Source organism: Lactuca virosa, chromosome 5 (assembly GCF_052849685.1).
Source record: "Lactuca virosa cultivar CGN04683 chromosome 5, Lactuca_virosa_CGN04683_v6, whole genome shotgun sequence".
Taxonomy (NCBI): domain Eukaryota; kingdom Viridiplantae; phylum Streptophyta; class Magnoliopsida; order Asterales; family Asteraceae; genus Lactuca; species Lactuca virosa.
This window is the reverse complement of record NC_136430.1, coordinates 131,002,402-131,074,490: the sequence shown is the minus strand read 5'-3', so window position 1 is coordinate 131,074,490 and position 72,089 is coordinate 131,002,402.

Genomic DNA, 72,089 nt, shown 5'->3' with positions numbered 1-72,089 from the left:
TATGGTCTTCCTGAATCCTGTGGAAAAAGCTTTCCACCTGAAGATGATGTTCCACGATTGGATCATGGAAATGGAAATCAAGCTTCAATTCCTCCACCTCCACCAATAATTCTCCCTGACCCACGTGTTCGTCAACTTGAAAAGTTCAAGGTCACTTAAGCCCTATTGGCAAGCAAACACAAATATGGAAAGTCTATATGTGCTCACGTCTTGGAGATGAAGTTACATATTGACAAGTTGGGAATGTTGGGTGTCGATGCCTCAAGGAAGTTGGCCGTTGACTTGGTTCTTCAATCACTTCCTAAATCATATGTGAGTTCGTTAAAGATTACTATATGATAGACCACGACGTGACCCTCATTGATCTTACTTATTTGCTTATTGCTGCTGAATCAACAACGATTTGGCGCACTGGTCAAGCAAATTTGACTGGTAGATCAACCTCCCAAACTTCCATGGACATTAACAATGGCAACAATGGAAGTCCAGAAAAGTCTTCTCTTCCCAATGGAAACGGATCGGCCAAGGTCAAACCGTTTAACCGGATTGTAAAGAGAAAGGTTGTCCCACGTGTTGTTCCAAAAGAGTATATTTGTTTCTACTGCCAAGAGAAATCGCATTGGTTACGAAGCTACCATAGTTACCTGAAAGATTGCAAGGATGGGAGAGTCAAAATGTATGACTCTTCTTCAGGTAAAATCCACTATCTAACTCTGTTAGGTTCCTATTTGTAGATTCTTAATACATGATGTGATAAGATTCCATTTTGATGTTTTGTAGGATCGAAGAAAAGAAAGGAAGCTTAAAGGATGAACTGAATCTGGTCGCGAAGAGATGTATTTTGATCGCATGGTTCGATGATCGGATTTTTGAGCTGCTTCTTAGGAGTTATGATAGATTTCTTAGAAATATTTAGTAACATAGTTTTCATTTGTAATTGCATTGTAAGGATAATTTTTTTCCGCACTTTAAAAAATAAAATAATTTTGTTTTTGTCTTATTTATATATCCTTGCAATGGAATTTGTAAAAATTGATGTTTGTATATTTCTATTGATAGCAATATTGAAATGGATGTCATTGTTTATTATGTTGTTTATGGTAGTGTCAAAAATTTACCAAATAAGTAATGATTCTCATCACCCAAGTTTCAATTGGACACAAACTTGGAGTCATGCGACTTCTATTGTGTGATGAATGAGAACCTTCATCTTTGGGAAATTAAGACTAATTCCTTGTTCACATAAGTATGCGAGTCAAGTGAAGGACTAGAAGGATCTAGTACGCATTGTTGTGCACTAGGTCAAGTCCACCACAAAGAACGATAAATATATTCGTCATGATTTGCTAAAAGTTTAGTAAATATGGTTATGCTTACAAGATTAAATGTAATTATGAATCGTTGAAAAGGTTTCAATTTAAAACTCTACGAATAGGAAGAATCAATTAGGCAGAAAGACGAAAGTTTCTCCAATCTGAAAAGAAGGGAGAGTACTTAGGCATTGTGTTTTATGATTAACTTAGTGATTATGAAACCGGGTCACAATTGATCCTCTAAGGAGACCTTAGTACACTAGTATGGCTAAGAAGAGGAATCAAAAATTTTTGAAACGGTTAAATCAAAATGTGAATCGTAATTCGTTCCAAAAACAAGTCTTAGATTCGTACTCCAATATTGTGCATTGAGTGAGACATCTTTAGTCGGTTCATAACACTCATCAAATGTGGAGTAAAAAAAATGTTTTTCTTACTCTTGCACATTTATAATTGGTAGTTGTGTTGTTTTAGATAAGACAAAGACCAACTAAGACCAATTGTGTAAAGTGTTTGTCTTGATAGGAACCCGCACTATCTATTGAATATTTGTTTGTCAAGTAATGTTTCTTGACAAGAGAATCTTATATTGTAACACCCCATTATTTTCTTCTTGTAAAGTCAACCTTAGTCAATCAAAGTCAAAATTGATTCAGCTAAAGTCAACTTAAATCTTATTCTATCTTAAATGGATTAGATTAATATTTTATAAGTGTTTACACCTTGTATTCAAGGTGTTATATGTTTAAGAGGTGAAAGCTTGAAGTCCGAAGACCATTCTTTCTTTCCCTTCGGACAGCAGCCTTGCAACCGAGAACAAACAGGCTTCGTCCGTGAACGAGGGCCGCAAACCCTCGGACTGTGAATGCGTTCTCGACCACCACCGCCTTCGAACCGCAAATGAGGTTCACGGTCGTGAACCCTTCGGACCGTGAACCCTCGCCTATATATAGGTGTGTTAGCCATTTTTCTCCTTATTTTCTCATCTTCCAGCCGTGATCCTCCCATTCTCTCTCAAGTATCATCCTCAAGAAACACTCTTTTCTTCCCTTAAACACCCCTTTTCTTTTGTATCATCGTGGAATACAAGAAAGGTGAATTCAAGCACTTGCTAAACACCAAAATCTTCAAGTGTTCTTCATGTTCTTGGGTCGTGAACCACTCATAGGGCCGTGAACCTTCATCAGGGCCGTTAACCCTTCAACTTGGGTCGTGAACACTCATGTGTGTCTTGGGCCGTGAACACTCCTTCCTAGCCGTGAACTCCATTTCAGCTTCCTAACTAGCTTCTAACACTCTTTTGGTGAGTTACTCTTTCATCCTAGGTTGTTTCCTAACCACCTTTGTATTTATATTCACTAACTTTACACAAATATGTGTAATAATATGCTAATTAGGACCCATTGGTGCTCGGGACTTCACTCGTGAAACTTATCACCATATACCATATCTTCAATCAAATCACCAACATAAGGTGAGTTCATACCCCTATAATCTACCTTTTAAATGATTTTAAATGCTTTTTAGGGGGGATACAAGTTGAACACAAGCCAATTGTGTTAATAATTACATGTGATATCAATCACATAAAAGATTTTCTTTTGATTTTAATTGTTATTTTTACAATAAAGGATTACTAAATACTTCCATAATAACTTATAGTCATGTTAACTCCTTTAAAAGTCACATAAACCCTTTTTAGAATACCGTTAAACTCTTTTAAATGTTTTTATAACTTTTTAAGGTGGTGTTATTTTGTCACACCCCCAAACCGGAACGGCGGAAACGTTCGAGGATGGAGGACGTCATGTTAAGTATCACAACACATGCATCATAGTAATCAAAGTAACAACAACCATCGTATTGATAATATAATATTTACATTATGTTCAAAACATTACTTGAAATACATAAAAAGTACAACAAAAGTTAAGACGTAAAGCTCCGTCTTTGCAACACCTGGGAGAGAGTACCTGTCTACTAACAACCCTAAGAATACAAGTCGTTTGATAAAGTTTCAACATTAAAGTTGGTGAGTTCATAAGTATTTTTGTTATAGAAAGTATATTCTTTATTCTTTTGAAAAGTTCGCCAGTTCCTTCATAAAATCCTATATTTTCTGCTGATAAATGACAAGTAAAACGACTCATGATTGTTCCTTCTACGATCTCACAACTAGCATTTTTAGCTAGGAAATTATGTTCTCATGTAAGCGTCAACTATGGTAAGGTTTGTAATAACGCGTTAAAGGTTACATTATGATTCCTAATGAACCGGGCATTGTTAAAATGCAAAGCATATATGTCTCTTAATATCTCCCAAATCTCTCTATGTATCTCAAATCTCTCCCAAATCTCCCTCATATCTCTCTCATATCTCTCTCGACTTTTATAAACATCCGTACCATACCAATCCTTTCCTTTGTTGAAAACAGCTCAAAACCGAAAGGAGAAAACTTGAAGGGGCAAGTCCAGTTCGGAACCCTTAGGAAGCTTCGGACCCTCCCACCCGGACAATCTCGCTCCAGAATAGACTTATTTCGGAACCTCCTGTTTTACTCCGGAATGCCTCCCATGCTCCGGACCAAACCCGCTCCGGAAGGTTTTGCAACTTCGGACCGGACACCTTGTAGCCTCGGAACCCTCGCAGCCTCAGAAGGAGTGGTTCCGGATAAGAGTCGACTTCGGAACTAAGGGGTTGACTCTGGAACCTCTTGAGCCCACTCCGGAACATGAGATAAACTTTGGAACTCACTTTTGGCTCCGGATATTAGACCATTTCAGACATTTTCTTCATTTTAAGGAATTTTGACGTCGGCAATCCCACCAAACTGGTATTTTTCATGACTTAGACCCCTTAAACCTCAATTTTATGCCAAATTTGAATATTTAAAACATATTTACATAATATAATATTTAATATTTATAAAAGTATTATTCTAAATCTTAAATTGATAAGAAGGTTTGACTTTATGATTTGATGTAATCCTCCATTCCACATGCATTCACGGATCCTCACAAATTATCCAGCAAGCAAACATGATTTAGCTAGCAGTTCTCCAAGCACACTTGAAATCAACTTCATTTCCTTTATTTAAAAGAAGAACTCATTTTTGCTAATCCTCACGCTTACCTCATTTCAGTCCCTGGAGATTTCATACTTCCTCAAAAATCTCATTCCTCACTCCATTTAACAACTGAACCAAACTCCTCTCAAGAACAAGTAGATTCTTCCAAAAATCTTTATCATCAAGGTGGTTCTTGGGAATTAGGTGAGCTATTTCGAAATCTCCTAGTATTCCTACATATTATTTTGTTAAAATCATCTCATTTACACACAAGGTCCTATTTTAACCTCCTTAGGATAATCTAGGCTTCAAGGAGTTCAACAAGGGCATTCTAGTGCTTAGGATCAAGATCTCTTCACTACACTTCAAAAACCCCACAAAACCAACTCAAGGTGAGCTTCATACTCCTACTTTTTCAAATTTTTATTGTTTTTAGGGGAGAATACAAGTCAAAGCCTTGTTTTAAACCTTGATATAATTGCTTGTTATGCTTGTATGCTAAGTTATATGTGCTAAGTTATGAAAACTCCATGAACTGGAAATCTTGAGCAAGCTTCAAGAGTTTGAATCATATTTAACAAATTTTGTAAAGAAACAAGAACTAGTATGTTACAAAATATAAGTTACAAATTTTGATGACAAGAACTATAAGAACTTATGTCAAGAAAGTTGCTCAAACAAGTATTTTGGAGGAAATGGACCACTTTCAACTATTCACATAACTTTGAGCCACCATTTGAGAAATATGAGTCTTATTTCATAAATTATAAAATGAAAGACCATTCTTGCCAACATCAAAAAATTTGGGTCATTTTTCGCCTGATATAAAAAGGGAGTAGTATCTATAAACGAAAACGAAAGATCTAGACAACGAGTACACTAATGTTATTTTTGTAATAAATAACAGACTTCAACGACTTTTGCACAAACACCTGTTAGTATTCTAGTCAGACGCATCTTCACAGTATATATATATATATATATATATATATATATATATATATATATATATATATATATATATATATATATATATATATATATATATATATATATATATATATATATATAATAGTGTACGCTTAAAGTCCTGTAAGAGTTATAACCAGAGTCCCCTGGAGGGGGAGCGGGAATTTGTGTATAGATCTATACGGGGTTGACACCCCGCACCTTCGCTATTCCATATAGCTATATCAACCAGTCTAGGGTGACAAATGTCTTAAACGAATCCGACGCCTGAAGAACGTCATAACGGGCACTCCGTCATATTAGTATGGTTATAACGACTCACGCAGAATATAACAACTATTATTTAGAACTTTACACAAGTTACACCTTTCTATCGTAAACAACTATTCTTCGAATACGTTAAACAAAGCTTGTACCACACAAAGTCGTAGGATTTTCAAGACTACTATTTACACATCAGAAAATATAGGATTTTCTGGGGAACACAATTCACACGCTTTCGAAAATGATAAACTGAACACACCGGTAATTATGCTTGATTAGAAACAAGACCTACAACTATTATGATAAGAAAATATGAGATTTTCTGGTTTCCAACGATCACAAATTTTTATACAAGATGCTTATGAACTCACCAACATATTTTATGTTGACTCTTTTCAAACGACTTGTATTATCAGGAAATCAACAAGCAGGTTAATGGAAACGTGGAATCAAGTTTATTCTGATGTAGTTTGATATGTACTCAATGTTGTGTCTTTTGTGTAATTCAAGAACATGAACAAGATGTAAAACAATGTAAGCTTGTTATGTCAATGTATGATTTTTTGTTTTCCCGACTCCGGACGTTTCCGCCGTTCTGGTCTGGGGGTGTGACATACGAGTACTTAGCGAGTACAAGTCATATACATTTAGATCGAACAGACAATCGACTGTGTGGTTCTGCCCCAAGCCAACAACCAAACACGGAACAGGACATGAGGCAGAGTCCACACATCCCACTATCTGTCGGATCCTCATGTATCTAACCCTGACGTATTCACTAAGTACATTTAATATTAAGTTTAATGATTCTTTATATTAAAAACCTCCCTTAAGAAAATCCTATATTTTCTTATTAAGTAAAATGACTGTAGTTAATCCTTCTGTAATCATTCGGTGAATACTAATTATATATAATACATATCGATTAGGCAGTTGAATGTATGAATCTGCCATATGCCGACAACCAAGCAAGGAACAGGAAATAAGGCGGAAGTCACACATTCCACTGTCTACCGGATCTTTATTATATATAATCCTAATATATTCATCAAATAATTACATAATTAACATTAACAAATCTGTGGTCATATGGAAACCACAATAGTTCCTTATATAATCACTTAGTTTATACTAACTATATATAACTTAATATCGAACGGACAGTTGAATGTGTGAATCTGCCCTAAGCCCACAACCAAACAAGGAACATGAAATGAGGCAGAAGTCACACATTCCATTGCCTATCGGATATTATTTATATATAATTTGAATGTATAAACTAAGGAATTATACTATTAACCATAAAGGTCCTTTATGTAATACTAGTTTAATAATAAATATTAAACCTTTTGTAAATAAGTTTATCTTCTAAAATAATGATGTAGACCATAGAAAATCTTATATTTTCTGTAAAACCGGTTTGTACTCTTAAACACTCCAAGACCGAAAAGCACAAGTATAATTACCATACTTCAATTTTATCCAACCCTATTTTATATACTGAAAAATCATATAGTTAGTATCCCTTGAGAAAGTTTAGGAAAAGTATATCTTTATGTAAATTATTAGTTAATACTATTGTGAATATTCATTATAACCATACTAATACAAACTTAGTCCCGTATAGATCTATACACCAACTCGCGCTCTCCCTTAAGAAGACTCTTGTTATAATTAAGATTATAACGGGTACCCTGAGTGGTACATCAAGTGGTTCACAATCCTGTATTAATTATTTACATAAAATGTAAAAACCTTTTTATAATGAATAGAAATTTTGTAAAAAGATTTCCTTTTGTTTCATATACTATACTTATTATAGTTTATAAGTTCATTTCCATGTTTTAACCTGGATTTTTGTAAAATAGTTCCTGCGATCCATAAACCATACCTATTATAGTTTATAAGTTGATTTCTATGATTTTATCAAGTTTCAAGTTCAAATACATTTAAACAGTAAAAAAACATAATAAGTAAATTATGTTTTTAAACACAAGCAATCTTGTGTTTTACGTGTATTCCCCCCCCCCCCTAAAACATTAAAAATATTGGAAACTATGGGGGTATGAACTCACCTTATTTGAGGGATTCAAATAGAAGATTTGGTATAGATTGGTAAGCTTCCCGAGTAAAATCCCGAAGCACAAACAAGTTCTATTTAGCAAATTATGACATATATAGGAATGAAATTAGTGAATCTAACTACATAGGCGATTGGAAAACAACCTAGGATGCTAGAATGACTCACCAAAAGAGTATTAGAAGCAATTTAGGAGGCTGAAATGGAGTTCACGTCCACCTCGTGGTGTTCACGGCCACCTGGAGGTGTTCACGGCCCAAGAACAGCTTGTGTTCTTGAGTTCACGGCCAGTTGTTCTTGAAGGATGATGAAGATTCAAGTGTTTTAGGCTGGATATTTGTGTGTGTTCTTGGTGTTATTGAAGGAATGAAGAATTCCTTGAAGATCCAAACAATAATCTAAGAAGATTTGAAGGTTTAGAAGATGATACTTGAGAGATAATTGGTTGAGATTTCGAGTGAAAGTGAAGAAATGAAGAAAAAACTAGCTGAATCATATATATATCCGAGGGGTTTACGGTCTGAGGTCGGCAATTGGTTCACGACCGAAGCCTCGTTCACGGCTGAAGCTTTGTTCAAGGTTGGAGCTTCGTTCACGGCCGAAGCCTCGTTCACGGCCGTGAACCGAGGGTTCACGGTTGGAAGTTGTTTGCGGCCATGCGAAGCTTCTCAATTTCTTTTCTTTTCTCTTCCAAACTATAACACACTTAGTTAACTAGGCTTCAACACTTATAAATCGATAATCCATTTAAGTTAAATGGAAAGAATAAGTTTGACCAAAGTTGACTTTACGAGAATAAAACTTTCGAGTTGTCATATTATCCCCCTGTTAAAGGGAACTTCGTCCCGAAATTCAGAATTCTAAGTGGTTACTCATGAATTTGGGAAAAGGATGGATGCCTTGGTTCTATCTGATCTTCTGTTCTAAATGGTAGAGAGTGTGTGGGTTTGGCTTACTTGACTATGTTTATTCAACTGGTAGGATGTCCACTTGTAGTTCTGGACAACTTTGTCCTGAAGTTCATGGTAAGACTCATACTTGGTTCATTCATCATCGTCTCGTGTATACAAGTCGTATATAATTAAGATTACTAAGATGGTCGGATGTGCGACTCTGCCCTAGGTCAACAACCAAACAAGGGACATGAGATAGGGCGGAAACAAACATCCTAGGTCTATAGAATCTTAATTATATACCACTCTCGTGTATACACTTAACGGTGATAGGTTAACCGTATTTGTCCTTAGCCTCTGTTCTTGAACTTGACTTGCTGTATAAGTGGTGTTCTTAGGAGATTTATTGGAAATACTTTGGAAAATTTGGAGACTTTCAAAATATCCTCGGTGTATCTCCCTTTAAGTTCCTTGTCTACGGAGTAAAATAGAAAGACGTGGTACCCCTCGCATGGGTACTTCTGAGTTTTGAAACGAGAGACGATACGAAGGTTCGTGTCAAGTTTTTCGTTATAGATTGAAAGGATTTCGTTAGACGGTTGATTAAAGCGAAGGGTTTTTATGTAACACAAGAAATTGGTATGGTAAGGACCAGACCAATATATTTCTAAAGACGACATCGGAACTTCTTATCATGACAGCTGTTAAATCGAATAGAACGTCGTACTATTCTATGTATGTGTTTTCAGTGCCCTCCGGTTTTATCCTTGTTATTATTACTGAGAACAATTTGTACCGCATTAAGCGAGTACTAGCAGTATGAGTGTTATGATATTCGAGACTGATTAATTTTCATAAGATAATCCCTAACAGATCTCTCTATAATCGCTTGGTGTATACAAGTCATGTATAATTAAGATTGGATAGACAGTTGACTGAGCAATTCTGCCTTAAATTCACAACCAAACAAGGAACAAGAAATAAGGCAGAATTACTCACTCTAAGCCTACAAATCTTAATTATAAATGACCCTAATGTATACACTAAGCCATCACAACTTATCTGCAAAGGGTTCTTAATTTCTTTTATGAATGATGTATTTTGTTCAATTATTTATAATTACTTATAAAAAGTTTTAAGTTTTAAATTCCAGGACAGTCTCTCATGCGCTAATCATCAGCACTCTTCCATCCCCACCAGCATTCTTAGTTATTGGACAATCCCTTTTGAAGTGTCCAATTTCACCGCACTGGTAACAAGTCGGGTTTACTCCAATATCGAGGACTTGGTTAAGGGGTTGTGCTGGTGCCCGACAGAAACGGGCAGTGCGCCCCTTTCTGTTACAATTTATATAGTGTAACTCTCGGCAGGCTCCATAATGATGGAAGTTACACTTATTGCATTTTGGGCGATTCCCCACATATTGTCGTGCTGGTGTTGGCGTGCCAGGTGTTGTAACAACATGAACAGTTACAATTTGTTGTCTTTTCGAGGCCTCTTGTGTTGACTGTCCTTTCTTCTGGCTCCCGGATTCCCTCTTATTGTTGCCCTCTTTTGTTGGCTCAGGAACGGGGGTCATTATTCCTTGTCGAACCCCATGGTCCACGAGACTCTGCGCCAATTGTTTGGCGTTATCGGAAGTAGTTGATTTGGAGGCTAAAACACTTCCTTGAATCTAGGAAGATAATCCACAGATGTACCTCTCTATCTTCTTGCTCTCCGGGGTAACCATTTCGGGACATAGTACTGTTAGGTCACTAAATCTATTAGTGTAGGTACTATGTCTGAGCCCGTCATGGTGAGACCCCAAAGTTCTTCCTCTAGCTTTTGTATTTCGCCTCTCGGGTAATATTCTTTCATCATTATTGTCTTTAAGTTCTCCCAGCCTATCGAATAAGCCACTATAAGGGTCAGTGACTTGACATGGCCATTCCACCATGTTAGGGCTCTATTGGAGAAAGTGCAGGCATCAAATTTGACTTTGCTCCATTTTGGGCACATGCAAATTTCGAAAACTGACTCCGTTTTCTCGAACCATTGCATTGAAGAAATGACTCCTCAACTTCCACTGAAGGATTTGAGTTTGCAATTCATGAAGTCTTTATACGTACACTCCCTAAGGATTATGTGGGTATTTCTGTAATTAGACGGGTTGGCACCACTTTCAGTTCCATTGGTACCACTTGCGTGAATATGAGAAATAGCGGCAGTTACCGCAGCCTGGAATATAACAGGATCATACTGTGGAGGTGGTGGCGGTGGATTTGTGGTTGTGTTGTTATTACGCCTGATATTTCTACGAGGCGGCATATTTCTGTCATAAAGTGTAAAGATGGAAGGTTGGCAAGATATTGGTAGTATAAATCGAATGATATAATACCAGAATATTGAGTGTATCATGTTCCGAAAGTGTTTTGAAATCAATTCATAATAGAAGTCTATGTGAACATAAACTTATGAATTTTTCAATAATGAATACCCTTACTAAAGTTTCATGACTTGATTTGCAAGTATTAGTTGCGATGAAATACGTGATAAACCTAACACTTGATGTGAGTAGTGCAATCACTAACTCACTAAGTTAAATTACTTTCTTACTTATTAGTATGATGTATACGGTACTTTCTAGTTTGTTCCTGATAAGGTGAGGTTTGATAATGATCTATCTAGGACCTTTCTCTTCGTCCGATCCTTTCTCGGAATTCTCCCTATAAACCCTCTTTTGGTTCTGTCTCGACTCCTCTGTTGGCTGATTACGAGGTCTAAGTGTATCGGTTGTGCGAGAATAGAAGTGTCTAAAGAATCTACGATATTAATAAAACACTTTTATTAAAATTAGATTCTTACGAAGATGATCCTTACTAGATCTCTCTATAATCACCTAGTGTATACAGATTATATATATTCCAAATTAAACAGACCTTCGAATAAGTGATCCTACTCTAAAACCACATCCAAACAAGGAAAAGGAAGTAGAGTGAAAATCACCAATTCTAAGTCTATAAAATCTCAATTATATATAACCTTATGTATACACTCAGTAATTATAACCATACCAGTAGAAATCTTTTAGTTTTCACAAAATTTATTTATAGTACCTAAAATACTCCTATAATATTTTATGTTTGATTCTAGAATTCCTTTGTGTATAGGGTTGGTAAGTTTTAGACTTGCTGCAACACCACTATCACTCCCAAACACATGTTGGTCATATATCAAATAAATATAGTTGATCAGACTATATTGATCCCAGATATGATTACATAACTGTCCAGGTTTAACTGTATTGTCCAGCATCCAAATACTTTTGTTTTGTTCATCTTGTGATACTTGTTCTAGTATATATATATATATATATATATATATATATATATATATATGTATATATATATATGTATATATATAGATATATATATATATATATACCTTTATAAAATATTGTTATATTTTAAAGTATAATTCTTGGTCAGAGTGTTTTAGTCCCATTATATTTATAGTTGTATATCTTTTATAGGTTGATATACTTAGTTCACTATAAACAATGCTCTGATACCAATATGTCACGCCCCCAAACCGGAACGGTGGAAACGTTCGGGGGTGGAGGACGACATGTTAAGTATCACAACACATGCATCATAGTAATAAAAGTAACAACAACCATCGTATTGATAATATAATATTTACGTTATGTTGAAAACATTACTTGAAATACATAAAGAGTACAACAAAAGTTAAGACGTAAAGCTCCGTCTTCGCAACACGTGGGAGAGAGTACCTATCTACTAACAACCCTGAGAATACAAGTGGTTTGAAGAAGTGTCAACATTAAAGTTGGTGAGTTCATAAGTATTTTTGTTATAGAAAGTATGTTCTTTATTCTTTTGAAAAGTTCGCCAGTTCCTCTAGAAAATTCTATATTTTATGCTGATAAATGATAAGTAAAACGACTCATGATTGTTCCTTCTACGAGTACTTAGTGAATACAAGTCATATACATTTAGATCGAATAGACAGTCGACTGTGTGGTTCTGCCCCAAGCCCACAACCAAACAAGGAACAGGAAATGAGACGGATTCCACACATCCCACTATCTGTCGGATCCTCATGTATCTAACCCTGACGTATTCACTAAGTACATTTAACATTAAGTTTAATGATTCATTATATTGAAACGTCCCTTAAGAAAATCCTATATTTTCTTACTAAGTAAAATGACAGTACTTAATCCTTCTGTAATCATTTGGTGAATACTAATTATATATAATACAGATCGATTAGACAGTTGAATGTATGAATCTTCCCTAAGCCCACAACCAAACAAGGAACATGAAATGAGGCAGAAGTCACACATTCCACTGTCTACCGGATCTTTATTATATATAATCCTAATATATTCATCAAATAATTACATAATTAACATTAACGAATCTCTGGTAAAATGGTAACCACAATAGTTACTTCTATAATCACTTATTTTATACTAACTATATATAACCTAATCGAACGGACAGTTGAATGTGTGAATCTGCCATAAGCCCACAACCAAACAAGGAACAAGAAATGAGGCAAAAGTCACACATTCCACTGCCTATCGGATATTATTTATATATAATTTGAATGTATAAACTAAGAAATTATATAATTAACCATAAAGGTCCTTTATCTAATACTAGTTTAATAATAAATAATAAACCTTTTATAAATAAGTTTATCATCTAAAATATCGATATAACCATAGAAAATCCTATATTTTCTATAAAACCGGTTTGTAGTCTTAAACACTCCAAGACCGAAAAGCATAAGTATAATTACCATACTTAGCTTAATGATACCCAGTTTTGTTCATCAGTAACCCTATCTGAACATGTAATTACCCTGAAAATTCGACGTGACGATAGTACCCTCCTATGGTAACTTAGTACACAAGAGTTGTATAATACCGAGATGAAATGAACAGTTGAATGGGTGAATCTGCCCTAAGCCCACAACCAAACAAGGAACAAGAAATGAGGTGGAAGTCACACATTCCACTGTCTACCGGACTTCAATTTTATCCAACCCTATTTTATATACTGAGAAATCATATAGTTAGTATCCCTTGAGAAAGTTTAGGAAAAGTATATCTTTATGTAAATAATTAGTTAATACTATTGTGAATATTCATTATAACCATACTAATACAAAGTTAGTCCCGTATAGATCTATACACCAACGCGCGCTCTCCCTTAAGAAGACTCTTGTTATAATTAAGATTATAACGGGTACCCTGAGTGGTACATCAAGTGGTTCACAATCATGTATTAATTATTTACATAAAATGTAAAAACCTTTTTATAATGAATAGAAATTTTGTAAAAAGATTTCCTTTTGTTTCATATACTATACTTATTATAGTTTATAAGTTCATTTCCATGTTTTAACCTGGATTTTTGTAAAATAGTTCCTATGATCCATAAACCATACCTATTATAGTTTATAAGTTGATTTCTATGATTTTATCAACTTTCAAGTTCAAATACATTTAAACAGTAAGAAAACATAATAAGTAAATTATGTTTTTAAACAAAAGCAATCTTGTGTTTTACTTGTATTACCCCCCTTAAAACATTAAAAAGCTTGGAAAATATGGGGGTATGAACTCACCTTATTTGAGGGATTCTAATAGAAGATTTGGTATAGATTGGTAAACTTCCCGAGTAAAATCCCGAAGCACAAACGAGTCCTATTTAGAAAATTATGACACATATAGGCATGAAATTAGTGAATCTAACTACTAAGGCGATTGGAAAACAACCTAGGACGCTAGAATGACTCACCAAAATAGTATTAGAAGCAAGTTAGGAGGCTGAAATAGAGTTCACGACCACCTGGAGGTGTTCACGGCCCAAGAACAGCTTATGTTCTTGAGGTCACGGCCAGCTGTTCTTGAAGGATGATGAAGATTCAAGTGTTTTAGGCTGGAGATTTGTGTGTGTTCTTGGTGTTCTTGAAGGAATGAAGAATACCTTGAAGATCCAAACAATAATCTAAGAATATTTGAAGGTGTAGAACATGATACTTGAGAGAGACTTGGTTGAGATTTCGAGTGAAAGTGTCACACCCCCAAACCAGAATGGCGGAAACGTTCGGGGGCGGAGGACTTCAGGTAAGTATCACAACACATGCAATATAGTAATCAAAGTACAAACAACCATTGCATTAATAAGTATAAGTTTTACATAAGTGTTTAAACATTACATATTCAAACACCAAAGTAGGTACAGTAGAAGACAAGAGACACAGTACGGTACTAGGTAGTCTTCTCAAAAGCTTCGGGAGTGTACCTGTCTACTGGATTCCTGAGAATACAAGTTATTTGGAAAGAGTAGATCAACATTAAAGTTAGTGAGTTCATAAGTATTTTAGTTCTGTTAAGTATACTCTAAGTTCTTTGGAAAAGTTCACTGGTTCCTCCAAAACATCCTATATTTCCTGAGGTGATAGACTGATAACCTCAATAGCTTCCCTCTATAATTACTTACTTTATACTAATTATATATAACCCAATATCGAATGGACAGTTAAATGGGTGTATCTGCCCTAAGCCCACAACCAAACAAGGAACAGGAAGTAAGGCGGAAGTCACACACTTCACTGTCAATCAGATATTACTAATGTATAACTCTGATGTAAAAACTAAGGAATTATAGAATTAACCACTAAAGGTCCTTTATGTTATACTAGTTACAGAATATGAATGACTAAGTTCTCATTTGTAAAAGTGGTTTAATCCCATAAACCATTTCATTTGTTAAAGTATTCTTAGTTATATCCATTCTATAGTAAAAACATTAGTATTAATCCTGGAAAATATTATATTATCCATAATACTGCTTTGTAGTTTTAAATGTTCCAAAACCAGAAGTACAAGTATATATTTGCCATACTTGATTTCATGATACGTAGTTTTTACTATAAGTAAAAACTAACAGAAGGTATATTTGGTCAGCATGTAATTATCTTTTCTTACTGTTTTAAGAGAAGTATATTACTTAGTAATTTACTCGTTGTTTTATCCATGTGAGTTCTATTAACCATACTGATATGACTGATGTGCCTGCTGCGACGTTCTTCAGGCGTCGGAAACGATATGATATTTAACACCCTAGGCCTGCCGGCCAAACGTTAGCGAACAGTAAAGGTGCGGGATTGTCAGTCCCATATAGATCTATACACAAATTCACGCCCTCCCTACAGGAGATTCTGGTTAATAAGTCGGGACTTAAGGTCGTACTTAGATAAGTACACCATGAAGAGTCTCACAAATTTATTGCTTCAACGAGATTTACGGTGTATTATTACCCCGTGATTGTTAACCCTGGTACTCTGTATCGTACCCTTGTTAATGCAAACTCGGTATGATGTATTATTACCCCATGATTGCTAACCCTGGTACTCTATATCGTACCCTTGTTAATGCAAAATCGGTATGATGTATTATTACCCCGTGATTGCTAAACCTGGTACTTTGTATTGTACCTTTGTTAATGCAAACCCGGTATGATGTTTTATTACTTCTTTAATATGTTATCAATATATTAAAAGTATTATACATATCCTGGTATAGATAAATGAATTGTTGGTAATTTCCTTGGAAAGTATACAATCGTAAATCATACTTGTATATTTAGTTTTGAATCATAAATTATACCTATTATAATTTATATGTTCTATCTGATTAGCATGATTTCTCATGGATGAACACCTTTGCTCAGCATGATACAAAAGTAATGATACCGAATGAAGTAACCTTTTATATCCATATATGTATAATATATTTATAATTAAGAAGGAAACGACCTTCGGACAAATAACACCACCTTAATTCCACATCCAAACAAGGAAAAGGAAATAAGATAATTCATTAGTCCTAAGCCCTTCAAATATTATTTATATATTTATACATGATTTTGGCAATTATAATTTGAAATAGTTTATAAAACCTTTTTCAAAGAATTTAACGGAGTTTACATGACTTTAAAGATTTAACATGGCTTTAAGTCATTTTGGAAGTATTTGGTAATCCTTAAAAGCATAAGGAAATCATTTGTGTGATTATTATCACATACAATTATTAACACAATTTTAAATTGTGTTCAACTTGTATTCCCCCCTAAAAAGCATATAAAACCATTTAAAAAGGTATATTATAGGGGTATGAACTCACCTTGATAAGTGGTGATTTGGGCAGCGTTTCGTTTTTATAGATGATCTTTCTCGAAGAAACCGCGAGTTTTTGAGTAAAACCGGGCTTTATGCGGGCAGCACTTCGACTGGAAAGAGGTTATCTTCTCGAGAATTCCAGGCTTCGGGGCTTGCTTCGGGTTTTAGATATGATACCGGGGCTTCGGGAGGTTATAAGGAAGTTTACGGGGGTGAGATAGGTGAAAGAGGATGAAAAATGAGGTAAAAATGGTGAAGGAACGGGGAGGGTTCACACCTCCTATATATAGTCCGAAGTCTCGGACAGGTGGCGAAGGGTAGAAGGAGTCAGCAGCTACGTGGCAGCGAGGGAAGAGGGACAGGTGTTTGGCTCACAAGAATCCACGAAGCCGAAGTCTAAGGCGGTTTGCGAAGCTCGGATGCAAGACCCAGTGCGAGGCGCGTGTCGGATCAGGAGAGGGACGAACTTCGGTCCAATCAGGAGACGCCACGAGCAACTTCGGTCCAATCAGCAGCGAGCACGTGGAGGACAAGGGGAAGCCTCGCATGCGAGGGTGACGTGGCCGAAGAGGGTCCATGAGAAATTTCCCGGTTTTCTATATTTTTCGATTTTCGTGCCAAAAACTTGCGAAATTCATAACTTTCGCATACGAGCTCCGTTTTTGGCGTTCTTTATATGCACGCGTAGGTAAAATTATACTCTACGACTTTGGTTTAGACTTCGTCGGCTAATTTTGACTTTATTTTTAATATTATTATTTTTAACAGACCGGGACAGGAAATCCGTTAAAAATTCATAACTTCTTCATCTGACGTCCGTTTTCCTCTGTCTTTTTACCGTTGTACTTGTAACATACACGTTCAGTTATCGTGTTATGTAATTTGAAAAGTAAATAATATTATGAAATATTATATAATTATGAGTATTGAGTTCTAACGGATAGTTTTTACTATAAATGAAGTAAAACTATGTTTATAATCAATCGGAAAATATTGGAAGTCTTATTAGATTCCAATTAAAAGACAAATATCGAAATTTAACGAAAATATAAAATTTGAAATAATTAAAATTTTATTATTGAAAGTTGTAAAGAATATCGTTAGAAATATTTAGGCGAAAACCTCATCGAAATCCGAGTTATAACGAAGAAGTTATGACCAATCGAAGATCCGCGACAAAACCGGCACGGCACCGAATGACGTAAAAAGTGAGTTTTTGATAAACTACTTTTTAGCCTTGGTGATCTAAATGAAAGTCGTAGTATTTTTTAAACCGAGAATTTTGATAAAAAGAACGCCAAAATCTGACTTCGTATGAGGAAGTTATGATTTTTCTAAGTTTCAGCTTAGCAGTAGACAACTAAAAACTCGAATTTTAGATCGAGTGATTTTTAGCCGACACAACCTAAACAAGAATCGAAGGTCTCGTTAATAGTAGTACAACAGTAAAAAGACAGACGAAATCGGACGTCGGATGAAGAAGTTATGATTTTTTAGAAGATTGGGGAACAATTTTCGAGAATATTCGCATGGATAAGCTTCATCTGGACCAGCCACGTCACCCTCGCTCCGAGCTGGCCACGTATCAGAAGCAGCTGCGTCATCCGAGTCGTAGTGCGTCCGAGGAGCGACGCATGTGGCACAGGTGTCCGAAGCCAATGACGCGTCCGAAGCGCTAGCACCTCGCATGCGCGCCATCTGTCCGAGCCACGTGCCTTCGCCTCCTACTGCCTCGTGCCCTCGCTGCTGACTCACTCCTCTCAGCCGACCTTCGGACCTCCCCTATAAATACAAGGCTTGCGAGCCTTCCCGAGTAATTTTGGAGATTTTGCCCTTTTCACCCCTTTTTCAATATTTTCACTATTTTGACATCCCTCGAAGCCCCGGTATCAATTTTAACACACAAAACACGCCCCGAAGTGCCCGTGAAGCCCGAGAAATTTATCTTTTCGGTTTGAAGCTCTACCTTTGCAGAGCCCGGTTTTCAAGAAAAGTCCCTGTTTTCAACGAAGAAAGCTAATTATAGTAACAAAGTGCTGCCCAAATTACTATTTTAACCCGCGGTTATTTCACGTTGAGTTTAATATATAGGAACAATTGTATGTTATGTGTTATATGTGCTATGTGCTTTTTAGTGTTATTATTCCGGGTTATTTTCCCGTGTTATTTTTATTTATGCTATTTATGATAGCAAAGTTATACCTTTGACCATGTGAATAGTGAAAAGACTTAGATTCACAGTGGTACTGGTATGTAACCTCTGGCCATGTAGAGCATGTCTCCGTAAGAGAATGACTTCTATTCTATGGCATTGGCAGATGGTTAGACAGGGCTATAAGCCTAAAATCTACCAAATTGTTTAAATCAGAAAGTGTATGTCTTCTGTGCCATTTGGGCCGAAGCTTTATTGGTGTATATCAAATATAGAAATTGTCATGTCTCATTGATCGTATATCTTTGAATCAAATCATTGATTGATATGGAAAGTTTGTCTCATGATTCACATATGTCTTTGTTGTTCTTTGTTCCCTTTGCTTCTGCCATATTGAAGTATATATATGGCATAATGTTATATTGTATCTATTATTGAACTCAGTAAGCGTCACTGCTTACCCCTCTCAATGTTTAACAACTACAGGAGATAAGTAAACAGTATAGTCGTATACTGTTGGAAGGTTTAGAATAGTTATAATATTACTTTTGTATTTTGGGTTTACGTATGTATAAAGCTTAAATATCCTGGGTAGTTATGTAATATACTAAAAGTTAGTCGGTTTGTATCCAGACCTTTGTAATCAAATTATCAATGTAAAATATTATTTATGAATATGCATGTAGCATGTTTTGGAGTGACAATGTCTTTAGTATGAAAGTTGGGTTCTTTTAATCATGGTATCAGAGCGGTGGTTTAAGTAAACTAAATTCCACGGATTGGTATTTAGACTTAAACCGTCATAAGTTCAATATATGAACGGATTCATTAGGAGTATATGGATACAAACCATAGGAAAGACTTAAGTAAAGTATTAGGTAATAATAAATCCTAATATTCTAAAATACTATATCACTCCAAATTTTCAAAAGAATGGCTGAACAGGAAGGTAGCCATACCCCTGAGGTGGGTGGAGGTCCTCAACCTGGTGAAGTAAATACTCCAGTATCCCCTCGAGAGGAGAGACTCTTGGGTAAACTTACTGGTATTATTCGGCAACCTTTCGAAGAACACAAAAAGAATGGTGATAAAGGAAAAGAGAAAGCCACTAGAGAATCTTCAAAAGGGGAGGTGAAGCGTCCCTCGTTCAAAGATTTCAAGAGTAGTGGTGCTACAGATTTTTCAGGTGTTCTTAATCCCATTGTTGTTCTTACCTGGATCCAGAACACAGAGAATGTGTTTCGTATTTCTCATGTGGATAATGAAGACAAGGCTAATTATGCTTCTGCTATGCTCGTCGGAGAAGCGTTGGTCTGGTGGGAAGCAACATATGAAGCTCTCAACGAGTATGACTAGAAGAATTTATCCTGGGAGATGTTCAAAACTCGGTTGCTAGAGAAGTATTGTCCTCTAGACATGAGGAGGAGATTAGAGAAAGAGTTTCTTGAGCTTAAGCAAGAAGGAATGACCGTGAATGAGTATGAAACTCAATTCAATCAAAGAGCACGGTTTGCCGCAAAGTATATCCGAACTGAAGACGATAAAATTCAGTTATTCTTGGATGGACTGCGGTATGAGATCCGCGATTTCGTAGCTAATGGGGATGTTCTGTCTTTTTACAAAATTGTTGAGTATGCTCGAAAGCGTGAGCATGACTTAGAGATACGTGGTGCCACTTTTTCTATTCCAAAGCATCCACGTATCGATCAAACTGTTCCTGTTTCCTCTATTCTACCAGCCCGATCTGTTCAATCTGATTCTAACACAAGAGATCAATCTCAGAGCGCCGTTCTTGGTCGCGATAGATCACAATCTTTTTCTATTCAATCGCCATCATGTTGCATTTGTGGAAGGAATCATCCGGGCCAATGCAAAATAGACAAGGAATCTGTTGTCTGTTATGGATGTGGAGAAACGGGTCACATAAAGCCAGCTTGCCCAAGGAAGGATGTTACTTGTTATGCATGTGGTATTACTGGCCACATGAAGCGTTTTTGCCCCACTCTTACAAGTCAAATGGCGGGGAGTCAAGCTTCCGTTCAACAACCAAGGAATACTCCAAAGGAGGGGGTGCCAATAACTAAAGGCCATGCATTCTAGATTACCACAGAAGAGGCACGCGAGGACCCGAATGTTGTGACGGGTACATTTCTTGTCAAATTTTAGACCTGCCCACATCTTATTTGATTTTGGTGCCTCAAATTCTTTTGTGTCTCATGAATTTGCGCATTCTTTTCAAATTGCTTGCTATGCACTCGTGCAACCATTTCACGTAGATACCATAGGAAGTGTATCATTAGTTGATGGTAAAGTACATAAAGATTTTTTTTTCATGGAAACTGAAGGTTATAGTTTTCTTGTTAACCTGATTCCCATCGTCTTGCCCAACTTTGATACTATTCTCGGCATTGAATGGTTGTCAAAGAACACACTCATCCGTGAAAAGTTTCTTTGTGAAAGCTTATGAATGGTGACTTGGGGACTACGAGACAATACTTGGGACGAGTATGAGTAGGTGTGAATAGTAGTAGAGGCCTATACTACTGGAAGCACAGGACTCACACTTGGATCAGGGAAAGTCACAAGGTTGCCAAGAAACTAGTAATCGATTCTGTTTTTGTTCGAGTATGTCAATACCTTTGTTTCGGTGATGACTAAGAAGATGATTTTCGTTCAAACCTTAATGGTCGTAAAGAATCGAGTCCGACTAAAATAGATCTGCGAAGTGAGGTGATTGGTTCAGAGAACCATGTCTCGTGTAGTGACGAAATTTTAGTCAGAGAATTGAAGAATGAGATGTTCAGACGGAGAGAACAATTCAAACGGTAGAATATATGCTTTGTGCATATGTCTTGGAGTTGGTGCACGTCAAGTGGAAACACCATCGAGGCCCAAATTTGTAATTAGGAAAATAAGAATGAGATAAGAGCGAAATATTCCCAGTCATTTTTTTCGTTATGATTTCGGGGACAAAATCCTCAAAATGAGGAGGTATTTGTAACATACACGTTCAGTTATCGTGTTATGTAATTTTAAAAGTGAATAATATTATGAAATATTTTATAATTATGAGTATTGAGTTCTAACGGATAGGTTTTTACTAGAAATGAAGTAAAACTATGTTTAGAATCAATCGGAAGTATTGGAAGTCTTATGAGATTCCAATTAAAAGACAAATATCGAAATTTAACGAAAATATAAAATTTGAAATAAGTAAAATTTTATTATTGAAAGTTGTAAAGAATCTCGTTAGAAACATTTAGGCGAAAACCTCATCGAAATCCGAGTAATAACGAAGAAGTTATGACCAATCGAAGATCCGCGACAAAACCGGCACGACACCGAATGACGTAAAAAGTGAGCTTTTGATAAACTACTTTTTAGCCTTGGTGATCTAAATGAAAGTCGTAGTATTTATTAAACTGAGAATTTTGATAAAAAGAACGTCAAAATCTGACTTCGTATGAGGAAGTTATGATTTTTCTAAGTTTCAGCTTAGTAGTAGACAGTTAAAAACTCGAATTTTAGATCGAGTGATTTTTAGCTGACACAACCTAAAAGAGAATCGAAGGTCTCGTCAATAGTAGTAAAACGGTAAAAAGACAGACGAAAACGGACGTCGGATAAAGAAATTATGAATTTTTAGAAGATTGGGGCACAATTTTCGAGAATATTCGCATGGATAAGCTTCATCCGGACCAGCCACGTCACCCTCGCTCCGAGCTGGCCACGTATCAGAAGCAGCTGCGTCATCCGAGTCGTGGCGCGTCCGAGGAGCGACTCGTGTCGCACAACTGTCCGAAGTCGATGACGTGTCCGAAGCGTTGGCACCTCGGATGCGCGCCATCTGTCCGGGCCACGTGCCTTCGCCTCCTGCTGCCTCGTGCCCTCGCTGCTGACTCACTCCTCTCGGCCGACCTTCGGACCTCCCCTATAAATACAAGGCTTGCGAGCCTTCCCGAGTAATTTTGGAGATTTTGCCCTTTTCACCCCTTTTTCAATATTTTCACTATTTTGAGATCCCCCGAAGCCCCGGTATCAATTTTAACACCTGAAACACGCCCCGAAGTGCCCGTGAAGCCCGAAAAATTTATCTTTTCGGTTTGAAGCTCTACCTTTGCAGAGCCCGGTTTTCAAGAAAACTCCCGGTTTTCAACGAAGAAAGCTAATTATAGTAACGAAGTGCTGCCCAAATTACTATTTTAACCCCCGGTTATTTCACGGTGAGTTTAATATATAGGAACAATTGTATGTTATGTGTTATATGGGCTATGTGCTTTTCAGTGTTATTATTCCGGGTTATTTTCACGTGTTATTTTTATTTCTTCTATTTATAATAGTAAAGTTATACCTTTGACCATGTGAATAGTGAAAAGACTTAGATTCACGGTGGTACTGGTATGTAGCCTCTAGCCATGTAGAGCATGTCTCCGTAAGAGAATAACTTCTATTCTATGGCATTGGCAGATGGTTAGACAAGGCTATAAGCCTGAAATCTACCGAATTGTTTAAATCAGAAAGTGTATGTCTTCTGTGCCAATTGGGCCGAAGCTTTATTGGTGTATATCAAATATAGAAATTGTCATGTCTCATTGATCGTATATCTTTGAATCAAATCATTGATTGATATGGAAAGTTTGTCTCATGATTCACATATGTCTTTGTTGTTCCTTGTTCCCTTTGCTTCTGCCATATTGAAGTATATATATATGGCATAACGTTATATTGTATCTATTATTGAACTCACTAAGCGTCACCGCTTACCCCTCTCAATGTTTAACAATTACAGGAGATAAGTTAATCGTATAGTCGTATACTGTTGGAAGGTTTAGAATAGTTATAATATTACTTTTGTATTTTGGGTTTACGTATGTATAAAGCTTAAATATCCTGGGTAGTTATGTAATATACTAAAACTTAGTCGGTTTTGTATCCAGTCCTTTGTAATCAAATTATCAATGTAAAATATTATTTATGAATATGCATGTAGCATGTTTTGGAGTGACAATGTCTTTAGTACGAAAGCCTTTCATTTAGATTGATAATGCTAAAAAGCCTTTCATCGAAAATTCACCTTTTACACTGAACAGTGTTTTGCCGGTTTTGTCGTGGATTTTCGATTGGTCATAACTTCTTCGTTATAACTCGGATTTCAGTGTTCTTTATATTTTTGGAAACCTTGTTACGATTTCTACCACTTGGTTCATCCCAATCATGATTATTGATCAATTTATTTTTGACCTAAATTTGACTGGTGTCACATTATCCCCCCGTTCGAGGGAATTTCGTCCCGAAATTAAGTCTAAAGTGATACTCATGGACTAGGTCTAATCTTCCCTTTCACAAGTGAATTCAGGTCCCCGGTTTGTAATCCAGCGAACCTTCACTAACGAGATAAGACTTTGCTTGGTTCTTTTGATTTTCGTATCCATGATTTCCATTTGTTCTTCTACAAAGTGTAGACATTTCTTGATTTCATCGAGTGAAATAACAAGTGTTTCATCGGGTAAACACCTCTTTAGATTAGATATGTGAAAGGTGGGATGAATGTTATTAAGTTTTTGTGGTAGTTTAAGTTTATAAGCTACAAGACCGATTCTGGTAAGAATATCGAATGGTCCTATGTACCTTGAATTTAGTATTCCACTATTTCTCAAGCGTATCTTCTCCTTCCAGGGTGAGACCTTCATATGACAAGGTCATCAATCCTGGAATTCCAAGGTTTTTCTTTTGTTGAAGCCATAGCTTCTCTTGATTAACTTTGGAAGCTTTATGTCACTTCTTGATTCGTATTTTCTTTTTGGTAGTTTTTCGGATGAATTCTTGACCAACGAAGGTGCTGTGTGGAAATTTGACCTCTGGCTAGTTGGGTGTCACCAACTTTAGTCCAGTGCAGATAGGATCTGTACTTGCGACCACATAAGGTTTCGAATGGAGCAACTTGAATGCTAGCATGATAAAGGACTCGACTAATTGCTAAATGGGTATCCCATGTTTTACCAAGGTCGATCACATACGTTCTTATCCATTCTTCCCAAGGTTTCACCTGCCACATTTTCAGGTTTCAAGGCTTCCTGTTGAACCTCGTTACTTTGTGTGGACAGAGTTGAATGGATTATCATAGTCAATGATTGGCTCTATGACCTGAGTACCCCTTCCGACTTAGGGTGTCAGCTACTATATTGGCGTTTTCGGGAGGATAACGAATTTCGAATTCTTAGTCATTTAGTAGCTCGACCCACTGTCGTGGTCTCACGTTGAATTCCTCCTAATAGAATATATGATGAAGGTTGTTGCTCTGATGTTTATGATAAGGCTCATACTTGGCTCATCCACCATCACCTCGTGTATACAAGTCGTATATAATTTAAATTTCGCAAAACGTTCGGATGGGTGACTCTGCCCCAGGTCCACAACCAAACAATGAACACGAGATAGGGCGGAATTACACATCCTAAATCTTGTTAAGTCTAAATTATATACCACTCTCGTGTATACGCTTAGCAACGATAGATTAACCTAATGAGTTCTTAGTCTCTATTCTTGAACTTGACCTGCGGTACAATGATTTTCCTATGAGATCTATTGGGGTACTTCGGTGGTTACTGACTTCTAAGACTACTTCGGTGCTTTTCGTTTCTACTTTCATGTGTACTGAGTAGGCTAAAAGGGCGTGGTACCCTTCGTATGGGTACTTCTGAAGTTTTGAAATGAGAGACAACCAAAGGGTTTGCGTTATGGATTGGAAGAATTTCATCTGACTGCTGATTAAGGAAAAGTTCTCTTACACAGCATAAGAATTTTCACATGGTAAGGGCCAGGCCAAACCATGCCGAATAAGGATGTCAGAATTTTCCCAACGAAATAGATATTAAGTCGTTCTAGGAGGAATGATTACTAGGATGATATCATATGTACCTAAGTTTTCAGTAATTCTGGTTATGAATCCCCTTTTTGATTTGAAATTGGCGGGTACTACCAATACGAGGGTTCTGATAATTTGAAATTATGAACATTCATGAAATGATCCTTACTAGGTCTCTCTATAATCGCTTGGTGTATACAAGTCATGTATAATTAAGATTGGTAGAACCTTTGACTGAGCAACCCTGCCCTAAATCCACAACCAAACAAGGAACATGAAATGAGGCGGGATTACTCACTCTAAGTTTACAAATCTTAATTATAAATGACCCTTATGTATATACTAAGTCATCATAGCTTACCTGTTAGGGTTTCAAATTTTATATAAATGTTGTGATTTAATTTGAACGGGAGAGTACTCATAGTTATAGATAATTATCGGAGTTTCGAAGCGTACCAAAATATAGCAGGGTTCTTTGATGCCTTCCCATGTATTGGGCTCAAACTCCTCCTGCTGCCCCGTCGTTCTTCTCTGTTGGACAATCCCTCTTGTAATGTCCTATTTCACCACAAAGGTTACATATGGGAATGGTTCCAACATTGGTAGTTGAAGTGATGAACTCAACCGGAGTTCTACAGATGCAGGCGATATGCCCCTTCAGGTTGCATCTATTGCAATGCAGCTCTCGGCAAACTCCATGATGATGGTAGTTGCAGATGCTGCAGTGTGGGAGGTTTCCTAAGTACGGCGTGGTCGGTGCTAGAATAACACGGCTGATGGGGGTATTGACTGCCCAGTTCGTTGCCTTTTGTTAGATTCTTGAGTTGAACAACTCCCTTTCTTGCTTTCGAACTTTCGTTTCAGGATATTAGGCTTAAGGTTCGAAATACAAATAGCTACTCGTTGCTGTACTTGGTCATCACCACGATCGGGGTTACCGATAGCATTACTACTAACATTTGCATTGTTAGCATTAAGGTGTGCCATGACAGCTACTACAGCTGTTGTGACCACAATTTGAAACATAGCCGCATCTATTTGAAGGATTGGTGTTTTGCCGGTGGGTTGGTTACATTCCTTCGGAGGCATGATTCTGTTTCATGATAAGAAAATGAGCTCGTGAGCGACTATCGTTGTCTCTAGATGTATTCTAACCATTTGTATCAATGTATAAATCTTTCGTTTTGTTATATTGTTCTTAATGATTCGACCTGCATCCCTATGATGCAGTCCTGGTAAGGAACATAAATAAGTTTCTAGAATGGTTATGAACCGAGTATTATCCGAACTAAGTTACCTTCGATTGGTGGATATCGTTTTCCAACTTTCGAAAATATTTGAAAACAATTCATAACACTGTCTACATAAAATAGACTTATAAATTTGAGAAGTAATCACTATCAATTAAGATTTCGTGATCTGATTTATTGTTATTAGTCGTGACAGGAAAAGAAGATAAGCTCAAAACCTAATGTGAGTGGTATAAATACTAACTCACTAGGTTGTATCATTTATTTGTTATTACTTAAATGAAAAGGCGCTCAAACACTTCACATGAATCACACGTGGTTTTCTTTTGTTCTCTGTTCTATTATGGGTGGTAATGATTTGTTCTCTCCTGGTATCCATAGGGTGTCCTTCTCCTCCGTAGGTATATTGAATTCCCGAGCTATCTTACTTCCGATTCTGACACTGATCCCCATTATTTCGTAATGAAGATTTTGAATCTCGGAAGTTCATGCGAATCTGTCATTGGTGTCCTTAATAGGGTAAGGGCACTAAATGATTTCTATAGTTTATTTACTTCTCATCTGTTTCTTTCTTGGAATTCTCCTAATGAAATTTTGTTGGATCCTCCTTGACTCTTCTATTGATTGCTGGAGTAACTACATCTAGCTAAGGGGTTTACATGAGAATGGGAATGTATAAAGAATCTATGAGAAAATTTAAATTTTTACAAAGGTGATCCTTTCTGGTCCTTCTATAATCATATGGTGTGTACCGATTATATATAATCCAGATCAAATAGACCTTCGAATAAGTAATCCTACTCTAAAACCACATCTAAACAAGGAAAAGGAAGTAGAGTGAAAATCACATATTCTACGTCTATAAAATCTCAACTATATATAACCTTACCATATCCATTTAGTAATTATATACTTATCAGAAAAGATCTTTTTAACATTTCCCCAAAGTTATTTATGGTATCTAAAATACATCCGTGGTATTTTAATTACAAGTTTGATTCTTAGACTTCTAGATATAAGAATTTGACAAGTTTTTAGTTTTCTTGTTATGGTATCCTAAAATACTCCCATAGTATTTTAATCTTTATGTTTGGTTCTAGAATTCTTCTGGTACTTAGGTAACTTTTAGACCTGTTGCAACACTACAATCACTCCCAAACACATGTTGGTCATATCTCAAATGAATATAGTTGATGTCACAACTGGCAATTTAGCTAGGAAATTATGTGCTCATGTAAACATTAACTATGATAATCCTTGTAACCTTAACTGGATAATATGTATGATGCTCATTCAATGACAACAAATTCCATCAAGATTCACTAGTGAAGTTCAAAACTCTATACAAAGTACTTCAGATAGTCAATTATGAGTTGAAAACCCTAAAAATCCCGGCTCAAGTTTATTATGGACTAGGATTTTCTTATTGGGCCTAATTGGCCAATAAGCCTTCAATTCGACTATTTTGGACCTAACATGATTCATTTTATTCCTAATGGGTCTAATGGGCCGAAAACTCCCATTAATTGGCCCAAATCGAATTCTTAAAAAAAATGAGGGTGGATCATGAGCTTGCCACCTCATTTTTAACCACCATGTATCTAAGGGTGTATCACATCATCCATAAAAGTCAAACCATATCTCCTCCTCCCCTCTCTTATTCACGGCCAAACACACACACAAATACATCTCACATTTTCATTTCCACACACATTTCTCTCAAGAACATCCTCTCTTCTTCTCCAAAGATCTCGAACTCATCATCATCAAAAACTGGATTCTAAGCTTCTTGGTAAGTTCTATGTTAAAATCAAGTGCTTTGCTTCAAGTTTGTGTTAAAAATCTTTTACTTACTCCCTCATTTTCGTAAATATGGATCTTAAAGCAACCACCATTTCGGGATCTTTCCAAGAACTCAAGTTAGGTTCAAAGTTTCATCTTCTTCTTCATCTACATCTTGAAAACCCCAAGGTGACTTCATACCCCCTATTTTCGATTTTTACTTTGTTTTGGGGGAGAATACAAGTTGTGTTGTGTAGATCTATGTGTGTATGCATGAATATGTGTGATTTTCATGATTTATTTGGTGGTTATGTGTTATTTACTTCATAAATCTAAAAATATTTTAAGAATATTAAGTTTATCACTTGGATCTACGTGAAAACCTTGAGAAAAGTATGTATTATCACATATAATACATGTAAACTAGTAGATCTGGGATTTATACATTTAAAATAGTAAAAATGAGTGTTGTATTCCAAGATCTATAAACTAAACTCAAAAATCAGCCCTTCACAGAAACGTTTTGGTCCAATCTCGAACTGTTTTGACCAACTAAATGATAATATTTTTCAAAACTGTTTTACATGCAAAAAGTTCAGGTTTCTACCTTTAATATGACTACTCTCACGTTTTCATACTATTTTTCTACAATATTTGGCGAATTTTACAAAACTGCCTATCAGATTTGAAATAATTTCGGACCAGCCTGTGAAGGTGAGCAATTTCAAACTTGTTAGAAGCCATTAAAAATTATGAGAAACATTGTGAACAAAGTAGACAAAATTTCCAAACTTCCAGAATTTACGGATCCAAATTTCGACTTACGATGATTTTTCTACAAATTTTCAACAACTAGGTCAGAAAAGCCCAAAACCAGAAAAATGTGTGTTTTCACAAAAATTCAAGCCAAAAATGATATTTTTGACAAAAATGGGTTTAAAATGTTATTTTTACCACAAACTAGTTATCAACACAAGTTTTGAAAAAAATGGAGACTAAAGTGTTATTCTTACAAAAATTGGGCCTTAATTTTAAATTTTTGGCTTATTGGGCCAAGAACGTCATTTTTACAAAAAGTGGGCTTTTATGCTATTTTAGTGAACACTTGAACCAAAACCAACGATAAACTAACAAACAGATTAATTTTGATCATTTTCTAGATTATTGGGCCTTAGTGGCCCATTTATATGTTTGATAGGTCATGTATACTATTTATATATTTGTTGGGCCTGATTGACCCATTAACATATGCGACAGACCTTGGATACTATTTGCGTGCTCTTTGGGCCTGTAAATACCTTACATGTGAAATGGGCATTAGTTGTCCTTTCACATATATTTCGGGCCCATGTTATATAATCTCATTCCAATTGGGCCTTGAAATGATTTACATGTTTAGCGATGCCTTAGTGGTTCACTTACATCGTTCATTGGGCCTGGAATGAGTTTATACCTTTCTTCGAGTAAATTCGATTAAGGATCTAGTGAGTTTTGTCGGTTGACACATATTAAGTGTACGATCATAGCCTGTAGTTATAACCAGAGTCTCTTGGAGGGAGAGCGGGGATTTATGTATAAATCTATACGGGGATGACATGTAACGCCCGTAGATCTGGGCTAGTCAATTTAAAGACAATGAGCGTCAAAAATGACTTTTTGATAGAAGAGTATTTAGAATAAATAATCTTAACCAAGTTGTAGAATATGTCTCAAGGTTTCCGTACATATAAAGAACGCCGAAATCTGAGTTATAACGAAGAAGTTATGAGCCGTCGAAGTTTCGCGACGGAACCGGCACGGCACCGAGAAGCGTAAATAGTGAATTTACGATAGAGCGACTTTTAGCCTTAGCGACCTAAACGAAAGTCATAGAATACGTTAAACCGAGAGCGTCCATAAAAAGAACGCCCAAATATGACTTCATATGAGGAAGTTATGATTTTTCGAAGTTTCGGCTTAGCAGTGTACAGCCCGAAGTTCGAATATTAGAACGAGCGGTTTTTAGCCGACACAACCTAAACAATAATCGAAGATCTCGTTAATAGTAGCGCATCGATAAAAAGACCGACGAAAACGGACGTCGGATGAAGAAGTTATGAATTTTTAACAGACCAATACTGTCCCGGCCTGTTAAAAATATAACTTTTAAAATAAAGTCAAAATTAGCCGACGGAGTCTAAACGAAAGTTTTAGACTACGTTCGCTCCTACGCGTGGATATAACGAACGTCGAAAACGGAGCTCGTATGTGAAAGTTATGATTTTTAGAAGTTAAGTGTGCAATTTGCGAAACTGCGATGACGTGGCACGATCCTAGCCTTCCCTTGCTCCCCACGCCCTCGCACCAGATGAAGACACGTCGCCTTCGCTCCACGCCCCGCGTCCGAGGTTGGGTACGCCCAGCGTACCTCGATCTTATCCGGGTCTGATGCAAGTGCGAGCCAGCTGTACGAACCTGGCAACCTTATCCGAACTATGCCCAGCGTAGCCAAGATTTACGCCCATCGTAATCCGAGGCCTCGCAGGATATAAAAGGGGGCCGAGAGTTCCGAGTTTTTCACACCAATTTAATTTCTCTCTCTAGTTTCTTTCTCTCTCTAACTCATTTCAACCCTCCTAAACCCTAGGTAAACCCCCTAGCACCCGAAGGAAGCCCCGGGGCTCCTGGAGTCCCGAGAAAAAGGGTCTTTCGGTTCGGAAACGCTGCTCCAAGCGAAGCCCGGTTTTCGAGAAATCCCACTATTCTGTCTGAGGAAAATTGTGTTAAGAGTAACGAAGTGTTGTCCGAGTACAGAGTCACCACCTTACCAGGTGAGTGCATAGTTACTTTCATCTTACACATAGATATGAAGTATTTAATATAAATTACGTGCCATGTGTGCATATTATCTGTATACTTGTTATCTATGCTGGATGAACGTTTTGTACATGTTTTAACTAATTTAAACTGTATACGTATTTTATATCTACACATATGTTGGGCATAACATGGGTAGATGAATGATGAGAGATAAAAGATGAGGTGAGTAAACATTGGCAGCTATAAACTTAGTGCCCAATAAATAAACACCTGCAGCTATGGACTTAGTTCCTATTGGAAAAACGATTGTAGCTGTGGACTTAGTACCTATTAGGTAAACATAGGTAGCTATGGACTTAGTACTTGTTAGGTGTTGGTAGCTATGGACTTAGTACCTGGTACCTATGGACTTAGTACCTGTTAGATGAACGTTGGTAGCTATGGACTTAGTACCTACACTGGTAGCTATGGATTTAGTACCCGATGAATGAACTTTTGCAGCTATGGAATTAGTGCATTGGCAGCTATGGACTTAGTGCCGGTCTTATAACCCTAGAAGCAAGGGACTTCGGAATAAACGAACAGATGACTCTTAGGGTAGACCCTTGAGAGTAAGGAAGATCATGGGGATAGGTAAATGGGGTTGATTGTTTGTTGTTTAAACATAATAATTATATTATTATGGGTTGAAAACCCAATGTACTCACCAGGTTTCCCAACCTGACCCACTCAAGCTTATTTGTATCAAAGGTGTCGATACGAAGCTACTTTACACTGAGAGATTTAAAAAGAGATGTAGATCACTAGTGTAAATAAATGTAAGTTCTGTTTATGCTTATGTTTCTGTATTGACGATGACATCCCAATGTTTTGAAAATGAATAAAAATACATTTCCAAGGAAATGCTTTGATAACCTATTTATCATGTTTCCTGGGAACAAATTCCGCAACATTTTTATTAAAAGAGGTACTCTCATTTTTATAAAGCATAAACAAAATCGGTTTTTTCTGGCCATGAAAATGGGGATGTCACAGTTGGTATCAGAGCATTAGTTTAAGCGAACTAGGAGTGTGGATTTATTTCTAGACTTAAACTTAGAATGCTAAGCGATGATCGTGAGGAGTGTGTCTAATAAAATTTAGGTAATACACCAGAATAGACACAAGCACTAGCTAATTTAGGGAAAATGCCTAATATGCTTTTATGTACTAAATGATTTATGATGCTTTATGATGCTATCGTCTGATCAGATCTATGGTCTGTTCCCGATCGGATCTGGAAATTTTATGTGTTCAGATTTCTAAACGTTTAATTACGGTATTAGAACTGGCATGTAACTTTTCGGAGTAATAAGGAGTATTACACATCTAAATCTTCTCTATCTATATTCTCCTCTTGATGCGCTGAACCCATGCTTCCGTGAATGTAACGTCATGGTGAAGGCTCGTAGCGAATTGAGTAAACGGAGGAAACGAAAAGGCTAATGATAGTGAATGACACCTATCAGAAGATATCGTAAGAGTGGTATCTTGCCTTTACAGTACGTTAGAAAAAATAACAGTACGTTTAGAGGAGTACGGTACGTCTGAAGTACACCTTCGATTGGCGGGATGATGAAACGATTGGCCTAATTCCTGAAGTTATCCTACCCTCTTGCATTTTCACCACCGAGTTGAAGCAGAATTGATTATTAAAGATACGCATGGAAGAAGTCCTAGTAGAGTCTAGGGAAAATTATATGATTGTTTGGACACATTTGTATGTGTTAAAATTGTTTTTATGATAATGACTTGGAGAACTACGAGACAATACTTGGGACGAGTATGAGTAGGTGTGAAAGGTAGTAGAGGCCTATACTACCGGAAGCACATGACTCACACTTGGATCCGGGAAAGTCACAAGCTTACCAAGAAGCTAGTAATTGATTCCGTTTTGTTCATGTCTGTCGTTACCATCGTTTCGGTAATGACAAAGAAGATTGTTGATATTCCGACCCTAGTGGTCATATCATATCGAGTCCGACTAAGATGGGTATGTTACGTGGTTCAGAGAACCAAGTTTGATGTAGCATCTGACTTAAGCTAGAAGATTGAAGTGAAAGATAATCAAAAGCAGTTTTGATCGTTGTAAGAAACTTGTAGCTAGAAATACTACATGCTAAAAGGTGATTATATCACATTAGAACATGAAGGAAGGTATATTCCATTATGGAATGTGACTCTAAGAGACCTGAGTCTAAACGTTGCATCACACGATGATAGGTCATTAGAATATGACACATCGATCCATTGTAGTAGTAAAAGAACTTATCTTAAGTTCGTATCCAATGAGGATCGAGATTGTGACTTGAAGGTCATAATTTGGAGTCTAACGTGAGATAGGGAGCAGGTGCAAGATCGAGCACCGCCTGCAGTCAAGGAGTCCAAAGAGTTAGATACTCGTTTGAAGCAACATAGGAGATACAATTATTACCTAGGATGAAGAGATAACCTATGGAGTCATTATACAACCCTGTTTCGTTGATGATTCCGGGACATAATCATCCTAAGGGGGGGATAATTGTAACGCCCGTAGATCCGGGCTAGTCAATTTAAAGACAATGAGCATCAAAAATTACTTTTTGATAGAAGATTATTTAGAATAATCAATCTTAACCAAGTTGTAGAATATGTCTCAAGGTTTCCGTACATATAAAGAACGCCAAAATCCGAGTTATAACGAAGAAGTTATGACCCGTCGAAGTTTCGCGACGGAACCGGCACGGCACCGAGAAGCGTAAATAGTGAATTTACGATAGAGCGACTTTTAGCCTTAGCGACCTAAACAAAAGTCGTAGAATACGTTAAACCGAGAGCGTCCATAAAAAGAACGCCCAAATATGACTTCGTATGAGGAAGTTATGATTTTTCGAAGTTTCGGCTTAGTAGTGTACAGCCCGAAGTTCGAATATTAGAACGAGCGGTTTTTAGCCGACACAACCAAAACGAGAATCGAATATCTCGTTAATAGTAGCGCATCGATAAAAAGACAGACAAAAACGGACGTCGGATGAAGAAGTTATTAATTTTTAACGGACCAATCCTGTCCCGGCCTGATAAAAATATAACTTTTAAAATAAAGTCAAAATTAGCCGACGAAGTCTGATAGAAAGTTGTAGAGTACGTTCCCACCTACGCGTGGATACAAAGAACGTCGAAAACGGAGCTCGTATGCGAAAGTTATGATTTTTAGAAGTTAAGTGTGCAATTTGCGAAACTGTGATGACGTGGCACGATCCTAGCCTTCCCTTGCTCCCCACGCCCTCGCACCAGATGAAGATACGTCGCCTTCACTCTACGCCCCGCGTCCGAGGTTGGGTACATCCAACGTACCTCGATCTTTTCCGGGTCCAATGCAAGTGCGAGCCAGCTGTGCGAAGCTGGCAACCTCATCCGAACTACGCCCAACGTAGCCAAGGATTACGCCCAGCGTAATCCGAGGCCTCGCAGGCTATAAAAGGGGGCCGAGAGTTCCGAGTTTTTCACACCAATTCTCTTTCTCTCTCTAGTTTCTTTCTCTCTCTAACTCATTCCAACCCTCCTAACCCTAGGTAAACCCCCTAGCACCCGAAGGAAGCCCCGAGGCTCCTGGAGTCCCGAGAAAAAGGGTCTTTCGATTCGGAAACGCTGCTCCAAGCGAAGCCCGGTTTTCGAGAAAACGCGCTGATCTGTCCGTGGAAAATTGTGTTAAGAGTAACGAAGTGTTGTCCGAGTACAGAGTCACCACCTTACCAGGTGAGTGCATAGTTACTTTCATCTTACACATAGATATGAAGTATTTAATATAAATTACGTGCTATGTGTGCATATTATCTATATACTTGCTATCTATGCTGGATGAACGTTTTTATACATGTTTTAACTGATTTAAACTGTATACGTATTTTATATCTACAAATATGTTGGACATAACATGGGTAGATGAATGATGAGAGATAAAAGATGAGGTGAGTAAACATTGGCAGCTATAAACTTAGTGCCCAATAAATAAAAACCGGCAACTATGGACTTAGTGCCTATTGGACAAACGATGGTAGCTATGGACTTAGTACCTATTAGGTAAACATAGGTAACTATGGACTTAGTACTTGTTAGGTGTTGGTAGCTATGTACTTAGTACCTGTTAGATGAACGTTGGTAGCTCTGGACTTAGTACCTACACTGGTAGCTATGGATTTAGTACCCGGTGAACGAACTTTCGCAGCTATGGAATTAGTGCATTGGTAGATATGGACTTAGTGCCGGTCTTATAACCCTGGAAGCAAGGGACTTCGGAATAAACGAACAGATGACTCTTAGAGTAGACCCTTGAGAGTAAGGAAGATCATGGGATGGGTAAACGGGGTTGATTGTTTGTTGTTTAAACATAATAATTATATTATTATGGATTGAAAACCCAATGTACTCACTACGTTTCCCAACCTGACCCACTCAAGCTTATTTGTATCACAGGTGTCGATACGAAGCTACTTTACACTGAGAGATTTAAAAGAGATGTAGATCACTAGTGTAAATAAATGTAAGTTCTGTTTATGCTTATGTTTCTGTATTGACGATGACATCTCAATGTTTTGAAAATGAATAAAAATACATTTCCTCGGAAATGCTTTGATAACCTATTTATCATGTTTTCTACGAACAAATTCCGCAACATTTTTATTAAAAGAGGTACTCTGGTTTTTATAAAGCATAAACAAAATCAGTCTTTTCTGGTCAGGAAAATGGGGATGTCATGGTTGGTATCAGAGCATTAGTTTAAGCGAACTAGGAGTATGGATTTATTTCTAGACTTAAACTTAGAATGCTAAGCGATGATCGTGAGGAGTGTGTCTAATAAAATTTAGGTAATACACCAGAATAGACACAACCACTAGCTAATTTAGGGAAAATGCCTAACATGCTTTTATGTACTAAATGATTTATGATGCTATCGTCTGATCGGATCTATGGTCTGTTCCCGATCGGATCTGGAAATTTTATGTGTTCAGATTTCTAAACGCTTAATTACGGTATTAGAACTGGCATGTAACTTTTCGGAGTAATAAGGAGTATTACACGTCTAAATCTTCTCTATCTATATTCTCCTCTTGATACGCTAAACCCATGCTTCCGTGAATGTAACGTCATGGTGAAGGCTCGTAGCGAATTGAGTAAATGGAGGAAACGAAAAGGCTAATGATAGTGAATGATGTTGGATTAATGTCTAAGTCCATAACTATATTTGGTATGTACTTGACCCGACCCGGCATGGTCCATTTGGGTTGCACTTCACCGGCACAATTATATGGATAGTCTTTTGAGAATAGTATATTTATGATTTATATTAATATATTATAAGTTCTAATATATTAATATGGAATCATATTATTAAATTAGTATTGATCAAGAATTAATTTAGAATTAATTAAGTGATCAAAAAGAACTAATTAAATATCGACTCTTATATATATGGAATGGGCCAAGTTCATTTAGGTTGGGCTAAGCTTTCATGGATGGTCCATGGAGCTTTTAACCCATGGATCCTATGTAAATGAAAGGTCATGGGTATTAGGGTTTACATGGATGTAACCCTAATCCTCCATAATATATAAAGGGGTCCTTGACTCACAAAATTGGCACAAGTGTGTGAAAATAAGAGTGGGCCGATTTTAGTGTGCATACATATTCTCTCAAGTTCTTCCAAGGTGTTTTAGTGATTTGTGATTCCATTTGAGGTTTCCACACTATTGGGGCTAAGCTCTTAAAGCTTTAAAACATCAATGTACATCAAAAGGTATGTCATCTAACTAGAACTTTGTAGTATAGGTGCTTCATAATATGCTAGTTAGGATGAAACCTTGGAATAGTTAATATTTGCATGTATAATAGAGAAAACATAGATCCAAGGTTTATAGGGTTGCATGTACACCATAGGAGTGTTAGAATGCTCAAAACCCAACAATGGTATCAAAGCCATGGGTTGTTTTCTGTTATATTGATGCAAATGTTTTATTTTCAAAGTTGGAAAAAAAAAAGAAAAAAAAAACATGACGTTTGTCAAATTTTAAGATAATTACTTGTTTTTGTGAAAAACTAATTATTTGTAAAATTTGAATCATTTGCTATATGAGTTGAATTAGGTCAAATTTAGTAAAAGATAAAATGATATGATTATTTTATTAGTTTTAAAAGTTTGATCTAAAGAGTTTTTTGAAACCTCCATAAGTTATGGATATGAAAAGGTTTTTAAAAAAATTGATTCAAAGTTTTTTATGGAGTTACAAAACTTGGTCTTAATCTTTTAAAGAATTCCATAACTTGTTCTTAAGTTATGGAACATGAAAAGTTTTATCATAAAACAAGTATTTAACTCCATAAGTTATGGAATCCAAAAGTTTTCAAGAGTTACAAAACTTGCCCTCAAGTTTTGGAATTTGGAAAAAAAAAATTTATGATAAAAAAAAAAGAATTTAATTCTAAAACTCTTGGGTTCATAACTTAAACAATTAATTAAATGGTTTTAATTTTGAATTTAATAATTGGAATTATGATGTTTTTATTGAATAATTCGATTAACTCTTATGGACTTTATTAATAGATAATTAAAGTGTTTAATTAAAAGAGAATTAATAATTCCATAATGACATGGTTTAAATTTAATTAAATTAAGATTATAGTTTAATTAATAGATTAAACCACCAAGTATTTTAAATGTCTAAAATACACCCTTATACTATTATAATATTAAAAGTTTAATATATTATATGTATAAGAGCAAGTCGTCTTACCATTAGTAGGCCTCATTCACGAAGCCGTTCTATAAGGGGGGTATAAGGTTACTGCCTATAAAATGGCAGTTTAATGGGTGTCCACTCTCACCCACCGCTTCCTTGACTGGTCGAGGGTCGTTAGCCGAACAGGTACCTTCATTAAAAGTATTAATGATAAATACTAAGTAACTAAACTTTTTATAAATTGCCAATCTTAGTTTCTTAGGAAAATGTGAATAAGGTGCTAATCCATGAAATTACACTTTGCACTTTGTTTAAGCTATTAGTGGAGCGTGTATGGTTAACCGGCACACTAACCTGGACTTAACAAGGTAGGCAAAGGGTAACTTAATGTTTATCATAGTATCGTTGGAGTGTGTGTGGTTAACCGACACATCGATTGAGGGGTAAATATTAAGGGTACCAAGTATATTTGCATGGTTACTTCACACCTTGTTTTGTGATCCTCGGCATCCAAGTCACAAAACCTGAAGGGCACACTCGAGATTGAAACATGCCATTGAAAAGTTCAATGAATCTCAAAAGAATCTAGGAGTTTCAAAACCAATTAAAACCTAATAATACATTTCGTTTATCTTGGTGAAAATTGGTGAATCGTCATTCACCTACCTTCAAATCTTTTATAGCTTGGATTACGGCATCCCTCTTCCAAGTTATAAAATAGTTTGTTGGGTACTAGCCTTAATATATCATATTGGGTGTTATATTAAGGACTTATATCAACTTTACGTGAATTTCTCCCATTGTTGATGTCTGGTTTAGACAACAATGATCTTTCCAAACCAAGCTTTCCTAATGAATATGACTTCCCGAGTTTGGCTCATGGAAGTCATACTTCTCTTCCTCCACCTCCTCCAATTCTTCTCCCTAACCCACAAGTTCAAGGTCACTCAAGCCCTAATGGCAAGCAAGGTCTATGTGTGATCACATCTTAGAGATGAAGTCACATATTGACAAGCCGGGAGAGTTGGGTGTCAAAGTCTTGAGAAAGTTGGATGTTCAATCACTTTCTAAGTCACATAGTGAGTTCCTTTGGGACTACTATGAAACAGACTATGACATGAACCTTAATGATCATATCTATTTGCTTGGTGCTGCTGAATCAGCAATAATTTGGAACAATAGTAAAGCAAATTTGATTAGAAGATCAACTTCCCAAAAACTTTATGGACAGTGACAATGGTGACACTAGAAATCCAGAAAAAGCATTCTCTTCCCAATGGAAAGGGATTGGCCATAGTCAACCCGGTTGACCAAATGGTAAAGAGAAAGGCTAAGTCTGAGATAGTCCCATTACCAAAGGGTCCATATGTTTATTTTGCCAAAGGAAGGGGCGTTGATTGCAAAGCTGCCAAATTTACCTAAGGATGTTCAAGTCAATAAGTTTGACTCTACATCAGGTAGAGCCCATTATCTAACTCTGTTAAGTTTTATTTTGAGATCCTCATTACATGATGTGACTGGGTCACATGTTGATGTTTTAAGAATCAAAGAATACAGAGAAATCTTAAAGGAAGTATATGCTGATTCTGATCGCGAAGGTGGATTTCGATCGCATCAGAATTTTGAGCAGTTGCTTAAGAAGTTATGATATATTGCTAAGGAATAGATAACAACAATTTTCCATGTGGATTGTAAAGATAAGTTTTTCCGCAAAGCTTTAAAATAAAAGAAAATTGTTTAATTTTATTTATTTGAAGTATCCTTACAATGGCATTTGTGGAAAATTGTTGCTTATATGATTCCACTGACAGCAATATTGGAAAATGGATTTGATTCTTTCATTTGTGGTAGTGTCTAAATTTACCAAATCAGGAAAGTTCCTCATCACCCAAGTTTCAATTGGACCGAAACTTGGAATCATGCAAGTTGAATAGTATGATGAATGAGAACTTTCAAGCATTGGAAAATCAAGACTAATTACTTGTTCACATGGATGTGTGAGTCAAGTGAAGGACTAAAGGGATCGAGTACACATTCTTATGCACTGGCCATGTCCACCACAAAGCTCGTTAAGACTATTTGATTTACTAAAGTTTAGTAAATATGGTTATACTTACAAGTTTAAGTATAATTCTGAAACATTGGAAAAGTCTCAATGTATGGCAGAACGAATGGGAAGAATCAAATTAGGCAGAAAGATAAAAGTTTCTCAAATCTGAAAAGATGGGAGAGTACTTTAGTATCATGTTTGTAATCATCTTAATGATTTACAAATCATATCACAATTAGTCCTCTAAAGGTCATCTTAGTGCATTCTTATGACTAAGAATAGGAGTAATGAATTGTTGAAATTGTTAGATCAGGAAGATGAGTCATACTTCGTTCCAAAACAATTCTTAGAGTCATACTCCAAGATTGTAACTTGAGTGACATATCTTAAAGAAAAGTTTAAAACACTTGTCAAATGTAAGAGTAAAAGTGTCCTACTCTTGTACATTTGAAATTGGTAAGTTGTGATGTTTTGGATAAAACAAAGACCAACTAAGGCCAATTGTGTGAAGTGTTTGTCTTGATAAAGAATCCACACTATCTCTTGAATATTTGGCAAGATAGTCTTATATTTCAAGAGGATAGTGGGAGTCTTAAAGATCCTAAAAAGAATTTCAAGATCTAATCAAGAATAAAACCTGAGGTTCTTCACTAGCACACAACTTGAGGTTTATAACCTATCGTGTTGACATATTATGTGCCCATTCCAGTTAAAGTTGGCTTTGCATAAGAGTTCTGAAAGTTCTTAATTGGTTGCATAACAACTTGGAAGCAATGGCAGGCCCTGTACTGCCAGGTGGCAAGAAGTTAAGATTGCATAAGTTCAGTCCATATGAGTTTGGATTTGTCATTATCCTTGTCTTATGACTATGGTTTTGACGATTCACATGGATAAGAACACATACACCATAAAATCTAAGGGTCATAAGGTTTCTCTCCGATTCATGAAAATGATGGTGAGGAAACACTTCCACCAAGTAGATTTGAAGCAGATGGCAATAGGTCTAAACAATTAAGACTATGATTACGACATCCCTTTTCATAGTTCTGAAATTGTTTAAAGACACATGCATGCTATCTAAGGAAAGGTGTATGATTTTGATAAAGTTTTATCAAAGCATCTCGTATCAGAAATCTGAACTTTGGTAAGAAAGTCAATAAAGTATTGATTTCTAGAAGTCCAGCTGATTTCTGAATACATGTCAAAGCTAGTGGGAGCATAAGTGTTATGCTAATAATCATCATGTTAGTGGGAGCATGATAATTATTGTTAGTGTTGCAAGTTAGCAATGTTAATTATAGAAAACAAAAGTTTCAATTTGTGAGGCTGCAGGGATTGAAAACATGGCAAATAAAAATATTGTAGCGAAAGACTGGTCTAGAATCATGTCTTTATGTGAGACATCATGAATCGTGTACCATTTGCTTTGGGTACAGGATCGATTGCATGTGCTATAATATTTGTCATTTCTAAATTTTTCCAAATGCCCAGAGGCATTAAGAAGGGAAAAGGTCTAGAATTGGATATGACTAAAATGATTAAGCAATTGTCGAGGACAATCTGAGGTTTACCAAAGATTGGTTGCTCAGGGACAGTTGGAAGTATAGTGCTAATTTTGGAAGGACCATATTGACATCTCTTATTCAGAAGTGATAGTCAAAATGTGAATATGGAGTTGTCTCCATAGGTGGAAGTTATCTGTGTAAGATTAGAAAACTTAATGTAAGAAGCATGACCAAAGCAATGTACTTTGAATATGAGACTTAGTTTCCATGGAGTTGATCTCCATTGGAATACCTTATAATGACTGTTGACAAGTCTTTGTGACTTTGTACATATTCATTACATGAGGGTCAGTGCATATAAGTTTAAAATCTAAACAGATTTCAATAAATGATAGGAATTTGAAATTCTCACATTTTTCGATAAGGATTTGGGAGTGTGAAATTAGAATCATTGAAATTATGTTCAATTGGTTTATTTCACAAAGTAAGGATCATAGACAAACATAGAGTGCATACTTGGTGTATGGCAAAGCTATTGTTTAAGAAAAACCTAGTGTACATGCTTGGAGCATGGGACAACTAGTGTTTTTAATTCAAGTATAAAGTTGATAAAACCGAAACAATGAATAATGAGTAATCAGTATGGTGATAAATAAAAGTGTTTATTTATATTCATAGGGTTTGATACCATATTTGATTCATTTATTCTTGTGTTTCACTTTGCATGTTTTGACTTCCAGAATAACTAAGTCGCTCTTCCTGAATGATTAAGTTATTCAAACCATCCACAGTCGGTCATATGTTGGAAGTAGATATGAATCAAGACTGTCATGGGTTGGTTTGTAGAGGTCCAAGTTGGTGGACAAAGTGGTGCTACAACACTCATGAGTGCTCATAAGTTCTGAGTATTGGATTCAACCCACGCTCATTTGAATCACTTCATGGATTTTATCACGAGTGATCATGAGTTGATAATATCTTATATTCTTAAAACCTAGAGATATGAGTTGTTACTATGAGTTGGTTATACATTGATTGCACGAAAACACATTGGTAACTCGATGTTATAAAACGTGCCTTTGTGTATGACTCAACAAGTAGTAGAACAAGCCATATGAGTCGAAGTTTATCCATTCCTTTTACCTTCGGGATAAAAGCGATATATGTGGGCCCCTCGATGATTTAGCGATGACACATGTGAGTGCTTGGCCAAGCCAGGACTGATTTGATTTGTTCAATCAGTCAGTCATCATAAATCGAAAATCGGGAAACAACAAATGGACAGAGAGAATGATTATAATCCATGTCTCAGTCCATATGATATCTAGAATGGAGGAATATATGATCCCTTATCTAATGGACAAGTCATTGACAAGGTCAGAGTTCGACAGCGGCTTTAAGAGCTACGATTGCCAGTTAGGTTTTGAAGTCATACTCAATAATAGTTTTAGACTTATCCAAGTGGGAGACTGTTGGATTAATGTCTAAGTCCATAACTATATTTGGTATGTACTTGACCCGACCCGGCATGGTCCATTTGGGTTGCACTTCACCGGCACAATTTATATGGATAGTCTTTTGAGAATAGTATATTTATGATTTATATTAATATATTATAAGTTCTAATATATTAATATGGAATCATATTATTTAATTAGTATTGATCAAGAATTAATTTAGAATTAATTAAGTGATCAAAAAGAACTAATTAAATATGGACTCTTATATATATGGAATGGGCCAAGTTCATTTAGGTTGGGCTAAACTTTTATGGATGGTCCATGGAGCTTTTAACCCATGGATCCTATGTAAATGAAAGGTCATGGGTATTAGGGTTTACATGGATGTAACCCTAATCCTCCATAATATATAAAGGGGTCCTTGGCTCACAAAATTGGCACAAGTGTGTAAAAAGAAGAGTGGGCCGATTTTAGTGTGCATACATATTCTCTCAAGTTCTTCCAAGGTGTTTTGGTGATTTGTGATTCCATTTGAGGCTTCCACACTATTGGGGCTAAGCTCTTAAAGCTTTAAGACATCAAGCTACATCAAAAGGTATGTCATCTAACTAGAACTTTGTAGTATAGGTGCTTCATAATATGCTAGCTAGGATGAAACCTTGGAATAGTTAATATTTGCATGTATAATAGAGAAAACATAGATCCAAGGTTTATAGGGTTGCATGTACACCATAGGAGTGTTAGAATGCTCAAAACCCTACAAATGACACCTATCAGAAGATATCGAAAGAGTGGTATCTTGCCTTTAGAGTATGTCAGGAAAAATAACAGTACGTTTAGAGGAGTACGGTACGTCTGAAGTACACCTTCGATTGGCGGGATGATGAAATGATTGGCGTAATTCCTGAAGTTATCCTACCCTCTGGCATTTTCACCACCGAGTTGAAGCAGAATTGATTATTAAAGATACGCATGGAAGAAGTCCTAGTAGAGTCTAGGGAAAATTATATGATTGTTTGGACACATTTGTATGTGTTAAAATTGTTTTTATGATAATGACTTGGAGAACTACGAGACAATACTTGGGACGAGTATGAGTAGGTGTGAAAGGTAGTAGAGGCCTATACTACCGGAAGCACATGACTCACACTTGGATCAGGGAAAGTCACAAGGTTACCAAGAAGCTAGTAATTGATTCCGTTTTGTTCATGTCTGTCGTTACCATCGTTTCGGTAATGACTAAGAAGATTGTTGATATTCCGACCCTAGTGGTCATATCATATTGAGTCTGACTAAGATGGGTATGTTACGTGGTTCAGAGAACCAAGTTTGATGTAGCATCTGACTTAAGCCAGAAGATTGAAGTGAAAGATAATCAAAGCAGTTGTGATCGTTGTAAGAAACTTGTAGCTAGAAATACTACATGCTAAAATGTGATTATATCACATTAGAACATGAAGGAAGGTATATTCCATTATGGAATGTGACTCTGAGAGACCTAAGTCTAAACGTTGCATCACACGATGATAGGTCATTAGAATATGACACATCGGTCCATTGTAGTAGTAAAAGAACTTATCTTAAGTTCGTATCCAATGAGGATCGAGATTGTGACTTGAAGGTCATAATTTGGAGTCTAACGTGAGATAGGGAGCAGGTGCAAGATCGACCACCGCCTGCAGTCAAGGAGTCCAAAGAGTTAGATACTCGTTTGAAGCAACATAGGAGATACAATTATTACCTAGGATGAAGAGATAACGTATGGAGTCATTATACAACCCTGTTTCGTTGATGATTCCGGGACATAATCATCCTAAGGGGGGGATAATTGTAACGCCCGTAGATCCGGGCTAGTCAATTTAAAGACAATGAGCATCAAAAATTACTTTTTGATAGAAGATTATTTAGAATAATCAATCTTAACCAAGTTGTAGAATATGTCTCAAGGTTTCCGTACATATAAAGAACGCCGAAATCCGAGTTATAACGAAGAAGTTATGACCCGTCGAAGTTTCGCGACGGAACCGGCACGACACCGGGAAGCGTAAATAGTGAATTTCCGATAGAGCGACTTTTAGCCTTAGCGACCTAAACAAGAGGCCTAGAATACGTTAAACCGAGAGCGTCCATAAAAAGAACGCCCAAATATGACTTCGTATGAGGAAGTTATGATTTTTCGAAGTTTCGGCTTAGTAGTGTACATCCCGAAGTTTGAATATTAGAACGAGCGGTTTTTAGCCGACAAAACCTAAACTAGAATCGAAGATCTCGTTAATAGTAGCGCATCGATACAAAGACAGACTAAAACGGACGTCGGATGAAGAAGTTATGAATTTTTAACGGACCAATCCTGTCCCGCCCTGTTAAAAATATAACTTTTAAAATAAAGTCAAAATTAGCCGACGGAGTCTAATCGAAAGTTGTAGAGTACGTTCCCGCCTATGCGTGAATATAAAGAACGTCGAAAACGGAGCACGTATGCGAAAGTTATGATTTTTAGAAGTCAAGTGTGCAATTTGCGAAACTGTGATGACGTGGCACGATCCTAGCCTTCCCTTGCTCCCCACGGCCTCGCACCAGATGAAGACACGTCGCCTTCGCTCTACGCCCCGCGTCCGAGGTTGGGTACGCCCAGCGTACCTCTATCTTATCCGGGTCTGATGCAAGTGCGAGCCAGCTGTGCAAAGCTGGCAACCTCATCCGAACTACGCCCAGCGTAGCCAAGGATTACGCCCAGCGTAATCCGAGGCCTCGCAGGCTATAAAAGGGGGCCGAGAGTTCCGAGTTTTTCACACCAATTCTCTTTCTCTCTCTAGTTTCTTTCTCTCTCTAAATCATTCCAACCCTCCTAAACCCTAGGTAAACCCCCTAGCACCCGAAGGAAGCCTCGAGGCTCCCGGAGTCCCGAGAAAAAGGGTCTTTCGGTTCAGAAACGCTGCTCCAAGCGAAGCCCAGTTTTCGAGAAAACCCGCTGATCTGTCCGACGAAAATTGTGTTAAGAGTAACGAAGTGTTGTGCGAGTACAGAGTCACCACCTTACCAGGTGAGTGCATAGTTACTTTCATCTTACACATAGATATGAAGTATTTAATATAAATTACGTGTTATGTGTGCATATTATCTGTATACTTGCTATCTATGCTCGATGAACGTTTTTATACATGTTTTAACTGATTTAAACTGTATATGTATTTTATATCTACAAATATGTTGGGCATAACATGGGTGGATGAATGATGAGAGATAAAAGATGAGGTGAGTAAACATTGGCAGCTATAAACTTAGTGCCCAATAAATAAACACCGGCAGCTATGGACTTAGTGCCTATTGGACAAACGATGGTAGCTATGGACTTAGTACCTATTAGGTAAACATAGGTAGCTATGGACTTAGTACTTGTTAGGTGTTGGTAGCTATGTACTTAGTACCTGGTAGCTATGGACTTAGTACCTGTTAGATGAACGTTGGTAGCTATGGACTTAGTACCTACACTGGTAGCTATGGATTTAGTACCCGATGAAGGAACTTTTGAAGCTATGGAATTAGTGCATTGGCAGCTATGGACTTAGTGACGGTCTTATAACCCTGGAAGCAAGGGACTTCGGAATAAACGAACAGATGACTCTTAGGGTAGACCCTTGAGAGTAAGGAAGATCATGGGGATGGGTAAATGGGGTTGATTGTTTGTTGTTTAAACATAATAATTATATTATTATGGGTTGAAAACCCAATGTACTCACCAGGTTTCCCAACCTGACCCACTCAAGCTTATTTGTATCACAGGTGTCGATATGAAGCTACTTTACACTGAAAGATTTAAAAGAGATGTAGATCACTAGTGTAAATAAATGTAAGTTCTGTTTATGCTTATGTTTCTGTATTGACGATGACATCCCAATGTTTTGAAAATGAATAAAAATACATTTCCTTGGAAATGCTTTAATAACCTATTATCACGTTTTCTGGGAACAAATTCCGCAACATTTTTATTAAAAGAGGTACTCTGATTTTTATAAAGCATAAACAAAATCGGTCTTTTCTGGCCATAAAAATGGGGATGTCACCGTTGGTATCAGAGCATTAGTTTAAGCGAACTACGAGTATGGATTTATTTCTAGACTTAAACTTAGAATGCTAAGCAATGATCGTGAGGAGTGTGTCTAATAAAATTTAGGTAATACACCAGAATAGACACAAGCACTAGCTAATTTAGGGAAAATGCCTAACATGCTTTTATGTACTAAATGATTTATGACGCTTTATGATGCTATCGTCTGATCGGATCTATGGTCTGTTCCCGATCGGATCTGGAAATTTTATGTGTTCAGATTTCTAAACGTTTAATTACGGTATTAGAACTGGCATGTAACTTTTCGGAGTAATAAGGAGTATTACACATCTAAATCTTCTCTATCTATATTCTCCTCTTGATGCGCTGAACCCATGCTTCTGTGAATGTAACTTCATGGTGAAGGCTCGTAGCGAATTGAGTAAACGGAGGAAACGAAAAGGCTAATGATAGTGAATGACACCTATCGGAAAATATCGTAAGAGTGGTATCTTGCCTTTAGAGTACGTCAGGAAAAATAACAGTATGTTTAGAGGAGTACGGTACGTCTGAAGAACACCTTCGATTGGCGGGATGATGAAACGATTGGCGTAATTCCTGAAGTTATCCTACCCTCTGGCATTTTCACCACCGAGTTGAAGCAGAATTGATTATTGAAGATACGCATGGAAGAAGTCCTAGTAGAGTCTAGGGAAAATTATATGATTGTTTGGACACATTTGTATGTGTTAAAATTGTTTTTTATGATAATGACTTGGAGAACTACGAGACAATACTTGGGACGAGTATGAGTAGGTGTGAAAGGTAGTAGAGGCCTATACTACCGGAAGCACAGGACTCACACTTGGATCAGGGAAAGTCACAAGGTTACCAAGAAGCTAGTAATTGATTCCGTTTTGTTCATGTATGTCGTTACCATCGTTTCGGTAATGACTAAGAAGATTGTTGATATTCCGACCCTAGTGGTCATATCATATCGAGTCCGACTAAGATGGGTATGTTACGTGGTTCAGAGAACCAAATTTGACGTAGCATCTGACTTAAGCCAGAAGATTGAAGTGAAAGATAATCAAAGCAGTTGGGATCGTTGTAAGAAACTTGTAGCTAGAAATACTACATGCTAAAAGGTGATTATATCACATTAGAACATGAAGGAAGGTATATTCCATTATGGAATGTGACTCTAAGAGACCTAAGTCTAAACGTTGCATCACACGATGATAGGTCATTAGAATATGACACGTCGGTCCATTGTAGTATTAAAAGAACTTATCTTAAGTTCGTATCCAATGAGGATCGAGATTGTGACTTGAAGGTCATAATTTGGAGTCTAACGTGAGATAGGGAGCAGGTGCAAGATCGAGCACCGCCTGCAGTCAAGGAGTCCAAAGAGTTAGATACTCGTTTGAAGCAACATAGGAGATACAATTATTACCTAGGATGAAGAGATAATGTATGGAGTCATTATACAACCCTGTTTCATTGATGATTACGGGACATAATCATCCTAAGGGGGGGGGGGGGGGGATAATTATAACGCCCGTAGATTCGGGCTAGTCAATTTAAAGACAATGAGCGTCAAAAATGACTTTTTGATAGAAGATTATTTCGAATAAATAATCTTAACCAAGTTGTAGAATATGTCTCAATGTTTCCGTACATATAAAGAACGCCGAAATCCGAGTTATAACGAAGAAGTTATGACCCATCGAAGTTTCGCGACAGAACCGGCATGGCACCGAGAAGCGTAAATAGTGAGATTACGATAGAGCGACTTTTAGCCTTAGCGACCTAAACGAAAGTCGTAGAATACGTTAAACCGAGAGCGTCCATAAAAAGAACGCCCAAATATGACTTCGTATGAGGAAGTTATGATTTTTCGAAGTTTCGGCTTAGCAGTGTACAGCCCGAAGTTCGAATATTAGAACGAACGGTTTTTAGCCAACACAACATAAACGAGAATTGAAGATCTCGTTAATAGTAGCGCATCGACAAAAAGACAGACGAAAACGGACGTCGGATGAAGAAGTTATGAATTTTTAACGGACCAATCATGTCCCGGCCTGTTAAAAATATAACTTTTAGCCGACGGAGTGTAAACGAAAGTTGTAGAGTACGTTCCCGTCTACGCGTATGCGAAACTTATGATTTTTAGAAGTTAAGTGTGCAATTTGCGAAACTGTGATGACGTGGCACGATCCTAGCCTTCCCTTGCTCCCCACGGCCTCGCACCAGATGAAGACACGTCGCCTTCCCTCTATGCCCCGCGTCCGAGGTTGGGTACGCCCAGCGTACCTCGATCTTATCCGGGTCCGATACAAGTGTGAGCTAGCTGTGCGAAGCTGGCAACCTCATCCAAACTACGCCCAGCGTATCCAAGGATTACGCCCAGCGTAATCCGAGGCCTCGCAGGCTATAAAGAGGGGCCGAGAGTTTCGAGTTTTTCACACCAATTCTCTTTCTATCTCTAGTTTTTTTCTCTCTCTAACTCATTCCAACCCTCCTAAACCCTAGGTAAACCCCCTAGCACCCGAAGGAAGCCCCGATAAATAAATTCCGGCAGATGAATGATGAGAGATAAAAGATGAGGTGAGTAAACATAGGCAGCTATAAACTTAGTGCCCAATAAATAAACACCGGCAGCTATGGACTTAGTTCCTATTGGACAAACGATGGTAGCTATGGACTTAGTACCTATTAGGTAAACATAGGTAGCTATGGACTTAGTACTTGTTAGGTGTTGGTAGCTATGGACTTAGGACCTGGTAGCTATGGGCTTAGTACATGTTAGATGAACGTTGGTAGCTATGGACTTAGTACCTACACTGGTAGATATTGATTTAGTACCCGATAAATGAACTTTTGTAGCTATGGAATTAGTGCATTGGCAGCTTTGGACTTAGTGCCGATCTTTTAACCTGGAAGCAAGGGACTTCGGAATAAACGAAAAGATGACTCCTAGGGTAGACCCTTGAGAGTAAGGAAGATCATAGGGATGGGTAAATGGGTAATCCTACTCTAAAACCACATCTAAACAAGGAAAAGGAAGTAGAGTGAAAATCACATATTCTACGTCTATAAAATCTCAACTATATATAACCTTACCATATCCATTTAGTAATTATATACTTATCAGAAAAGATCTTTTTAACATTTCCCCAAAGTTATTTATGGTATCTAAAATACCTCCGTGGTATTTTAATTACAAGTTTGATTCTTACGCTTCTAGATATAAGAACTTGACAAGTTTTTAGTTTTCTTGTTATGGTATCCTAAAATACTCCCATAGTATTTTAATCTTTATGTTTGGTTCTAGAATTCTTCTGGTACTTAGTTAACTTTTAGACCTGTTGCAACACTACAATCACTCCCAAACACATGTTGGTCATATCTCAAATGAATATAGTTGATGTCACAACTGGCAATTTAGCTAGGAAAGTATGTGCTCATGTAAACATTAACTATGATAATCCTTGTAACCTTAACTGGATAATATGTATGATGCTCATTCAATGACAACAAATTCCATCAAGATTCACTAGTGAAGTTCAAAACTCTATACAAAGTACTTCAGATAGTCAATTATGAGTTGAAAACCCTAAAAATCCCGGCTCAAGTTTATTATGGACTAGGATTTTCTTATTGGGCCTAATTGGCCAATAAGCCTTCAATTCGACTATTTTGGACCTAACATGATTCATTTTATTCCTAATGGGTCTAATGGGCCGAAAACTCCCATTAATTGGCCCAAATCGAATTCTTAAAAAAAATGAGGGTGGATCATGAGCTTGCCACCTCATTTTTAACCACCATGTATCTAAGGGTGTATCACATCATCCATAAAAGTCAAACCATATCTCCTCCTCCCCTCTCTTATTCACGGCCAAACACACACACAAATACATCTCACATTTTCATTTCCACACACATTTCTCTCAAGAACATCCTCTCTTCTTCTCCAAAGATCTCGAACTCATCATCATAAAAAACTGGATTCTAAGCTTCTTGGTAAGTTCTATGTTAAAATCAAGTGCTTTGCTTCAAGTTTGTGTTAAAAATCTTTTACTTACTCCCTCATTTTTGTAAATATGGATCTTAAAGCAACCACCATTTCGGGATCTTTCCAAGAACTCAAGTTAGGTTCAAAGTTTCATCTTCTTCTTCATCTACATCTTGAAAACCCCAAGGTGACTTCATACCCCCTATTTTCGATTTTTACTTTGTTTTGGGGGAGAATACAAGTTGTGTTGTGTAGATCTATGTGTGTATGCATGAATATGTGTGATTTTCATGATTTATTTGGTGGTTATGTGTTATTTACTTCATAAATCTAAAAATATTTTAAGAATATTAAGTTTATCACTTGGATCTACGTGAAAACCTTGAGAAAAGTATGTATTATCACATATAATACATGTAAACTAGTAGATCTGGGATTTATACACTTAAAATAGTAAAAATGAGTGTTGTGTTCCAAGATCTATAAACTAAACTCAAAAATCAGCCCTTCACAGAAACGTTTTGGTCCAATCTCGAACTGTTTTGACCAACTAAATGATAATATTTTTCAAAACTGTTTTACATGCAAAAAGTTCAGGTTTCTACCTTTAAAATGACTACTCTCACGTTTTCATACTATTTTTCTACAATATTTGGCGAATTTTACAAAACTGCCTATCAGATTTGAAATAATTTCGGACCAGCCTGTGAAGGTGAGCAATTTCAAACTTGTTAGAAGCCATTAAAAATTATGAGAAACATTGTGAACAAAGTAGACAAAATTTCCAAACTTCCAGAATTTACGGATCCAAATTTCGACTTACGATGATTTTTCTACAAATTTTCAACAACTAGGTCAGAAAAGCCCAAAACCAGAAAAATGTGTGTTTTCACAAAAATTCAAGCCAAAAATGATATTTTTGACAAAAATGGGTTTAAAATGTTATTTTTACCACAAACTAGTCATCAACACAAGTTTTGAAAAAAATGGAGACTAAAGTGTTATTCTTACAAAAATTGGGCCTTAATTTTAAATTTTTGGCTTATTGGGCCAAGAACGTCATTTTTACAAAAAGTGGGCTTTTATGCTATTTTAGTGAACACTTGAACCAAAACCAACGATAAACTAACAAACATATTAATTTTGATCATTTTCTAGATTATTGGGCCTTAGTGGCCCATTTATATGTTTGATAGGTCATGTATATTATTTATATGTTTATTGGGCCTCATTGACCCATTAACATATGCGACAGACCTTAGATACTATTTGCGTGCTCTTTGGGCCTGTAAATACCTTACATGTGAAATGGGCATTAGTTGTCCTTTCACATATATTTCGGGCCCATGTTATATAATCTCATTCCAATTGGGCCTTGAAATGATTTACATGTTTAGCGATGCCTTAGTGGTTCACTTACATCGTTCATTGGGCCTGGAATGAGTTTATACCCTTCTTCGCGTAAATTCGATTAAGGATCTAGTGAGTTTTGTCGGTTGACACATATTAAGTGTACGATCATAGCCTGTAGTTATAACCAGAGTCTCTTGGAGGGAGAGCGGGGATTTGTGTATAAATCTATACGGGGATGACATGTAACGCCCGTAGATCTGGGCTAGTCAATTTAAAGACAATGAGCGTCAAAAATGACTTTTTGATAGAAGAGTATTTAGAATAAATAATCTTAACCAAGTTGTAGAATATGTCTCAAGGTTTCCGTACATATAAAGAACGCCAAAATCTGAGTTATAACGAAGAAGTTATGACCCGTCGAAGTTTCGCGACGGAACCGGCACGGCACCGAGAAGCGTAAATAGTGAATTTACGATAGAGCGACTTTTAGCCTTAGCGACCTAAACGAAAGTCATAGAATACGTTAAACCAAGAGCGTCCATAAAAAGAACGCCCAAATATGACTTCATATGAGGAAGTTATGATTTTTCGATGTTTCGGCTTAGCAGTGTACAGCCCGAAGTTCGAATATTAGAACGAGCGGTTTTTAGCCGACACAACCTAAACAATAATCGAAGATCTTGTTAATAGTAGCGCATCGATAAAAAGACCGACGAAAACGGACGTCGGATGAAGAAGTTATGAATTTTTAACAGACCAATACTGTCCCGGCCTGTTAAAAATATAACTTTTAAAATAAAGTCAAAATTAGCCGACGGAGTCTAAACGAAAGTTTTAGACTACGTTCGCTCCTACGCGTGGATATAACGAACGTCGAAAACGGAGCGCGTATGTGAAAGTTATGATTTTTAGAAGTTAAGTGTGCAATTTGCGAAACTGCGATGACGTGGCACGATCCTAGCCTTCCCTTGCTCTCCACGCCCTCGCACCAGATGAAGACACGTCGCCTTCGCTCCACGCCCCGCGTCCGAGGTTGGGTACGCCCAGCGTACCTCGATCTTATCCGGGTCTGATGCAAGTGCGAGCCAGCTGTGCGAACCTGGCAACCTTATCCGAACTATGCCCAGCGTAGCCAAGATTTACGCCCATCGTAATCCGAGGCCTCGCAGGATATAAAAGGGGGCCGAGAGTTCCGAGTTTTTCACACCAATTCAATTTCTCTCTCTAGTTTCTTTCTCTCTCTAACTCATTTCAACCCTCCTAAACCCTAGGTAAACCCCCTAGCGCCCGAAGGAAGCCCCGGGGCTCCTGGAGTCCCGAGAAAAAGGGTCTTTCGGTTCGGAAACGCTGCTCCAAGCGAAGCCCGGTTTTCGAGAAATCCCGCTATTCTGTCCGAGGAAAATTATGTTAAGAGTAACGAAGTGTTGTCCGAGTACAGAGTCACCACCTTACCAGGTGAGTGCATAGTTACTTTCATCTTACACATAGATATGAAGTATTTAATATAAATTACGTGCTATGTGTGCATATTATCTGTATACTTGCTATCTATGCTGGATGAACGTTTTGTACATGTTTTAACTAATTTAAACTGTATACGTATTTTATATCTACACATATGTTGGGCATAACATGGGTAGATGAATGATGAGAGATAAAAGATGAGGTGAGTAAACATTGGCAGCTATAAACTTAGTGCCCAATAAATAAACACCTGCAGCTATGGACTTAGTTCCTATTGGAAAAACGATTGTAGCTGTGGACTTAGTACCTATTAGGTAAACATAGGTAGCTATGGACTTAGTACTTGTTAGGTGTTGGTAGCTATGGACTTAGTACCTGGTACCTATGGACTTAGTACCTGTTAGATGAACGTTGGTAGCTATGGACTTAGTACCTACACTGGTAGCTATGGATTTAGTACCCGATGAATGAACTTTTGCAGCTATGGAATTAGTGCATTGGCAGCTATGGACTTAGTGCCGGTCTTATAACCCTAGAAGCAAGGGACTTCGGAATAAACGAACAGATGACTCTTAGGGTAGACCCTTGAGAGTAAGGAAGATCATGGGGATGGGTAAATGGGGTTGATTGTTTGTTGTTTAAACATAATAATTATATTATTATGGGTTGAAAACCCAATGTACTCACCAGGTTTCCCAACCTGACCCACTCAAGCTTATTTGTATGAAAGGTGTCGATACGAAGCTACTTTACACTGAGAGATTTAAAAAGAGATGTAGATCACTAGTGTAAATAAATGTAAGTTATGTTTATGCTTATGTTTCTGTATTGACGATGACATCCCAATGTTTTGAAAATGAATAAAAATACATTTCCAAGGAAATGCTTTGATAACCTATTTATCATGTTTCCTGGGAACAAATTCCGCAACATTTTTATTAAAAGAGGTACTCTGATTTTTATAAAGCATAAACAAAATCGGTTTTTTCTGGCCATGAAAATGGGGATGTCACAGTTGGTATCAGAGCATTAGTTTAAGCGAACTAGGAGTATGGATTTATTTCTAGACTTAAACTTAGAATGCTAAGCGATGATCGTGAGGAGTGTGTCTAATAAAATTTAGGTAATACACCACAATAGACACAAGCACTAGCTAATTTAGGGAAAATGCCTAATATGCTTTTATGTACTAAATGATTTATGATGCTTTATGATGCTATCTTCTGATCAGATCTATGGTCTGTTCCCGATCGGATCTGGAAATTTTATGTGTTCAGATTTCTAAACGTTTAATTACGGTATTAGAACTGGCATGTAACTTTTCGGAGTAATAAGGAGTATTACACATCTAAATCTTCTATATCTATATTCTCCTCTTGATGCGCTGAACCCATGCTTCCGTGAATGTAACGTCATGGTGAAGGCTCGTAGCGAATTGAGTAAACGGAGGAAACGAAAAGGCTAATGATAGTGAATGACACCTATCAGAAGATATCGTAAGAGTGGTATCTTGCCTTTAGAGTACGTTAGAAAAAATAACAGTACGTTTAGAGGAGTACGGTACGTCTGAAGTACACCTTCGATTGGCGGGATGATGAAACGATTGGCCTAATTCCTGAAGTTATCCTACCCTCTTGCATTTTCACCACCGAGTTGAAGCAGAATTGATTATTGAAGATACGCATGGAAGAAGTCCTAGTAGAGTCTAGGGAAAATTATATGATTGTTTGGACACATTTGTATGTGTTAAAATTGTTTTTATGATAATGACTTGGAGAACTACGAGACAATACTTGGGACGAGTATGACTAGGTGTGAAAGGTAGTAGAGGCCTATACTACCGGAAGCACATGACTCACACTTGGATCCGGGAAAGTCACAAGCTTACCAAGAAGCTAGTAATTGATTCCGTTTTGTTCATGTCTGTCGTTACCATCGTTTCGGTAATGACAAAGAAGATTGTTGATATTCCGACCCTAGTGGTCATATCATATCGAGTCCAACTAAGATGGGTATGTTACGTGGTTCAGAGAACCAAGTTTGATGTAGCATCTGACTTAAGCCAGAAGATTGAAGTGAAAGATAATCAAAGCAGTTGTGATCGTTGTAAGAAACTTGTAGCTAGAAATACTACGTGCTAAAATGTTATTATATCACATTAGAACATGAAGGAAGGTATATTCCATTATGGAATGTGACTCTGAGAGACCTAAGTCTAAACGTTGCATCACACGATGATAGGTCATTAGAATATGACACATCGGTCCATTGTAGTAGTAAAAGAACTTATCTTAAGTTCGTATCCAATGAGGATCGAGATTGTGACTTGAAGGTCATAATTTGGAGTCTAACGTGAGATAGGGAGCAGGTGCAAGATCGAGCACCGCCTGCAGTCAAGGAGTCCAAAGAGTTAGATACTCGTTTGAAGCAACATAGGAGATACAATTATTACCTAGGATGAAGAGATAACCTATGGAGTCATTATACAACCCTGTTTCGTTGATGATTCCGGGACATAATCATCCTAAGGGGGGGATAATTGTAACGCCCGTAGATCCGGGCTAGTCAATTTAAAGACAATGAGCATCAAAAATTACTTTTTGATAGAAGATTATTTAGAATAATCAATCTTAACCATGTTGTAGAATATGTCTCAAGGTTTCCGTACATATAAAGAACGCCAAAATCCGAGTTATAACGAAGAAGTTATGACCCGTCGAAGTTTCGCGACGGAACCGGCACGGCACCGAGAAGCGTAAATAGTGAATTTACGATAGAGCGACTTTTAGCCTTAGCGACCTAAACGAAAGTCGTAGAATACGTTAAACCGAGAGCGTCCATAAAAAGAACGCCCACATATGACTTCGTATGAGGAAGTTATGATTTTTCGAAGTTTCGGCTTAGCAGTGTACAGCCCGAAGTTCGAATATTAGAACGAGCGGTTTTTAGCCGACACAGCCTAAACGAGAATCGAATATCTCGTTAATAGTAGCGCATCGATAAAAAGACAGACAAAAACGGACGTCGGATGAAGAAGTTATTAATTTTTAACGGACCAATCCTGTCCCGGCCTGATAAAAATATAACTTTTAAAATAAATTCAAAATTAGACGACGAAGTCTGATAGAAAGTTGTAGAGTACGTTCCCGCCTACGCGTGGATATAAAGAACGTCGAAAACGGAGCTCGTATGCGAAAGTTATGATTTTTAGAAGTTAAGTGTGCAACTTGCGAAACTGTGATGACGTGGCACGATCCTAGCCTTCCCTTGCTCCCCACGGCCTCGCACCAGATGAAGATAAGTCGCCTTCACTCTACGCCCCGCGTCCGAGGTTGGGTACATCCAACGTACCTCGATCTTTTCCGGGTCCAATGCAAGTGCGAGCCAGCTGTGCGAAGCTGGCAACCTCATCCGAACTACGCCCAACGTAGCCAAGGATTACGCCCAGCGTAATCCGAGGCCTCGCAGGCTATAAAAAGGGGCCGAGAGTTCCGAGTTTTTCACACCAATTCTCTTTCTCTCTCTAGTTTCTTTCTCTCTCTAACTCATTCCAACCCTCCTAACCCTAGGTAAACCCCCTAGCACCCGAAGGAAGCCCCGAGGCTCCTGGAGTCCCGAGAAAAAGGGTCTTTCGATTCGGAAACGCTGCTCCAAGCGAAGCCCGGTTTTCGAGAAAACCCGCTGATCTGTCCGTGGAAAATTGTGTTAAGAGTAACGAAGTGTTGTCCGAGTACAGAGTCACCACCTTACCGGGTGAGTGCATAGTTACTTTCATCTTACACATAGATATGAAGTATTTAATATAAATTACGTGCTATGTGTGCATATTATCTGTATACTAGCTATCTATGCTGGATGAACGTTTTTATACATGTTTTAACTGATTTAAACTGTATACGTATTTTATATCTACAAATATGTTGGACATAACATGGGTAGATGAATGATGAGAGATAAAAGATGAGGTGAGTAAACATTGGCAGCTATAAACTTAGTGCCCAATAAATAAAAACCGGCAACTATGGACTTAGTGCCTATTGGACAATCGATGGTAGCTATGGACTTAGTACCTATTAGGTAAACATAGGTAACTATGGACTTAGTACTTGTTAGGTGTTGGTAGCTATGTACTTAGTACCTGGTAGCTATGGACTTAGTACCTGTTAGATGAACGTTGGTAGCTATGGACTTAGTACCTACACTGGTAGCTATGGATTTAGTACCCGATGAAGGAACTTTTGAAGCTATGGAATTAGTGCATTGGCAGCTATGGACTTAGTGCCGGTCTTATAACCCTGGAAGCAAGGGACTTCGGAATAAACGAACAGATGACTCTTAGGGTAGACCCTTGAGAGTAAGGAAGATCATGGGGATGGGTAAATGGGGTTGATTGTTTGTTGTTTAAACATAATAGTTATATTATTATGGGTTGAAAACCCAATGTACTCACCAGGTTTCCCAACCTGACCCACTCAAGCTTATTTGTATCACAGGTGTCGATATGAAGCTACTTTACACTGAAAGATTTAAAAGAGATGTAGATCACTAGTTTAAATAAATGTAAGTTCTGTTTATGCTTATGTTTCTGTATTGACGATGACATCCCAATGTTTTGAAAATGAATAAAAATACATTTCCTCGGAAATGCTTTAATAACCTATTTATCATGTTTTCTGGGAACAAATTCCGCAACATTTTTATTAAAAGAGGTACTCTGATTTTTATAAAGCATAAACAAAATCGGTCTTTTCTGGCCATAAAATGGGGATGTCACCGTTGGTATCAGAGCATTAGTTTAAGCGAACTACGAGTATGGATTTATTTCTAGACTTAAACTTAGAATGCTAAGCGATGATCGTGAGGAGTGTGTCTAATAAAATTTAGGTAATACACCAGAATAGACACAAGCACTAGCTAATTTAGGGAAAATGCCTAACATGCTTTTATGTACTAAATGATTTATGACGCTTTATGATGCTATCGTCTGATCGGATCTATGGTCTGTTCCCGATCGGATCTGGAAATTTTATGTGTTCAGATTTCTAAACGTTTAATTACGGTATTAGAACTGGCATGTAACTTTTCGGAGTAATAAGGAGTATTACACATCTAAATCTTTTATATCTATATTCTCCTCTTGATGCGCTGAACCCATGCTTCCGTGAATGTAACGTCATGGTGAAGGCTCGTAGCGAATTGAGTAAACGGAGGAAACGAAAAGGCTAATGATAGTGAATGACACCTATCGGAAGATATCGTAAGAGTGGTATCTTGCCTTTAGAGTACGTCAGGAAAAATAACAGTATGTTTAGAGGAGTACGGTACGCCTGAAGAACACCTTCGATTGGCGGGATGATGAAACGATTGGCGTAATTCCTGAAGTTATCCTACCCTCTCGCATTTTCACCACCGAGTTGAAGCAGAATTGATTATTGAAGATACGCATGGAAGAAGTCCTAGTAGAGTCTAGGGAAAATTATATGATTGTTTGGACACATTTGTATGTGTTAAAATTGTTTTTTATGATAATGACTTGGAGAACTACGAGACAATACTTGGGACGAGTATGAGTAGGTGTGAAAGGTAGTAGAGGCCTATACTACCAGAAGCACAGGACTCACACTTGGATCAGGGAAAGTCACAAGGTTACCAAGAAGCTAGTAATTGATTCCGTTTTGTTCATGTATGTCGTTACCATCGTTTCGGTAATGACTAAGAAGATTGTTGATATTCCGACCCTAGTGGTCATATCATATCGAGTCCGACTAAGATGGGTATGTTACGTGGTTCAGAGAACCAAATTTGACGTAGCATCTGACTTAAGCCAGAAGATTGAAGTGAAAGATAATCAAAGCAGTTGGGATCGTTGTAAGAAACTTGTAGCTAGAAATACTACATGCTAAAAGGTGATTATATCACATTAGAACATGAAGGAAGGTATATTCCATTATGGAATGTGACTCTAAGAGACCTGAGTCTAAACGTTGCATCACACGATGCTAGGTCATTAGAATATGACACGTCGGTCCATTGTAGTAGTAAAAGAACTTAACTTAAGTTCGTATCCAATGAGGATCGATATTGTGACTTGAAGGTCATAATTTGGAGTCTAACGTGAGATAGGGAGCAAGTGCAAGATCGAGCACCGCCTGCAGTCAAGGAGTCCAAAGAGTTAGATACTCGTTTGAAGCAACATAGGAGATACAATTATTACCTAGGATGAAGAGATAATGTATGGAGTCATTATACAACCCTGTTTCATTGATGATTACGGGACATAATCATCCTAGGGGGGGGGGATAATTATAACGCCCGTAGATTCGGGCTAGTCAATTTAAAGACAATGAGCGTCAAAAATGACTTTTTGATAGAAGATTATTTAGAATAAATAATCTTAACCAAGTTGTAGAATATGTCTCAATGTTTCCGTACATATAAAGAACGCCGAAATCCGAGTTATAACGAAGAAGTTATGACCCGTCGAAGTTTCGCGACGGAACCGGCACGGCACCGAGAAGCGTAAATAGTGAGATTACGATAGAGCGACTTTTAGCCTTAGCGACCTAAACGAAAGTCGTAGAATACGTTAAACCGAGAGCGTCCATAAAAAGAACGCCCAAATATGACTTTGTATGAGGAAGTTATGATTTTTCGAAGTTTCGGCTTAGCAGTGTACAGCCCGAAGTTCGAATATTAGAACGAACGGTTTTTAGCCAACACAACCTAAACGAGAATTGAAGATCTCGTTAATAGTAGCGCATCGACAAAAAGACAGACGAAAACGGACGTCGGATGAAGAAGTTATGAATTTTTAACGGACCAATCATGTCCCGGCCTGTTAAAAATATAACTTTTAAAATAAAGTCAAAATTTAGCCGACGGAGTGTAAACGAAAGTTGTAGAGTACGTTCCCGCCTACGCGTATGCGAAACTTATGATTTTTAGAAGTTAAGTGTGCAATTTGCGAAACTGTGATGACGTGGCACGATCCTAGCCTTCCCTTGCTCCCCACGGCCTCGCACCAGATGAAGACACGTCGCCTTCCCTCTATGCCCCGCGTCCGAGGTTGGGTACGCCCAGCGTACCTCGATCTTATCCGGGTCCGATACAAGTGTGAGCTAGCTGTGCGAAGCTGGCAACCTCATCCAAACTACGCCCAACGTATCCAAGGATTACGCCCAGCGTAATCCGAGGCCTCGCAGGCTATAAAGAGGGGCCGAGAGTTCCGAGTTTTTCACACCAATTCTCTTTTCTATCTCTAGTTTTTTTCTCTCTCTAACTCATTCCAACCCTCCTAAACCCTAGGTAAACCCCCTAGCACCCGAAGGAAGCTCCGATAAATAAATTCCGGCAGATGAATGATGAGAGATAAAAGATGAGGTGAGTAAACATTGGCAGCTATAAACTTAGTGCCCAATAAATAAACACCGGCAGCTATGGACTTAGTTCCTATTGGACAAACGATGGTAGCTATGGACTTAGTACCTATTAGGTAAACATAGGTAGCTATGGACTTAGTACTTGTTAGGTGTTGGTAGCTATGGACTTAGTACCTGGTAGCTATGGGTTTAGTACATGTTAGATGAACGTTGGTAGCTATGGACTTAGTACCTACACTGGTAGATATTGATTTAGTACCCGATAAATGAACTTTTGTAGCTATGGAATTAGTGCATTGGCAGCTTTGGACTTAGTGCCGGTCTTTTAACCTGGAAGCAAGGGACTTCGGAATAAACGAAAAGATGACTCCTAGGGTAGACCCTTGAGAGTAAGGAAGATCATAGGGATGGGTAAATGGGGTTGATTGTTTGTTGTTTAAACATAATAATTATATTATTATGGGTTGAAAACCCAATGTACTCACCAAGTTTCCCAACCTGACCCACTCAAGCTTATTTTTTATCACATGTGTCAATACGAAGCTACTTTACACTGATAGATTTAAAAGAGATGTAGATCACTAGTGTAAATAAATGTAAGTTATGTTTATGCTTATGTTTCTGTATTGACGATGACATCCCATTGTTTTGAAAATGAATAAAAATACATTTCCTCAGAAATGCTTTGATAACCTATTTATCATGTTTTCTGGGAACAAATTCCGCAACATTTTTATTAAAAGAGGTACTCTGATTTTTATAAAGCATAAACAAAATCGGTGTTTTCTGGCCATGAAAATGGGGATGTCACATGACACCCCACACCTGAGCTGTTCGCTACAGTTAGACTAACTCAGTCTAGGGTTACGAAAACCTTATAATTAAAACCGGCGTCCAACAACGCCAAGACAGGCGAAATAGTCATTATTTAGTATTGTTATGACGGCTCACTTAGACGAATTAACGTTATGAAGTTTACGGAAGACCATTCTCTTTTCTCTTGGATTACTCGGAAACATACTCGTACTGGTACTCAACCTCGGGGGTTGGTATGGCAGCATTCTCTTTTACAGACAACATTCGGTTGTCTGGGGACATTCTCTTTACATTCTCTTTACCCTTTTTCAAATAAACAATAACATACATGCATTAATACAAGATCTGACACAAACATACTAAACAGTTTTCAGAAAATATAAGATTTTCTGGTGGATTCAAAGTTATACAAATCATTTTCATAAACATGCTTATGAACTCACCAACATTTTTATGTTGACCTTTTTAAATTAACTTGTATTCTCAGGAAACCATTGAAGCAGGATGAGTGGAACAAACTAATGGATATTTTGTTATATTTTGTTTCATCATACTCTGACTATTTCGGCATGTAATATTCAAATACAATACTCGATGTAAACAATGAATGTTGTTATATTACATGTGTGATGATGATGATGTTATGTTTCAATTATATACTCTGTAATGATACTACAATGTTGAAAGTCACACCAAGCCCCCGGACGTTTCCGCCGTCTAGTTCGGGGGTGTGATAGATTGGTATCAGAGCATTGTTTATAGTGAACTAGCATATCTAATCATACATGATATGCAACTATAAATACAATGGGACTAAACTATTCTGAACATAATAATTAAAATACATACTTATGTGTGCATTTTAAGGTAATAACACAACAAGAACAGTAAAAGTCTTTGGAGGATTTGAACATCGCTATTAAACCCGGGCAGTTATGTAGTCGTATTGGGGGTGAATGTAACCTGATCAACTACATTCATTCAAAATACGACCAACATGTGTTCGAGAGTAATTATGATGGACAATGAATCAAAAACTTACCATTTAAATTATCCAAAGATCTTATAGAACCAAACCTAAACAAAATTAAAATACTATTGGAGTATTTGGTGTTCTATTTAATTCTAGTAATTATACCCCTTCGTGCAATACACTATAGACGGGCATCATTAGCCAGGAGACCCCTATTTCCCTAGTCAGGGGAATGCAGGGTAGCTTGATCCAGAAGAAGACTCAAAGGAAGGACCAGAGGAGGAACATGAGGTAGAACTTACAGATGAACCCGCCGAGCCAGCAGTGAACATTGAAGAAGAAGAGCTCGAGGGCGATGATGATGATGACTCGGATTCCGAATTCGATGTCATCAATCCTCCATATAGAGCCAGAGTACTGGCTCATCGTATGGGCTCCGATGGCCCCACGCCTCATAGGCACTCGATATTGGAGATAGATTCGCCAGCCGGGGATCCGACCACCCTACGGTATGAACCAAGGTTTCTTCGATCTCAGTCATGAAGGACCAGCTGACCAGGCCCTCCCAGGCATGGTCCGATGCACTCGAGACATTGGCAACCGAGCTCAGGACACCCACAATCAAAAGGACCAAATGCGGGCTGCTGTTGACAGAACTGAGAGACAAACTGAGGAAGTGATCGGGACTCCCAAACGAGGCAGTTAGTTCGGGAGGCACGACTACGAGACACCGAGCGACAAGTAGCTCATCTTCAGGGTGCATCCACTTCATCAGAACCACCACCAGACACTTTCCGCCACGATTAGGATCAACTTCCCCCCCCCCCCCGCTACCATTTGTTATGATTCTATTTTGCGTGCTATGATGGTATTTACTAATGAGGCAATTATGTGTTTTCCTTATTTCATGTTATTGCACGAATTCACTTATATGCACAACCGAAGCCCTGAAACTGCTAGATACTGAAGGATCTCGAAACCAAAATAATCTATGAACTCTAGGGATAGACTTAATATTCATGCCAAATCCACGACTACCTACTACCATAAATACATCATAGGGATGTAGATGGAAACAATTAGAATCATACGACAAGACGCGAAACTTATAGAGTACAACCAGGAATGACGATCACTACTTACGATATGGCTTATCATCATGCAGCAGGAAAATGTCATCCCACAGAAATAACAAGCACATCCACGAGACATCGCTCCTGCAGATGGACTCTGCTACATTCCAAGCTGCTGTAACAACGACAGTAACCGCTGCTATGGCACAACTCAACTCAAACAACACCAATAGAGGTGGAAACAGTATCGACAATTCCAGCCGAAGGAACGAGCACGGAAACCAACAAGTGACAGCTTATCAAGGCACACTAAACCCGAAGCTTAAGAGCAGGAAGCGAAAGTCTGGAAGTAAGAAAAAGGGACTGCCAACTCAAGGGTTCTCAAAGAAGCAACATTTTGTTGATGTTCATGCGACCATGACCCCTATTACATCAACATCAGCGAGACCATATGCTGGAAGCCTTCCAAAATGCAACTAGTGCAATTTCCATCATATGGGAGCCTGCCAGGAGCTGCATTGTAAGAAATGCAACCGAAAGAGTCACACCACCAAATACTGTAGAACTTATCCATGACAGAATCTTCAGCCAAACAAAAAAAACAACAACCGCAACAACCTTAACAACAACACCAATGATGAGACTAGTCCCACCTGCTATGGGTATGGAGGAACCGGTCACTTCAGGCGCAATTGCCCCAAGGCTAACAATCAAGGAGCAGAAGGATTAGGAAGGGTCCTGACCTTGGGTCAAGGCGAAGCAGTCCAAGACCCGACAGTTATTACTGGTACGTTCCCACTTAACAACTCTTTTGCTTGCATCTTACTCGATAGTGGAGTTGAGCTAAGCTTCGTTAATAACAAATTCGAGCACTTACTAAGACTACAACCCCAGAAGCTAAACGAAGCCTTCACGGTGGAGATGGCTAATGGGAAAAACCGAATTAACCTAGGATATTTATGTAGAGTACACCTTAACACTAAGAAACCATTCATTTCAAATAAATTTAATGCCAGTAAATATTAGGAGTTTTGATGTGATAATCGGCATGGTTGGGTTAAGCCCCTACCGTGATGATACTATGTGTCGAGAGAGGGTCATTTGCCTTCACCTTCCCAATCACGAAACTCTAATAAGCCATGGTGATAAACCTGGCACCAATCCTCGTCCTATCTCGTGCATCAAGGCAAAGAAGTGCCTGCACCAGAAGAACTACATTTTCCTCACTCATGTTGTGGACAAGACCAAGGAAGAAGTAAGCATACAAGGTATTCCAGTAGCATGCAATTTTCCGGATGTATTTCCCAAAGAACTTCAGGGAATATACCAGAGAGACAGGTCGAATTTCGAATCGACCTCTTACCGGCAACCACATCAATTGCCAATTCATCCTACAGGGTAGCTCCTGCCAAAAATTCAGAAGTTATCCAGTCAATTGAGAAGAATTGTTGCGCAAAGGATTCATCGGACCAAGCTTCTCACCCTGGAGAGCTCCGGTCTTGTTCTTCAAGAAGACGGATCCTTCAGAATATGCATCGATTTTAGGAAATTGAATAAGCTCACTATCAACAACTGATACCCACTCCCTCGGACTGACAACCTATTTGACCAGCCCCAAGGAGCTAGTTGCTTCTCCAAAATAGATCTACGAACCGGTTATCATCAGCTCCGAGTCCGAGAAGAGGACATTCCAATAACTGCTTTCTGAATTCGTTACGACCATTTCAAATTTTTCGTGATACCCTTCGGTCTAGCGAATGCTCCCACGGTATTCATAAACCCTATGAACCGAGTTTTCCCCAACCATTCCTAGTAATCCTTTCTAATTATTTTCATCGATAACATACTCATCTGCTCACGAAGCAAGAACAAAACACTGTCAACATCTACGACCAGCCTTGAAAGCATCAAAGCCGGAGAATATCGCGAAGAAAGCACTACATGAATGGATAAAACTCTCGAAGTCGAAGGACAAAGCTTATTATTATAAGAGTTGAGTTGGGCGTTATCTGGGTGATTGTCGATAGGTTAACCCAATCTGCCCATTTCCTGCTAATACAAAAATCAAACAAGACGGAAAGATTAGCTTGGATCTATATCAAGGAGATAGTAAGACTCCATGAAATGTCGGTATCTACTATCTCGGATCGAGATAACGGGGTTACTTCAAGACTTTGACAGTCACTTCAAAAGGCTATGGGAAAATATCTAGATATGAGCGTTGCTTACCACCCTCAAACCAATAGCCAAAGCGAACAGACTATCCAACCACTCGTAGTCATGCTCCGAGCCTGGGTGTTTGAATTCAGCAAGTCATGGGATACCCGGTTGCCCTTGATTGAATTCTCACGCAATAACAGCTGTCGCACGAGCATCAAGGATGCTCTTTTCGAGGCTGTTTATGGTCAAAAATACAGATCACTCGCCAGTACTCTCATGGGACCAGAAACCATTCGCAAAATGACAGAGAAGATAATCCAAATCAGAATTCGACTTCGAGCATCACGAGATAGACAGTAGAGTTGTGCTGACAAATGATGAAAACCCCTGGAAATCCAAATCGGAGGGTGGGTGCTATTGAAAGTCTTTCCTTGGAAAGGAATGGTTCGCCTTGGGAACCAAGGAAAAATTGAACCCGCGATACATTGGATTGGTCCAGTGGCTTACAAGTTGCAGCTACCTTCGGAGCTCAGCAATGTACACCCTGTGTTCCACATCTCGAATTTGAAAAAGTGCTTGTCAGATGAAGCCCTTGCTATTCCCTTAGTAGAGATCGAAATAAATGACAATCTCCTGTTCGTCGAAGAACCAGTCGAGATAACGGATAGGGAAGTGAAGCGTACGAAGCAAAGCCGCATTCTGATTGTGAAGGTTCGATGGAACGCCAAACATGGACCGGAATGCACAAAGGAACGCAAAGACTAGATGAGGCAAGAATACCCTCACCTATTCTCTCATTCATGATCCTATCATTCACGAAATTCCCTTTAACGGGGGGATGATGTCACAACTGGCAATTTACCTAGGAAATTCTATGCTCATGTAAACATTAACTATGATAATCCTTGTAACCTTAACTGGATAATATGTATGATGCTCATTCAATGACACCAAATTCCATCAAGATTCACTAGTGAATTTCAAAACTCTATACAAAGTACTTCAAATAGTCAATTATGAGTTGAAAACCCTAAAAATCCCGGTTCAAGTTTATTATGGACTAGGATTTTCTTATTGGGCCTAATGGGCCAATAAGCCTTTAATTCGACTATTTTGGACCTAACATGATTCATTTTATCCCTAATGGGTCTAATGGGCCGAAAACTCCCATTAATTGGCCCAAATCGAATTATAAAAAAAAATGAGGGTGGATCATGAGCTTGCCACCTCATTTTTAACCACCATGTATCTAAGGGTGTATCACATCATCCATAAAAGTCAAACCATCTCTCCTCCTCCCCTCTCTTATTCACGGCCAAACACACACACAAATACATCTCACATTTTCATTTCCACACACATTTCTCTCAAGAACATCCTCTCTTCTTCTCCAAAGATCTCGAACTCATCATCATCAAAAACCGGATTCTAAGCTTCTTGGTAAGTTCTATGTTAAAATCAAGTGCTTTGTTTCAAGTTTGTGTTAAATATCTTTTACTTACTCCCTCATTTTCGTAAATATGGATCTTAAAGCAACCACCATTTCGGGATCTTTCCAAGAACTCAAGTTAGGTTCAAAGTTTCATCTTCTACTTCATCTACATCTTGAAAACCCCAAGGTGAGTTCATACCCCCAATTTTCGACTTTTACTTTGTTTTGGGGGAGAATACAAGTTGTGTTGTGTAGATCTATGTGTGTATGCATGAATATGTGTGTTTTTCATGATTTATTTGGTGGTTATGTGTTATTTACTTCATAAATCTAAAAATATGTTAAGAATATTAAGTTTATCACTTGGATCTACATGAAAACCTTCAGAAAAGTATGTGTTATCACATATAATACATGTAAACTAGTAGATCTGGGATTTATACACTTAAAATAGTAAAATTGAGTGTTGTGTTCTAAGATCTATAAACTAAACTAAAAAATCAGCCCTTCACAGAAAAGTTTTGGTCCAATCTCGAACTGTTTTGACCACCTAAATGATAATATTTTTCAAAACTGTTTTACATGCAAAAATTTCAGGTTTATACCTTTAAAATGACTACTCTCACGTTTCAATACTGTTTTTCTATAATTGTTGGCGAATTTTACAAAACTACCTATCAGATTTTAAATAATTTCGGACCAGCCTGTGAAGGTGAACAATTTCACACTTTTTAGAAGCCATTAAAAATTATGAGAAAAATTGTGAACAAAGTACACAAAATTTCCAAACTTCCAGAATTTACGGATCTAAATTTCGTCTTACGATGATTTTTGTACAAATTTTCCAACAATTAGGTCAGAAAAGCCCAAAACTAGAAAAATGTGTGTTTTCACAACAATTCAAACCAAAAATGATATTTTTGACAAAAATGGGTTTAAAATGTTATTTTTACCACAAACTAGTCATCAACACAAGTTTTGAACAAAATGGAGACTAAAGTGTTATTCTTATAAAAATTGGGCCTTAATTGTAAATTTTTGGCTTATTGGGCCAAGAACGTCATTTTTACAAAAAGTGGGCTTTTATGCTATTTTAGTGAATACTTGAACCAAAACCAATGATAAACTAACAAACGGATTAATTTTGATCATTTTCTAGATTATTGGGCCTTAGTGGCCCATTTATATGTTTGATAGGTCCTGTATACTATTTATATGTTTATTGGGCCTCATTGACCCATTAACATGTGCGACGGACCTTGGATACTATTTGCGTGCTCTTTGGGCCTGTAAATATCTTACATGTGAAATGGGCCTTAGTTGTCCTTTCACATATATTTCGGGCCCATGTTATATAATCTCATTCCAATTGGGCCTTGAAATGATTTACATGTTTAGCGATGCCTTAGTGGTTCACTTACAAGGATCTAGTGAGTTTTGTCGGTTGACACCTATTAAGTGTACGATCGTACCCTGTAGTTATAACCAGAGTCTCTTGGAGGGAGAGCGGAGATTTGTGTATAGATCTATACGGGGATGACACCCCACACCTGAGTTGTTCGCTACAGTTAGACTAACTCAGTTTAGGGTGACGAAAACCTTATAATCAAAACTGGCGTCCAACAACGCCAAGACAGGCGAAATAGTCATTATTTAGTATGGTTATGACGGCTCACTTAGACGAATTAACGTTATGAAGTTTACGGAAGACCATTCTCTTTTCTCTTGGATTACTTCGAAACATACTCGTACTGGTACTCAACCTCGGGGGTTGGTATGGCAGCATTCTCTTTTACAGACAACATCGGGTTGTCTGGGGACATTCTCTTTACATTCTCTTTAGCCTTTTTTAAATAAACAATAAAATACACGCATTAATACAAGATATGACACAAACATACTAAACAGTTTTCAGAAAATATAGGATATTCTGGTGGATTAAAAGTTATACAAATCATTTTCACAAACATGCTTATGAACTCACCAACATTTTTATGTTGACCTTTTTAAATTAACTTGTGTTCTCAAGAAACCGTTGAAGCAGGATGAGTAGAACAAACTAATGGATATTTTGTTATATTTTGTTTCATCATACTCTGACTATTTGGGCATGTAATATTCAAATACAATACTCGATGTAAACAATGAATTTTGTTATATTACATGTGTGATGATGATGATGTTATGTTTCAATTATATACTCTGTAATGATACTACAATGTTGAAATTCACACCAAGCCCCCGGACGTTTCCGCCGTGTGGTTCGGGGGTGTGACAGTTGATCAGGCTATATTGATCCCATATATTATGACGTCACTGTCTAGGTTTAACTGTAATGTCCAACATCCAAATACTTTTGTTTTGTTCTTTTTGTGATACTCATTCTAGTATATATATTCTGCATGTACTTATACTTTTATAAAATATTGTTATATTTTTAAAGTATAACTCTTCGTCAGAGTGTTTTTATCCCAATGGGTTTATAGTTGTATATCTTTTATGACCGATATACTGAGTTCACTATAAACACTACTCTGATACCAATCTGTCACACCCCCAAACCAGAACGGAGGAAACGTTCGGGGGCGGAGGACTTCAGGTAAGTATCACAACACATGCAATATAGTAATCAAAGAACAAACAACCATTGCATTAATAAGTATAATTTTTACATAAGTGTTTAAACATTACATATTTAAACACCAAAGTAGGTACAATAGAAGACAAGAGTTGCGGTACGGTACTAGGTAGTCTTCTCAAAAGCTTCGGGAGTTTACCTGTCTACTGCATTCCTAAGAATACAAGTTATTTGGAAAGAGTAGATCAGTATTTAAGCTGGTGAGTTCATAAGTATTTTAGTTATGTTAAGTATACTCTAAGTTCATTGGAAAAGTTCACTAGTTCCTCCAGAAAATCATATATTTCCTGAGGTGATAGACTGATAACCTCAATAGTTTCCCTCTGTAATTACTTAGTTTATAATAATTATATATAATCCAATATCGAATGGACAGTTAAATAGGTGTATCTGCCCTAAGCCCACAACCAAACAAGGAACAGGAAGTAAGGCGGAAGTCACACATTTCACTGTCAATCGGATATTACTTTTGTATAACTCTGATGTAAAAACTAAGGAATTATAGAATTAACCACTAAAGGTCCTTTATGTTATACTAGTTTACAGAAAATGAATGACTAAGTTCCTATTTGTAAAAGTGGTTTAATCCCATAAATCATTTCATTTGTAAAAGTATTCTTAGTTATATCCGTTCTATAGTAAAAACATTAGTATTAATCCTGGAAAATATTATATTATCCATAATACTGCTTTGTGGTTTTAAATGTTCCAAAACCAGAAGTACAAGTATATTTGCCATACTTGATTTCATGATACGTAGTTTTTACTGTAAGTAAAAACTAATAGAAGGTATATTTGGTCAGGATGTAATTATCTTTTCTTACTGTTTTAAGAGAAGTATATTACTTAGTAATTTACTCGTTGTTTTATCCATGTGAGTTCTATTAACCATACTGATATGACTGATGTGCCTACTGCGACGTTCTTCAGGCGTCGGAAACGATATGATATTTGACACCCTATGCCTGCCGGCCAAACTGTAGCGAACAGTAAAGGTGCGGGATTCTCAGTCCCATATAGATCTATACACAAATTCACGCCCTCCCTACAGGAGATTCTGGTTAATAAGTCAGGACTTAAGGTCGTACTTAGATAAGTACACCATGAAGAGTCTCACAAATTTATTGTTTCAAAGAGATTTACGAGGTATTATTACCCCGTGATTGTTAACCCTGGTACTCTGTATCGTACCCTTGTTAATGCAAACTCGGTATGATGTATTATTACCATGTGATTGCTAACCCTGGTACTCTGTATCGTACCCTTGTTAATGCAAACTCGGTATGATGTATTATTACCCCGTGATTGCTAACCCTGGTACTCTGTATT